The following is a 72,089-nucleotide window of genomic DNA, read 5'->3' as shown; positions in this document are numbered from 1 at the left end:
AAAAAAGTTTCAAGGTTTTGTGTCATAACATTTCGTGCGGCCGGCCGCGGTGGTCTATGGATTCTAGGCGCTCAGTCCGGAACCGCGCGACTGCTACGGTCGCATGTTCGAATCCTGCCTCGGGCATGGATGTGTGTGATGTCCTTACGTTAGTTAGGTTTAAGTAGTTCTAAGTTCTGGCGGACTGATGACCACAGATGTTAAGTCCCTCAGTGCTCAGTTCCATTTGAACCATTTCGTGCGTCATAAAGTAGCCAATTAACGCTTGACGACACGTAAATCGTATTTTTAAATTTACAAAAATAACATTTCAATCATCTGTTTTCCAAAATTTTTAATTTTAACATCCAATCATAATGGCACAAAAATAAGTTTCCATTATTGTTGACATTGACAAAAACGAAATGGGCCAAGATGGCGTACAATTGCAATACAGAACATCTGAAATACCAGCGCCATGTCCTCCACACTTAGACGTATTAAGTAGTTCAGAGATGAACATAACCGAAGTGACAAACGCTAGTGAGCTTTCACAGAGCTCTAACTTTGATGATACGTTGATGACAATAGATGAATCTACATCACGTATCTCAGCGAGCAACATTCTTGCTCGCACAAGAATACATAGAAAACGCACATAACATGAGTTTTGACGACACTTTACCGTCACCCATCACACGAAATCCAAATGTTAATTTACAAAGTACAGCTATTAGCAACCAAATTACATTAGGTAGCAACCAAAATAGCCCACTTGCCGCGATATTTCAAAAACTTGATAGCTTGAGCACCGAAATAAGAAATACAAACACAAAGTTGCGTGCAGCCATAAAAAATATAGACATCAGTTTGCGAACAGACATAAATACAAAATTTGACCGTCTGTCACAAAACCTAAATATAGTCACACGAGACATAAACAACATAAAACAAGGGCAAAAAGAAGTTTTAAAAGATTTTCAAGATACAGTCACACAACAGATCAGTGATTTGACAAAGAATTTCCGCGAGGAAATGACTAAAATTAAGAGGCATGGAAAAACAGTTAAAGCAAGAAGTACTTTCCGAAGTTAACAATGACATGACGGAAGTAAATCAGAAACAAGACACTCTTAACGAGCAGAATGATACAGTAGAGCAACAAATAAAAGCGTTTAAAGACACGCGCACACACACAAACTTGGAAGCTACACAAACACAGTTCTCCTTCCGCCATAATTAATTCTCATTCTTGACCGTATGTACAATATTGATTCTTAATCGAACTTCCTCTTCTTATGCAGGCAGCTACAGTGACATGACATTGGGATAATGCACGGAAGAAAACCAGCGACATCTAAAACAGATTGCGTCATGTTAGAGGAAAAATTGTTTTGTGTACGAAAATTTTAACCTGAACGAATCGTTCACCTTAAGAGGCAACGACAGTCGCCAGCCTTAGACTACGTCATCACGAACGACATTCTAGCATTTTTGTACGGAATTCCCGAGGGAGAATATTCTCCCTCTGCAAACTTAAAGCAATATAAAGTCGCCTACAGACTTACGATAATTTCGATAGCGGTGAAATGACGCTATCAGCGATACATAGAAATCGCTTAAAAATTGTTTCTCTAAAACGGAGTCGATCAACAAGCAGCTTACATACAACAATAAGCAAGTGTTCGTGATTATTGACGAGGAGAATAATCGATGGTTTAAAGCCAAGGATATCACGGAATACAAAGATACACCAAAAGCGGTTAAAGAACATGTCAGGGGAAAACATAGGCGCTTTTATAGAGATTTTAGACTGGGTGATTCATCCAGTAAAGAAACTATAAAACATAATACAAATTTCATTAATTATCGGGCCTTTATTGGTTTGGGTTGTTTGGGGGAAGAGACCAAACAACGACGTCATCAGTCTCATCGGATTGGGAAGGACGGGGAAGGAGGTCGGCCGTGCTCTTTCAGAGGAACCATCCCGGTAGTTGCCTGGAGCGATAAGAGAAATCACGGAAAACCTAAATCAGGATGGCCGTACGTGGGATTGAACCGTCGTCCTCCCTATGACGAGTCCTGTGTGCTAACCACTGCGCCACCTCGTTGGGCGGGCCTTTATTCGTTAGTTTTTAAGTAAAAAATGAAAGTAGCTAAAAAATTTAAAGATTGGGTTTGTGATTAAGTTCTTCCTTCGATTCGAAAATTCGGCGAATATAAAGTGCGACAAACAGTAGAAGAGAAGGAGCAGCTCGCCATCGACTTCCAAAAAAGACTCTCGGTAGAGTCAAAAGAGAAAGAAGAATTAAAAGAGGAAAACAAAAGACTCGAACAATTCAACATGAACGTGAAGGTCTTCATCGACAAAGTCAAACAGAAAACAAAAAAAATGGGTACAATTACATAGCTACTGCAAAAAGGTCCCCTTCAATCAACAACTTTAAAGTGGTAAAAACAGAGAATTTGTCTATTCAAAACTCGAATTTCATTTCTTCACACAACGAGCAAGATAAATTTTATATCTGCTTGTACAATAAAGTATACGATGTCCTTAAAGCAGAAAAGATGATTCACGAGTTATTGGACGAATTCAGAGATAAAAAGAACAAGGAAATCTTCGTTTTACATTATCCACCACTGCTCGAAATTGTTAAATTGAGTATTCGACTACATTAATGATCAAACTAAATAACGCCCGAAGAATTGGAATTATTTGATACAGTAGAATTGAAAGAGAAAATAAATCAAGCTCTTGATGATTATTTGGCGTCAGCTAAAGACGACCTACGTTTAACTGGATCAGAATTGTTGGATCGAGTAAAAACTGAACATCACATTAACAACACAAAGATCTAGAATTGCTTCAGAGAACAATGGAAAAGCGGTAAAGAGCCGATTACACACAAAGAATTTAAAATTACAGTTACTTATTAATCAACCCGTTTGCAGGAAAAAGCCTGCTGACTGCATCTGCTTCAGCAGTAGCTGAATTGATATACTGTCGGAAGTACTGAAATGATGCTACCTAACATTCGTTTTTTTCGTCCATTGACACAGTCTAAGACAACTTTAGCTGTCGCTGAATTGATAGTCCCATTTCAGGACTATCAAAGTATATACAAAATTCATCTTGCAATTTTTCGTCCGCCTATTCTAAGACTGGCCCAGCTAGAAATGTTGGCGACTGCCGTCAATCACGGACTCTTTATTTACCCAACTGTTGTGTGAATTATCGAAGCCCAACCACTTAATATAAACTTGATCGCCTTTCTTTTTCAGAACTTTTTTCAACATCTGGATATTTCGTCTTCTGCAGCTCATGCTCATGAAAATTTCCTTTCACTTCTTCGCCATCTAAAGAATTCAATTTATATGTGACTGGGCTGGAATGGACAACAGACGCTATTTCAAAGATTACTGTAGACCAGTTTGCAGTGTAACCATCCTCAAAAAGTCCTTTCACTTTACTGATCCTCACTTTGTTCCCAATTTTAATGTGGGCTCAGCATCCAGCAAATTTGTCGCGTAAATGGTCTTCAGCACGATTTTTTCAGCCTCTTCATTTACGTCTCTTGGAGTCATTTTTATAGTCGAATGTCACGTTTTTGAATTCGCCAAATAGTTTCGAGACTAGATCGATCCATTGGTAATTTCCTTGAAGAGCAAATTTCTTCCATATCTTTCCCTTAAGTCAGAATGAGATTTTCCCTCTGCAGCGGAATTTGTGCTGATATGAAACTTCCTGCCAGATTAAAACTGTGTGCCGGACCGAGACTCGAACTCGTGACCTTTGCCTTTCGTGGGCAAGTGCTCTATCATCAATGCTACCCAAGCACGACTCACGCCCGGTCCTCACAGCTTGACTTCTGCCAGTACCTCGTTCCTACCTCTTCCCTTAAGTGTTCTGTTGAATCGTCAACAACAGATGCTTTTATCTCTGTAAAAGTCGAATAATGATTAATGCTGTATTTCTTCATCAGCTCATGAAACTCTTTATTGTACAATTCTTTACCATTATCAGTCTGTAAATTTTTTTGGGCGTCGGGCGCTGAATATTTTTTCGAGAGCATCAGCCACATTCTTTCCCGTTTTAACTGGAACAGCGCAGGCAAGTTTAGAAAAGACGTCGACGACGGGCAATAAATACTTGTATCCTCTGTTTATCTTCGAAATTCCTTTCAATTTGCGAGAGTCTATTTCGACTAAGTCGGCCTGCCATAGATCATCTAGACCTAACGAAATTACGTTTCTTCGTGTAAAAGTTTTTCTCATTGGTTTATGCAGCTCATTGATGATTTCTTGACGAATGGAGGTGGGTGAATTACCAACCTTTTCACCGACTGCTGAAGCAGTCTTACAAGGGAACCTCCCCAACGCACCCCCCTCAGATTTAGTTATAAGTTGGCACAGTGGATAGGCCTTGGAAAACTGAACACAGATCAATCGAGAAAACAGGAAGAAGATGTGTGGAACTATGAAAAAAATAAAATATACAAACTGAGTAGTCCATGGCATGATATGCAACATCAAGGAAAGTATGGGCTTCGTAGCGCTGTGGTCCCGTGGTACCGTGAGCAGCTGCGGAACGAGAGGTCCTTGGTTCAAGTCTTCCTCGAGTGAAAATTTTACTTTCTTTATTTTCGCAAAGTTATGATCTGTCCGTTCGTTCATTGACGTCTCTGTTCACTGTAATAAGTTTACGGTCTGTGTTTTGCGACCGCACCGCAGAACCGTGCGATTATTAGACGAAAGGACGTGCCTCTCCAATGGGAACCGAGAACATTTGATCGCAAGGTCATAGGTCAACCGATTCCTCCACAGGAAAAACATTTCTGATATATTCTATACGACACTGGTGTCGGCATGTGCGTCACATGACAGGAATATGTTGTCGACCCACCTAACTTGTACACTTGGCGAATGGGTAAAAAGATTTTTCTACCTTGCCCGATTTAGGTTTTCTTATGGATGTGATAATCACTCCCAAAAAAGTGATGAAAATATGAGTTTGTCACATAAACTGAAAATAAAAGAATTAAACTTTTCACTCAAGGGAAGACCTGAAGCAAAGTACCTCTCATTCCGCAGCTGCTCACGCTAACCACGGGACCAGGCGCTCATAAGCCCATACTCTCCTTCAAGTTGCCTATCTTCCGCATGGACTACTCAGTTTGTATATTTTGCTTATTTTTTCATAGTTCCACACAACTTCTTCCTGTTTTCTCGATTGATCTGTGTTCAGTTTTTCAAGGCCTATCCACTGTGCCAACTTACAACTAAATCTGAGGGGGGTGCGATGGGGAGGTTCCCTTGTAAGAGCGTTTTAAATTGTGGTGTTAATTTTTGATACAGCAAATTAATAGTTTCTAATAAGTAAATTTCAATTGTGTTCGTACCTCAGTGTCACTGCAAGCATTTCAGTAGGAGATATGCAGTTTCGCATGTTGTTGTCTTCATGTTGCAAATGAGTTTGTACAATTGACAGTAATTTGTCAAACGTTGTTTTCGACATCCTGTAAAAATTAAAGTGCTTTGTGTCGTCCTGTCGTAGTTTTTCATGTAGCGTACTGAAGGCACCAAATTTAAATCGATCTTGCAGCACAGGATGCACCGAATACTTCCTACGACGACGCTGTTCCTTTTTGTAAAAATAATATAGTGCAAGTAGAGTGCAGAGGTCGCTGTTATCCGTCCTACTGCTCCGTTGCGCACAACTCGACTGCAGTATTTCCGGCGCCATCTCCGTGGACAAGGGAGTCCGGTTTTCTACCGGCCGGCAGAAACGCCGGTCCGGCGAATATTCTTGTCGTGGACAAGGGGCCATATTCTGCAGTTCTGCGTATTGAAACGTCCTCGGAGATGTCCAGGAAATGTTCCAAGACCATCCATTGTCCACTTCTATGCGAACAAGAAAGTCTAGAGCGAAAGTTTTTCTTGCTGTCAATTCAGCAGGAAGCAACTGTACCGTCCCCTTAGAAAAATTATTGAATTGCTGTGCTGATAAATCTCTTGCATTACTTGATTTTCAAACAGCTGAGCAAAACTGAACGTACTCTGACATTTCACTCTTTAACTATTCTGATCAACACTAAACTGACACACAGTATTTTTTAGCGCAACGCAATCTGACTTTCAATAATCCCTACAAAAGAATGGCCCTCACTAACATTAACCTATACCTTTCACAAATGACTTACCTCACAAAAATCTTCGTTACTCGAACTACTGCAATACAGCGAGCGCCACTACTGCCAGCTAAATAAAATATTCAAACTACTGAAGGCACTAACTACTGATAGTCATAGTTAGCAAATGAAAGATTGTGATAGAGAACAAACAATGTATTTACCTTAATAGTGTTCGAAAGTCATAATATATATAGCAGTTCATGACATCCATTCTTACAAATGTACTGTTTCCGATGGACACACGTCCAGATCATCCGCTCTCAAAAATCCGCCATCTCACTTCCCCACATCCACCACTGCTGACGGCTCACCTCCAACTGCGCAACGCTACGTGCTGTTAAGAACCAACCGCCCATCACTACAATAGCGAATATTACAACAATGCCAACCAGCCACAGACTGCACACAGCACAGCCAGTGATTTTCATACAGAGCGCTACGTGGCGTTACCAACATAAAAACCTAAACAGCCTACTTACACAACTGATGACCATTGATGACCTTGTATGGATGGCAGTGCAGGATGTTTCGTAGGATGTTATACACCATGATCGCAGGCATGCCCAACGGTCGGAAAATTCCCAGTGCCCTGCACATTTGCACACCGCCGCTCGACCCTTTTCTGCAATGCTGTGGCCACATCTTCAAGAGACATCGAATCAAGTGCTTTCCTCCGTTGCACTTCCAAAAAACCTGTCTTTTCGAGTTTTGTCATCATTTTCTCCACATCTTCAGCAGATGCCGCACCAAAGCTTTTTTTTCTCACCCTTGAGTGTCCGGAACTTCTACAGGGCTACTGCCGCACAGTCAGCATTCTTGCGAAAGAACTTTACCAGCAGTGCGCTGTCCTTCACAGATAAAGTCATGTTGGGCGTTTGGAAAGCAAATTGAGGAACAGCTGTGCTTCCATGCTTATGCTGACGCTTAAAGCGCCATCTGTTTATCAAATTTTCATTGAATTATTGTTTAGCCTCCCCCCCCCCCCCCTCCCGCGTGCCCTGAGTCAATAATTTGCTGTTCAAATCTGCGTTATTGTGAGCAGTGATTCTGTTTTTACACCGTTCTGAACCTGAAAGTTTAATGATGGATACACTCTATTCTTCATCTGAAGAACACAGAAAAAAAAGCAGAAGAAAGAGGAACTGTCGGAACAAAAAAGTAAAATTGTAAAAATTGTATGTCCCTAACCACGGTTACTTTTATCTTCCCTCACTTTTTTTCTGTTGTCTCTCCGACTCTTGTTGTCCATACATCTGTTCAAAATAGGAAACTTAGTTAACGGCTGTTTCTTGCCTTAGAAAATTATTATCTAGTGAAAAGTAACGCATATTTCTACTTGCACATACAATTTTTTCTGTTTCAGATTCTTATATCCTATACAACTGAATAAATAGCAGGCTTCTCTGGATCCAGCCTCCCGCGTCCAGGTGGTGTGTGTGTGTGTGTGTGTGGGAGGGGGGGGGGGGGCGGGGCACACTGCAGGTATAAGGGGACCGACATCCACCACATCCTGGCCGAGGTGCCGCTCCTTCAATTCCGCATCCTCTCCGCTGCCACTTCCTTTTAGCAGCAAACCCGTCACTCTCCTACCCACCGCCTGGCCTCCACTCGATGACCTCACCTTCTCTTCCGCCCCCCACGACTCCACATTCACTAGTCACCTCATTTCATGCCAATTACTGTTTCTCATATCATCGATCCATCTCCTCACCACGTCATGCCATTCAGCCACCCCCCCCCCCCCAACACGCCAACCCCATCACCCTCACACTCCCTCACACTCCCTAACACTGGCCTAATCCTGACAGGCCCTTCCTCTTTTCTCCATCTGTCACTGTCTGACTTCTTTCTCTCCCCCCCCCCCCCCCTCCCCTGGCCACACTCCACCGCCTCAAGATTGTCTGCCACCGCCTCACCGACGCCACCACGAAGAAGAGGCCAGGATAATGGCCTTTCGCTTTCATTTAACTCTTACTGTCCCTCCTCCTCTCCTTTAATCTGTCATTTACTTGTAAGTCACCGGCTAGCCAATGGGCCGTTCGTTTTCCTCACACTCCTACTATCCCTTCTACTGTCCTGTCAGGTTTCATTTAAATACCACGCCGGGGCCAGTCAATTGGACCGTTCTTTCAACATTATATATATATATACAGGGTGTTACAAAAAGGTACGGCCAAACTTTCAGGAAACATTCCTCACACACAAAGAAAGAAAATATGTTACGTGGACATCTGTCCGGAAACGCTTACTTTCCATGTTAGAGCCCATTTTATTACTTCTCTTCAAATGCTGATGCAGCCCTGGAGAATGGCGTATTGTATCACAGCCGTCCACAATACGAGCACAAAGAGTCTCTACATTTGGTACCGGCGTTGCGTAGACAAAAGCTTTCAAATGCTCCCATAAATGAAAGTCAAGAGGGTTGAGGTCAGGAGAGCATGGAGGCCATGGAATTGGTCCGCCTCTACCAATCCATCGGTCACTGAATCTGTTGTTGAGAAGCGTATGAACACTTAGAATGAAATGTGCAGGAACTCCATCGTGCATGAACCACATGTTGTCGTACTTGTAAAGGCACATGTTCTAACAGCACAGATGGAGTATCCCGTATGAAATCATGATAACGTGCTCCATTGAGCGTAGGTGGAACAACATCACCAACAATGCCTGCCCAAACGGTCACAGAAAATCTGTGTTGATGACGTGATTGCACAATTGCGTGCGGATTCTCGTCAGCCCACACATGTTGAGTGTGAAAATTTACAATTTGATCACGTTGGAATGAAGCCTCATCCGTAAAGAGAACATTTGCACTGAAATGAGGATTGACACATTGTTGGATGAACCATTCTCAGAAGTGTACTTGTGGAGGCCAATCAGCTGCTGATAGTGCCTGCACACGCTGTACATGGTATGGGAACAACTGGTTCTCCCATAGCACTCTCCATACAGTGACGTGGTCAACGTTACCTTCTACATCAGCAACTTCTCTGACGCTGACATGAGGGTTATCATCAACTGCCACGAAGAATTGCCTCGTCCATTGCAGGTGTCCGTTCTAGGTCTTCCCCAGTCGCGAGTTCCGTGCTCCCTAAGACTCCGATCAATTGCTTCGAACGTCTTCCTGTCGGGACACCTTCGTTCTGGAAATCTGTCTCGATACAAACGTACCGCGCCACGGCTATTGCCCTGTGCTAATCTATACGTTAAATGGGCATCTGTCAACTCCGCATTTGCACTGACTGCAAAACCACGTTCGTGGTGAACACTAACCTGTTGATGCTACGTACTGATGTGCTTGATGCTAGTACTGTAGAGCAATGAGTCGCATGTCAACACAAGCACCGAAGTCAACATTACCTTACTTAGGCCAACTGGCGGTGAATCGAGGAAGTACAGTACATACTGACGAAACTAAAACTTGGAAATTAATCGTTTCCGGACACATGTCCACATAACATCTTTTCTTTATTTGTGTATGAGGAATGTTTCCTGAAAGTTTGGCCGCACCTTTTTGTAACACCCTGTATATTAAAAAAAAACACAGCAGAAAAGGCAAGTCAAAAATCATAACCACCATGTCATCTCCACACCACCACACCATGAAAGAAGGAGAAGTGCCCCAGAGGCGCTAAGACTTCGCTCCCAGCTGAGGGTCGAACCCTCCGTCATGTGCGTCTGCGTCTGCGAAGTCGCGGCGCTTCGCCAGAAGATGATGAGTATGTCACGCATGTAAATGTCGCAGTTTGAAGACACCGCCACCCAGCTGGAAGCCCGAGAACTCTTCACCAGCTGTATACACCAGGAAAGCATACAATCACATTTACCTTATAACAGACCAATCACATTAATGCAACAATCTGTCAGTAGCCTGAATGACGACATTTTGTAGCACGTACTGCTGGGAGAGGTGCAGGAAGAGAGTGTTGCTGTGGGAGGTACCGACAGGGGTGTGGAGCGGTACTGATTCCAGTGCCTTGGCCTGCTACGACAGGTGTCTCTACTGAGGATCCCTGGCGCGAACAGCACAATCGAGGTAGTCCCACACATTCTCGATTGGGTTTTGATCTGGGGCCAGAGCAGTGTGATAAACTCAAGCTGGTGCTCTTCGAACAACGCACGTACACTGTGAGCTGTGTGACACGTTGCATTGTCCTGCTGGTAGAAGCCATCGTGCCGAGGAAAAACACACTGCATGTAGAGCTCCCCGACCATAGATGCATATTTGTGCCAATCCATTGTGACTTGCAAAATGAAGAGATCGGCCGCGAAATGGTGGACCCTTCCGACGATTGTCGCATTGTGTTTACTTTCCAGCGTTTCGCGCCATACACGCTAACAGCCATGTGTCAGGATGATTCATCTGAAAAGGCCACATATCGCCACCAGTGGACGTCGAGTTATGGTATCGGCGTGTAAATTGCAGCCTTCGTCATCGATAAATAGCAGTCAGCATGGGAGCGTAAACAAGGTGCTTGCTGTGGAGGCACACATGCAGCGACTTTTGCTGAATGGTCGTAGAGGGTGCACTCTTAGCAGCCCCTTGGTGGTCACATGGTCAACAGTCGCACGTCCATTCCTCTGTACAGATCTCTGCAGCTGTCATTCACCCATGTCATCTTTGGCCGGTGTGTACCACAGTTGCCTCGGGGCCTGTTTTTTTTTTTGTCATGCACGGTATACTGTAACCACGCTGGCACGTGAACAGTTTACAAACTTAGCTGTTTGGGAAACACTTCCACTCTTCGCCTGAAAGCTGATGACCACGTCCTTTTGACATCAGATAAATCACTTCGTTTCTCCATCAAGGTAATGACTGCACTGTCTTCCCCATCCCCCTGACACGCTTCATATACCCTCCTCCACTGCTAGAGCTGCGACTGCTCACCATGAGTAACTACTGCTCTTTGACGTTAAACACAGACTTTATTTATATTAATGTGAATGGATTATATCAAACTTCCTGGCAGATTAAAACTGTGTGCCGGACTGAGACTCGAACTCGGGAGATCGAGTCTCGGTGCAGCACACAGTTTTAATCAGCCAGAAAGTTTCATATCAGCACACAATCCTCTGCAGAGTGAAAATTTCATTCTGGAAACATTCCCCAGGCTGTGGCTAAGCCATGTCTCCGCAATATCCTTTCTTTCAGCAGTGCTAATCCTGCAAGGTTCGCAGGAGAGCTTCTGTAAAGTTTGGAAGGTAGGGGACGAGGTACTGGCAGAAGTGAAGCTTCTGTAAAGTTTGGAAGGTAGGGGACGAGGTACTGGCAGAAGTGAAGCTTCTGTAAAGTTTGGAAGGTAGGACACGGGGTACTGGCAGAAGTGAAGCTGTGAGTCGTTCTTGGGTAGCTCAGATGGTTGAGCAGTTGCCCGCGAAATGCAAGGTCCCGAGTTCGAGTCTTGGTCCGGCACACAGTTTTAATTGGCCAGGAAGCTTCATATCAGCCCACACTCCGCTGAAGAGTGAAAATCTCATTCTGGAGTGGATTATATATTTACATTGCTTAAATCCGGTCTAAAAACATTACTTATCAACTGTATAAGAAGTTGCAGTTGACATAAAGATTGTTCGATTCATTTACGTAATAAAATGAAGACGTGCAAATTCGATGGGCCTCGTTGTAACGGTGCTTGATTAAAATAATTTGCCCTTACTCACATGTCACTAGTATGTAGTATACCCACACCTAACACAGCTAAAGCCATGATATTCCCTTTAGTGAATTTATTTAGAATTAAAATAATTCACTTAGTTTCTCGCCATGTAAATAAATTCAGTCTGATAATAATGCTGAGCTGTGCTGTGGCTTGCATTGGTGGTGTTTGTAGATTTCCGCCCTCTGTTGGAGGCCAGACCGTATCATTTAGTTGGCATGGTTGCAGTTGTCTTCTTTTTGTGTTGACTGGCACCACTCTGTTTCGCAAGTGTTACCTGTCCGCTAGTGGCAGCAGCGGCGGTTATCGATATGTAGCTGTTGCACTACTTTTGGGGCGACGTCGTTGTTTTTCTGGGTATAGTCGGTTGGGGACTGAGGAGGTGCCAGGTCCGCGCAGTGCGAGAACACGCCGGGACCACTGGAGAGGCGCGTGGACTGCCGGATCGAAGGGCTGTGGTCACGAGGGTGCACGACCGCGTCGTAAACCGGATCCTCGAATTATTAAGATGGGTGCACTTGAATTCAGGTAGAGAAACCTCCACCATTGTGATATCTCGCGATTTTCCAGTGACTTGGGTCATGTTGCTGCTCATAGTGTTGCCGAGGCGAAGAGCAGCGAGTGGAGTGCTTGGGGAAAGCGGAACTGATTAGCTTTCCTCTACTTCTTGTTACTATTTGCTGCGTTCAGTTTTTTACAATTAAGTTCAACCAGCGGTATATTTTTCCTGCCTGGTGGCCGCTAACGCTCCATTTACCTGCCCTGGGATTTGGTGTATGCAATGGCAGTGCGCGTTTCCTCACCTTGCCGCTGCTGTCCGGTAAGGAGTGTAGTTTTGACAGCTTTCTTGACTGCAGGCCGGTTGGTGATTTTTCTACTCTGGTGGTAGTGATTCCTCTCTCGTTTTGGAGCTCTAAACACAGTATTCTGGGGACTTAGTGCAGACCGACGATTCCGGTTTTGGCGTATTGTTCCATCGTTGCATTTGGTTTGTCGGACGTCAGGTAGCTTAACCGAGTTATCATTAGTCATTCGTTGGACTGCCACTAGTCTGAGTTACCTTCTTGTGAAATGAATGCAACTATCTCATCGCTCTCCAAAGTGTTGGTTCCCAGAGGTCGATTCCTGGAGCACCGTCTGTGACTGGTCCTTGTTTTTTAATATTGTATTATTTATTATAATACCTTATAACGCGTACATTAGAGGTTATGTAAGCCTAGTTAATAGTTCTGGTCGCCTTCTGAAATAAATCTAGCAGTGAAAGGGCTGTCTTACAAGGTTTACCATCATTTTATTTCACCCGTTTGGTGATCAGTTGCTTGTTATTTTTTTAAAATTAACCTTTGCTATTGTATTTGCTGTTTTACATCAGGTTTCTAATTTTTTTTATAATTGCCGTTCCTGGTGTGTAAGGCCTTCAGCCGTAATTGTGGTTCTTTGCCTTAAAGCTCTAATTTGGTATTGGTATTTTTAGCAGTACGCCTTAAAACCTTATATCCTGCCATGTCTGGCGTCTGATACCCTCTGTTTGGTTTATGGCTACTTACCTGTAATCTTTTAATATTTGTCAGTTGTAAATAGCAGCGAGTTCTCAAACATTCTTAATTTATTTTATTGCCATTCTTGGCCGTGATGACAGTGGCTTGTTTTTAAAACATTATCTATTGTATCTGTATTCTCTGGTGATTGCTGAATTGTAACGCACTGAAAACACTATTATTTTACACCGTTGTTCATTCCTTCATTAATAACGTGTAGTTTTTTATTTATTGTTGAGTCTGGAATTACTGGTTTAAAATAAATGTGTATAACTGTAAAAGGGCAACCAATAGTAACTGACTATGGCCCCGTCCACAATCGTAACCGAATCCTGATTTCCCATGACTACCAGGTTTCAAATACCTAATTTCATTTTTATTGGAAATGATTGTTGAATAGACAGACGTCAAATATCGTGTGACCTCCATTCTGGTGCTAAAATCTAAAATTGCATTGATCCAAAGATAAATAAATTAACTGTTTCAAGTTCAGTGATCGTAACTATTTTCATAATTTCTACCTCCGGGAGTGCATATCGTGTTTAGAACGCAGAATTATTTTCAGAAGGAAAACTACTCAAGACGAGTTTGCACTGTTTCCTAGTTCATTGGTAAATACTGTGTTTTAGTGGGAAAATTTAGTTGTCAAAACGATAGTAATATGTGAGAAGAGAAGTCAAATGTTTGAAGAGAGAACGACCCCCCTAAATTTGCACTAAATGCTGTGGAATAATTACGATAGCCTTAACAAAATCCAAACAGGTATAAACTGAGTTAGTCTATATGGGTGATCAGTTCAAGTAAGACCAGTTCTAAGTGTAAATTTTATTAGTTTTTGACTCTATAGACTGGCGCTACGAAAGCCACACCAGGTTGTAGCTAGCTCATGAAGTTTAGCAGGTGCGACTAACTGCTCATAATAAGAGGCATTAAAAGTACATGACTTTAATAAAAGAGTAAAAGTGCACAGGGTGGTTATAAATTACATATATTTTATTATATTTTTGTTGTTGTTTTTAATTAGCTCCACATAATGCTCTACATTTTTAATTATGTACATCTTGCAGGCTAGTTACATAATAATATCACACAAAAAGATAGTTTTATTGTTGGACACCAGACATTGTCTATGAAAGCAAACCAATAACTTACTTAGGGATTTTCTTTATTGAGGGGATTGTGGTTGAGATTGACCAGTTTGTCTCCCAAGGAATTTTCTTAAACGTTTTGAAGATAGAAAGAGAACTAGTAAGCCAATCCTATAAGATTGTAATCAACAATGCCAAGACAGCCAACAGGGTGGTTTCACGGTATGAGTGGTAAGCTGGTAACTCGTGAAGGAAATGGAAAAAGTATTTGGAGATGAAGAGACAGAAAGTGACACTTGCTGAGTGTGTTCAGTGGGAGTGTAGAGAAGCGTGGGAAGAAGTAGTAAGCTAGTGGAAATATGGACACTGAGCAACTTTCTGACCAACAAAAACATAAGACACTGAAAGATTCAGTCTGTAGTATACAAGAGGAGATGTGTGAAAAGCAAGGCGTTTTGGCTTAGTGGTTGATGTAGTAATAAGGAATTGAATAGCAGAGGTTTTGATAGAGGAGGGGGGGGGGGGAGCTTGTGAACACTTAAATACATTTCCAGCACAGTACTAGCATTTGTAAGTGTGGCAGTAAAGGTAGCGTTCTTTCATAATTGTACAAGGAGAGCATTTAAGTGAAAGAATATTTGTGATTTTGTAGTTGCATTGCTTTTATGTAGTTCCTTACAAATATTTACTCTGTGTTCTGGTTACTTACAATTTTTTAAATGCATGGTGGCCGATTTTATCCAGCCGGTAAGCTCTGAACACTTCAGCGATTGAATGCAAAACAACAGATTATTGGGTCTGGAGTTGTCAGATGGCTTATGAAAATCTAGCATGTTGGTAGCTATTGCCCCATGAAGTTTCTTAATGAAATGATCGTGGTGTGTAGGATTATTTGCATACCTAGTGAAGTCTTTGACTGATGTTCACGTGAAGGTGTCCCTCAAGGAAGGATAAGGGATGGGGAATAGCAGGCACATTACAACCAGCTGTACTAGTTTTTGCATAGCATTAAACTAGTCATAAGCAGAAAGTTATTTATTTATTTCTTAGTTGATCCATCACCGGCTGTGAGGTCAACTTGAAAAATAAAATGTAGGCGAAGATATACATGAGGCAGAAGCTCTAAATTATTGCATTTCAAAGGAACATGTGTTCATCACCAGAATTATACTCACATAAGCACTTTGATTGCATGGAATATAATTAAAGTCTCCCACCCACGTGAAGTCATCGTAGTTATGCCAATGGTTGCAATAAAACAGATAAAGAAACACAAACCAAAAAAAGAAATTGTGGTCACTTGCTTGGAACCATATCTAAAATGTAACCCATCAACACAGGAAATTCGCCATTTTTATTGACTTTTATGTACATAACTGCAATAATTTTTCTGGATGAATTACGTTCAACTGTTCAAAAGTGTGTGAAATCTTATGGGACGTAACTGCTAAGGTCATCAGTTCCTAAACTTGCACACTACTTAACCTAAATTATCCTAAGGACGAACACACACACACCCATGCCCGAGGGAGGACTCGAATCTCCGCCGGGACCAACTGCACAGTCCATGACTGCAGCGCATTAGGCCGCTCGACTAATCCCGCGTGGCATGAATTCCGTGCAATGAAGTTTCCTGTGTGTGGATGAGCATACATTTCATTTTTCAAACGGAGTTTGTTTTGATCATCAGAATGCTGTAATATGCAAAGTGCTGTTGGGATTAGTACGATTTTGCTTCTTTCTCACCAGAGGATCAATTCATCCAGGCACTTACAGGGGGGACTCCTGCATCTGATAATCATTTAGTATGGCTAACTGAAACAAGGGTCAGTGTGGTCTTCCCCATCAAAATCATGTTGGCTATCGTCCATAAATTCCATATCATCATTTTCCTCTACGAGAACCATCATAAGAGCAAAGGTTTCATCTCCGTTGGCCAAGTCCTCAGGTGAACTCTGCCACCTGTCGTGCAATCTACGATCAGCTCCTCTGCGCAGGAGGTACACGGCAGCTGCCTCTCTCCTGTTTATGACTGCCAGATGAAGCGGCGTCCGCTCCCAATCGTCCCTCGCGTCGACAACGGCACCGTACCGGATCAGCCACTGGACGCTCCGGTCGGCGCCTTCCCTCGCAGCCAGGTGCAGAGGGGTCCTCCCCCAGTTGTCACTGACTCTGAGGCTAGCCCCTGCAGCCAGCAGGCGACCGCCGCACTCCACGTGCCCGTTCTTGGCCGCCAGGTGGAGGGGAGTCCGCTGCCAGCCGTCGCGGGCGCTGGGGTCGGCGTCCATCTCGAGGAGGCACTTAACCGTCGTCTCGTGGCCCTCCTTGGCCGCCAGGTGCAGGGCTGTCCTGCCCCAGTTGTCTGCAGCACCAGAGTTCGCCCCCAGGACGAGGAGCCACATGACAGCGAGCTCACGCCCTTCCTTCGCAGCCAGGTGCAGAGGAGTCCTCCCCCAGCTGTCGGTGGCCTGGACGTCTGCCCCTGCCCTGAGCAGGAACCCGAGAGCGCGCTCGTGACCCTCCCTGGCTGCCAGGTGCAGTGGCGTCCTCCCCCAGTCGTCGCGGGGAGTGGGGTCAGCACCAGCCCTCAGTAGCTGCGCGACGGCCTGCTCGTGGCCTCTCCCTGCAGCTTTGTGGAGAGCAGTCTGCTTGTACTCATCTCGGTGGTTCACGTTCACCATCGCATCCAGCAATCCCTGTAGTTCTATCACGTCCCCGCTCTCTGCTGCTTTGTGCAACCACGAACCCATGCTGTTGCTCTGAGCTCTGACACTCGACCCTGAAGAACACAGAAAAATATTGGCATTGTAGTTATCTGTAATGGTGCCCCTGAGCTATAGAGGAATCGTCTTTGATTGGTAATAAAAACGTTCTTAGTCTCGTGTTCTAACCTCACCAACGCCGGCCGGGGTGGCCGATCGGTTCTAGGCGCTACTGTCTGGACCACTCGACCACTACGGTTGCAGGTTCGAATCCTGCCTCGGGCATGGATGTGTGTGATGTCCTAAGGTTCGTTAGGTTTAAGTAGTTCTAAGTTCTAGGGGACTGATGACCTCAGAAGTCCCATAGTGCTCAGAGCCATTTGAGCCATTTTTTTGGGGACAGAGGTTCGGGGTTCTATCTTGCCTTTGGAGAGGGAAAACTGCTCTTATAGGCGAAAGAATCTGCTCTGTTCAACAAAATGAAGATACAATAGAAACAACTGCAGTTAAGACACACATGGGTATCCGCAGGACATTGGGCAGTAATTGAAAAAGTGTCATGATGATCTCGCCATTGACAAATAGATTCCAAAATAGTCCCCCATTCGGGTCTCCAAAATCGGACTGCCAAGTCAGTGGGAGGGTGACCATGAAAAGAAGACTGAATAACCAACGAAAGGATAACGTTCAGAAATTTAAAAGTGATAGGGAAGATAGAAACTCTGAAAAGGGAAATGCATAGACTCAGCCTATATATAGTGGGGTTCAGTGAAGTGAAATAGAAAGAAGACAAGGATATCTATCCAAATGAATGTAGCGTAAAATCAATGGCAGCAGAAAATGATATAACAGGAGTAGGATTCGTTATGAATAGGAAGGCAGGGCAGAGAGTGTGTTACCGCGAACACTTCTGGAATAGGGATGGTTCAAATGGCTCTGAGCACTATGGGACTTACCATCTGAGGTCATCAGACCCCTAGAACTTAGTTCTACTTAAACCTAACTAACCTGAAGTTACCACACACATCCATACCCGAAGCAGGATTCGAACCTGCGACAGTAGCGGTCGCGCGGACCAGACTGAAGCGCCTAGAACCGCTCGGCCACAACGGCCGGCCATAGGATTGTTCTCATCAGAATCGACAGCGACAGACTGACAACGATACTTCAGCTATACATGCTGACGACACAAGTCAAAAATGAAGAGATACAGAAAGTATTTGAGGATACTGAACAGGTAATTCAGTTCGTAAAGGTAGATGAGAATCTAACATTCATGGCGGACTGGAATGCAGTTGTAGGGGAAAGAGTAGAAGAAAGGATTATATGAGAATACGAGCTCTGTAGTAAGAATGAGAGATGAGAAACACTAATTGAATTCTGTAATAAATTTCAGCTAATAATAGCGAGTACTCTGTTCAAGAGTTACAGCAGCAGGAGGTGTGCTTGGGAAAGGCCAAGAGATACGGGAACATTTCAGTTAGAGTAGATAATGATCAGACACTGATTCCTGATATCAGACACTGGATTGTAAGGCACACTCAGGAGCAGATAAAGACTCAGGTCACAATTTAGTAGTGTTGAAGATTGGGCTGAAGTTTAAGACATTAGTCAGGAAGAATCAATACGCAAAGAGGTGGGATACAGAAGTACCAAGGAATGAAGAGAGGTGCTTCAAGTTCCCTGAGGCCACAGATACTGTGGTAATGAATAGCTCAGGAGGCGGTTCATTTGAAAGCAAGGGTCAACCTTTATAAAGGACAATCATAGACGTTATAAAGAAAAGGTACAAAGAAGGTAACTGTGAAGAAACCATGGGTAACAGACGAAATACATCAGTTGATCAGTGAAAGAAGGAAGTACAAAAATGTTTAGGAAATTTCAGGAATACAGAAATACAAGTCACTCAGGACTGAAATAAACAGGAAGTGCAGAGAAGGAAAGGCGAAATGACTGCAGGAAAAATGTGAGGAAATCGAAAAAGATGTGATAGTCAGAAGGGCTGACTCAACATACGGAAATGTCAAGACAACCTTTGGGTGAAATTGAAAGCAAGGGTAGTAAGAGCGTAATGGGAATTCCAATGTTAAATGAGAGAAGAAAGTACATAGGTGGAAAGAGTACATTGGCAGCTTCTCTGAGGAGGAAGCCTTGTCTGATGATAGAAGAAGAAACAGGAATCGATACAGAAGAGAGGGGGTGATAGTGTATTAGAATCAAAATTTAAAAGAGTTTTGGAAGACTTAAGATCGAACAAGGCAGTAGGGATAGATAACATTCCATCAGAATTCCTAAAATCCTTTAGTGAAAGTGGCAACAAGACGACTATTCACATTGGTGCGTAGAAGGTATGAGACTGGCGATATACCATAAGACTCTCAGAAAAACTTGATCTACACAATTCCTAAGATTGCAAGAGCCGACAAATGTGAGAGCTACAGAACAATCAGCTTTACAGCTCATGCATTGAAGCTGCTGACAAGAATAATATACAGAAGAATTGAAGAGAATATAAAGGATGTGTTAAATGACTATCAGTTTGGTTTTAGGAAATGTGAAGGCACCAGAGAGGCAGTTATGACGTCGAGATTGGTAATGGAAGCAGGACTGAAGAAAATTCAAGATACGCTCATAGGATTTACCAAACTGGAAAAGCCTTCGACAGAATCACATGGTGCAAGATGTTCGAAATTCTTAGAAAAATATGGGTAGGATACAGGGAAAGGCGGGTTACTATATAATATGTACAAGAGCCAAGTGGTATATTTTCTTTCGTCCCTACTGTTCAGTCTGTACATCGAAGAAGCAATGATGGAAATAAAAGAAAGATGTAAGAGTGGACTGAAAAACCAAGATGAAAGGATATGAATGATGAGATTGCTGTCCTCAGTGGAACGGAAGAAGAATTACAATATCTGCTTAAGGGAATGAACAGCCTAATGAGTGCAGAATATGGATGGACAGTAAATCGAAGAAAGGCGAAAGTAATGAGAAGTAGTAGAATGAGAACAGCGAGAAATGTAACATCGGGATTGGTGAACACGAAGTAGATGAAGTAAATGAATTCTGATACCTAGGAAGCAAATTAACACATGATGGATGGAGCAAGTCTATTAGTATCAAACATAGGCCTTAATTTGAGGAAGAAATTTCTGAGAGTGTAGTTTGAAGCACAAGAATGTGTGGTAGTGAAACATGGACTTTGGGAAAACTGGAAAAGAAGAGAATCAAAGCGTTTGAGATGTAGTGCTACACAAGAATGTTGAGAATTAGCTGACCTGATAAAGTAAGGAATGAGGAGGTTCTTCAGGAAATTGGCAGGGAAAGGAATGTATGGAAAACACTGAGAAGAAGACAGGACAGGATGCAGGGACACCTGTTAAGACACCAGGGAATAACTTCCAGATTACTGGGGGGAGCTGTAGTGAGTAAAAACTGTAGAGGAAGACAGGGTCTGGAATACATCCAGCAAATAACTAAGGACATATGTCGCAAGCGCTACTCTAGGTGAAGAGGCTGTCGCAGGAGAGAAATTCGTGGCGGGCCACATCAGACCAGTCAGAAGACGGATGAGAAAAAAAAGATATGTGTAGAGAGAGTTTTACAAAGAGAACTGCAGAAAGTAAAGGATGGAGGATTGGTGTTTAGTGTCCAATCGACAATGAGCACATCTGAGACAGGGAACAAGCTCCGATCAAGGAAGGATGGAGAAGGAAATGGGATGTGTCCCTATAAAGAAACCATCCCAGCATTTGTCTTAAGTGATCTAGGGAAATCACGCAAAAGCAGGATGCAGATTCTCTGCCTAGTGATGACTGGGTGTTGTGTGCTGTCCTTAGGTTAGTTAGGTTTAAGTAGTTCTAAGTTCTAGGGGACTGATGACCTCAGATGTCCCATAGTGCTCAGAGCCATTTGAACCAGGATGCAGATCTGAACAGTCATCCTCCCGAGTGCGAGGCCAATGTTGTAGAGAATAATAGCTGTAGGGGAAGATGGAGATTGGAATACACCAAACAAATAATTGAGGATATAGAGTGGAAGTGCTGCTCTAAGACGAACAGGGTGGCACAAAGAAGAATTCGTGATATGTGGCACTGAAACAGTCAAAATACTGGTGATTACGAAGAGAAGGTATCTTCTGTTATAACGTCAAAGTACATCAAAGTGAGTCGACAACCGAGTACATAGTGAGACAGGGTTGAAGCGTATCCATTACACTTAATCAAATTTATCGTTGAGCAAGAGGATGATATTGTTGGGAATAACACAACTGGCATTCTGGAGGTCAGGGCATGTAATGTTGTTAGTTTCCTAGATGGGTTGCAGAATATAAAAAGAGGAATATGCTGACGGAATTGGTAAAGTTCAGTGGCAAGAAGAACAGGACTTCTGGTCAGATCTGTACATCAACGAAAAATCAAATAGGGATAATCCAGGAGTAGGTCTCATAACGAATAAGAAATCTGCAGTGTGGATGAACCAGGATGAACAGCACAATGTCGTGTAATCAAGCCTAAAACATAATGTGAAATCTTCAGCACCAGTAAATGAAGCAGAAACTATTTAAAATTTGATCTCTATAGCTGTCATTGTCATTTGGCGGACACACTGGAAATTGTAGCTCACGTGAGCAGTTAAAAATAACATGAACGTGGAAGTTGTATTATTATTGCGATCAGTAATCTGGAAAATTAAGTATGCAGAATATATGACGAAGAAACTGTTTTTATTTGATTGATAGAGAAATTTCACACTTTATTGTCCTGGAAATAGAACGCCTTCTTCACGCAAGTAAAACCTATGAATATTATTATACCTCTGAGAAGAGACAACGACGCCAAAACAAAAGAATCAGCTAAGTACGAATTTAATAGTAAGTACTGGGTGCATGTCTTTTCAACATCATTCGAAAGTGATAAATATCCGTGATGCGGGTAAGTGATTGTATAAATGCTCCTATTATTAGAAAAGGTGAGTTATGATACTGTACACATTACCGTAGCTAAGAGAGATACAAAAATAACGCCCACCACAGTAATACAAGTTTATATGCTTGATGAAGAAACTGAAAGAGTATGTGGCTAGTTAAAAGTAATTATTCAGATACTTAAGGAAGATGAAAATTTAGTTTGGATTAGGGAATGGAGTTCATAGTAGGGAAAGGAAAAGTACTAAAAATTGTAGGGGGACATATGTTGCTGGAGAGGAATGAAAGGGGAAGCAATCTATCAGAACTGAACGTAATTGTTAACATTAGGTTGAAGTATCGTCAAATAAGTGAATGGAATACACCAGAATACAATGCATAGCTTTGGTGTTGAAATGATGAAGGCAGAAGAACATCAAATAGAAAAAAAGACGAGGTCTAGTAGAAATTATTGGATAACACAAAGGTATTGAACTTATTTGACAAAAGAAGGAAGTATAAATACCCTGCAAATGAAGCAAGAAAATGGAAATACAGATGTCTACAAACTGAAATTGACTGAAAGTGCTCAATGGCGAACCAGGAATGGCTAGAGAAGAAACGCAAATTTATAGAAACAACCACAACTGTGGGACAAAGATGTTACTCATAGGAAAATCAAACAGGCTTTTGAAGAAAAGAGAAATATCGTTATGAATATCAGGAGTTCTGATGGCAAGCCAGTTCTAAGCAAAGGGAAGGCTGAAAGTGGAATGAATGTAGAGAAGGGCTATGCAAAGGAATCGAACATAAAGCTGATATTACAGAAAGAAAAATGGGAATAGATGAGCATGAGATTGTAGAAATGATACTGCGAGGAGAAACTGACGGAGCAGTTAAAGACGTAAGGCACCTAAAGTTGACTAAGCGGAACTTACGAAACTAATGCACTTGGTGTTCAAAATATGTGTGTTGGCGTACGCTGTCGCCAGCACACCATGCAGCATAGAGGTTACGAGAGTATCGATAGAGGCCAATGGCAAGACTCGCTGGAAACGCACCGCCAACGCCCTCTCAGCCACCGTTATTTAGGATCGCCGTAGCGCACCGGGGGGCCAGTTCAGCCTGTCTGTTTAGCCAGTTAGTTCGAGCCTATACGCCATGAAGTTCCAGCGTGTTACCGAGGCGGAGCTCCAGACTTCGCCTCCAGCACAGAGACAGGCAGCACACGGCAACCTAATAGTGAACATAGCGGACTTTTACTTCAACAGCATTGAGGCTACGTGAACTATACAGAAGAGTGCTTGCACCACAACACATGTTTGTGAATAATGAACCCACTTATTAATTGTCTGCAATTTGTGTTATAGAACGAGGATACCGGCCACCAACTAACATTCTCCCCTTGCTTCCCGTGGTACAGCTCTACTGAGACAACAAGACGAGATAAAAGTGGGAAAAGAGAATACAGCAATATGCGACAGGGGAATTTCCCCCAGACTTCTACATGAATGTAATAATTCCAATTCCAAAGAAGGCAGGGGCTAAATGGTATGAATGCTACCAAAGTACACTTGCGCTAAATACTGACATGAATAATTTACAGAAGAACAGAGAAACTGTTATAGCCGACATCGGGGAACATCAGTTTTGTTTGAGAGAAATGCAGAAGCCTGCAATGACCCTATGACTCATAAGACAGTCTGAAGAAAGGCAAACCTAGGTTTATTGCATTGTTAGATATAATGAAAGTTGTTGACGGTACTGACTGGAATACACACTGTTTGAAATTCTGAAGATGGCAGGGATAAAATATAGGGAGTGGAAGGATATCTACAACTTGTACACAAAACAGACTGCAAGTGTAGGAGTCGAAGGATACGAAAGGGAATCTGTGGTCGAGAAGGGAGTGAGACAGGATTATAGCCTGGCTTGCGTAATATTCAGTCTGTGTGTGAGCAAGTAATAAAGGAATCCAAGGAGAACTTTAGAAAACGACTTAAACATCAGGGAAAGAAGCAAGAACATTTAAGTTTACTAATGGTGTTGTTATTCTATTATCAGAGGTGGCAAAAGACTTGCAAGAGCAATTGAACAGAAAGAAAAGAACTAGCTATCTCGCAAGAAGTGGTTACCATTACTAATTTTAGACCAGAAATGGTCACAGAACTGCACCTCAGAAACCACCTGGACGAATTACTAAATGATCAGACACATTTAAGAAATAGGAGATTTTTAGATAATTTCCATCCAGTATTATATGCTAGCTGGTAAAGGCATCCCTGCCCCTCCCCCCTTGCCCTCTCACTAACCTGTTAGCAGAGTCACTTTCATACCATGTATCTGTCTTATGTTAAACAACATACTGTTGTTGCTGTTCAAGGGTCTTGAAAATTTGTGTAAGTCATAGTGCACAACTTGTCTTAACCTGATACATAGTGAAATATACTGAAATACAGTCTTGTAAGATGTAAGAATATGTATACACACAATCTTATATAGACTTACTTTATGTCCAGGATGATGTTACATGTAATATTACATAAATGTGTTGATACATATGTGCATAAAATAAATTGCACAGTTGAGCTATTTCAGAAAATCTTTCATTTATTGAAGATGCGGAGTGCGTGACACGTCATATTACAATAGGGTGCATATAATGCATAGGTTATTCAACTGCCTTAAACTTACTAACACACGAAAAACAAAAGTCTAGTGAAGCGTGGTATCCTGGTTGTATAATGTAAATGGTGCTTATCCCATTATCATTGTGTTACATTGTTTCATATGAAAACGAGGGAGCATAACGTGAAGTCTTACACAGTTTTTACACTTACAATACCTGTATTTTAACATGAACGAAGTATTTTAGTAAATTTCCATGAATACTGCGTAACCAGTTTCATCAAAGCTAACCAATTAGCCTTTCTAGCCAAATATTCTAAGAGTCATGGAGCTGCATGGATACATCAACATCAGTGACTTACATTTTCGTAACATATTTCACAGTATTAGATGTTTATAGAAGTAATGATGGGTAATAAGTGGCAAGTACACCAGAACATACATTTTTCTTGATTCATTGCAATTTCTTCTTTAAGTTGTTCTGTTGGTTCGGACTGTATATGAGCAATGTTGTGGGTGTGATTTGTGCATATGTGATGTTAATATGTTACAGTGTATTCAAGTATAAAGTGATATTTCAGATCAGATACATCAAATTATTGATACCATGTTTTTATGACTATCCAAGACACTCTGTCTTTTGGGTAGATCTTACATACTACGGTGGCACACCACAATAAACAAGTTTCCCATTCCATTCTTAATCAGAAAATTGTATTCCTGGATTTTTCAACGATCTCAGAAATTCTGTAAATGTGTTTTCTCCCCAAATATCTTAGTTCTCATGTTTAGAGTGTACACAAAAAGCGATTTGGTGTGGCCCATGGTAAATTTGTTAACAATGATAACAGTATGTGTAATTTATGCCCTTTCACGATGTACATAGCCTTGAGCTCATTTGATGTAGACATGTTATTACATTTGAAAGACCTAAAGAACCGATAGGTCGTCATACCACAAATAGAATTACGAGGGCAGTAATGCAACACATTTTTTTTTCTCGGCCTATTTTGGTTGAAAAAACCGGAAAATTCTTGTGGAATATTTTCAAACATTCCCGCTTCGTCTCGTATAGTTTCATTGACTTCCGACAGGTGGCAGCGCTGTACGGAGCTGTTAAAATGGCGTCTGTAACGGATGTGCGTTGCAAACAACGGGCAGTGATCGAGTTTCTTTTGGCGGAAAACCAGGGCATCTCAGATACTCATAGGCGCTTGCAGAATGTCTACGGTGATCTGGCAGTGGGCAAAAGCACGGTGAGTCGTTGGGCAAAGCGTGTGTCATCATCGCCGCAAGGTCAAGAGAGACTGTCTGATCTCCCGCGTGCGGGCCGGCCGTGCACAGCTGTGACTCCTGCAATGGCGGAGCGTGCGAACACACTCGTTGGAGATGATCGACGGATCACCATCAAACAACTCAGTGCTCAACTTGACATCTCTGTTGGTAGTGCTGTCACAATTGTTCACCAGTTGGGATATTCAAAGGTTTGTTCCCGCTGGGTCCCTCGTTGTCTAACCGAACACCATAAAGAGCAAAGGAGAACCATCTGTGCGGAATTGCTTGCTCGTCATGTGGCTGAGGGTGACAATTTCTTGTCAAAGATTGTTACAGGCGATGAAACATGGGTTCATCACTTCGAACCTGAAACAAAACGGCAATCAATGGAGTGGCGCCACACCCATTCCCCTACCAAGAAAGAGATTAAAGCCATACCCTCAGCCAGTAAAGTCATGGTTAGTCTTCTGGGACGCTGAAGGGGTTATTCTGTTAGATGTCCTTCCCCATGGTCAAACGATCAACTCTGAAGTGTATTGTGCTACTCTTCAGAAATTGAAGAAACGACTTCAGTGTGTTCGTAGGCACAAAAATCTGAACGAACTTCTCCTTCTTCATGACAACGCAAGACCTCACACAAGTCTTCGCACCCGAGAGGAGCTCACAAAACTTCAGTGGACTGTTCTTCCTCATGCACCCTACAGCCCCGATCTCGCACCGTCGGATTTCCATATGTTTGGCCCAATGAAGGACGCAATCCGTGGGAGGCACTACGCGGATGATGAAGAAGTTATTGATGCAGTACGACGTTGGCTCCGACATCGACCAGTGGAATGGTACCGTGCAGGCATACAGGCCCTCATTTCAAGGTGGCGTCAGGCCGTAGCATTGAATGGAGATTACGTTGAAAAATAGTGTTGTGTAGCTAAAAGATTGGGGAATAACCTGGTGTATTTCAATGCTGAATAAAACAACCCCTGTTTCAGAAAAAAATGTGTTGCATTACTTATCGAACTGCCCTCGTAAATACACCAATCACAGCACACGACACTAAATACTTGACAAAATTCGCATCACTTCCCCTGGTCACGACCACCCACCTAAAAGAACACCGCCTCTCGTTTTTACTCACCATTTCAACACTGTTGTCACCACATCTTAGTATCCTGAAGCGTGGAAGACCTTCGGGATTGTAGTTTTCCTTTTCCTCAAGACGCACTAACTCCATACTGACATTTCCTCTTACAGTTCCATCAGCCTCACTGAGTTTTTGCCGGCCGCGGTGGCCGAGTGGTTCTAGGCGCTACAGTCTGGGACCGCACGACCGCTACGGTCGCAGGTTCGCATCCTGCCTCGGGCATGGATGTGTGTGATGTCCTTAGGTTAGCTAGGTTTAAGTAGTTCTAAGTGCTAGGGGACTGATGACCTCAGAATTAACTTCCCATGACAGCCATTTGAACTAAGTTTTTAGCAATGTGTTTTAATTCATCCTCTCCTGACACATCCATTAACACCTGCAGCAACAACACTTTCCACCTGTTCACCAGTGTGGCTACCTACGATGACCAACTCCTGTACTTCACTCATCTCCTATCCTACCAGATTAGAAAAGAAAGAACTAAAAAAAAAAAGAAAACCCACTGTATTTTTGGGTCCCTCGACTTGGAGAAATCCTGACCATGTATGGTACTCCAGATTCCAGTCTTTTTCAGACTCTACAATTATGCACCTCACATTAACTAAACCCACCTTACTGCATACGTCCCATTTTCGCGTCCTAGCACAGTTTCCCTACCCCATCTTTTATTTTTTCTTTTGGCTCTGATGTTACCTGCACGATGCAGTCAGGACGTTAACGACAATCTGGGTTTAGTTAGCTTGTTTGTCAGCCTTTATAGCACAGATGAGTTATAGCAGGTTAGTAATTTTCATGTATTTGGTAGGACTGATATACTGAAATAGAATTACCTTTAGTCAGTTCCTTTATTCTTCTAACAAACTGATCTGAGACGTCAGGCGCATTCAGCTGCCATTAGACGTGTACTTCCCCTGTCATTCGGTCTGCTAACTTCTGGCCACTTGGCCTAAATCATCAGCACATTGAAATAATTCACCATCAGTCAAGGTCACTCTCCCTGTAATACAAGAGAGAAGTACCAACCAGTAAGCTGTTCTTCATACTGAAATTCCTGTGACTGTTGAGGAGCGACTCTGCACTCTGGCTGCTTGGATTACTTACAGAATTTCTACTCTCTTTTAATCTCTACCTCTCTCAGCTTTTATTCCGTTCTGCATTGATTCAGGGTGCACACAGCCCTTCGCAATATCTGTCTGCAGTATGATCATGGAAGCTTTCCTCTACATTTGAGCGTCTTGATGTTCTAACTTCCATCCTAACTTCCACTAGAAACTCCTCCATTACGTGTTTCTGAAGGTTACCACTGGTGCCTGTGACCTTGATCCTAGTCGCCTTGGCAACCCGTCAGGAACAGTACTCACAAGCGTGTTTGATCAGCTGATGAGATGCAAACAGCTTTCAGTTGCCTCAGGACTCATTATCACGTCCTCAATAAAATTCTTTTGGGTTTGAGGCCACATTGTGATCTGTAAAATTCCGACGTTTCTTGAGGAAGGCGCCTTGCAACAGTCGCCGAAACGTCGGTATTTTACAGATGACAATGTGGCCTCAAACCCAGAAGAATTTTATTGACTGTGACAACGGCCGCGGAAGCCTACGTTTACATGAGCACATCCTGTTTGCCGAATGTCTGCTCCGTGCGCCTGAATATGTATTGTGATTTTTAAACAACGCATTAAAGTAACACTAACTATAATTGCTTGATAGGTTCCCGGGAATTACGCCGGACAATATTGTAAAAACTGAGATGTCGGGACCAGCAAACTACACCTACTTTCTCCAAGTTTACCCATTATGTGGACTCTGCGGCGGCCTGGAGAATTAAACAACGAGCAATCAGGGCACTGGTGAGAGAAAGAATCCGTTATACTAGACAAGTATTGGTCCAAGTCTCCTGAAACCTGCTCTAACTTCATTTGAAGATCTCGTCGTGTCTGTCAGCGGATTCCTGGGAATGGGTGGACGGCTCTACTTGGGCGCTTTCGGACTGGGCGCGGCACCAAATCACGGCGCGTCAAACTTCTAAGTCCCAACGCCTTACACTCCGGTCGTTCCAAGAAGAGAAAATTAGCAGACGGACTGTGGTTAATCTCACAGATAAAGCACTGAGTGACGCTGCAAGGTCAGTGTTAGAAAAGGGACTTAAATTTGCGCCTACTCCCAAGACCTTGCCCATCAAGGAGTTCATTTGTGCCGCTGAACAAGGTGTTTTAAAACTTCCGAGTGATGCTGCTGAAGAAATAAGCCGAGAGGCTTGCAGATCAATAACCAGGATGCCTGCACCCAAGCAGAACGTCACCATAGAAGAAAGAGGAGCGCTCCGTTCTTTAAAAGAAGAAAATGATATAGTAATTTTACCAGCTGACAAGGGTAACACCACTGTTCTTCTGCCTGCTACATCTTATTTTGGCAAGATGATGGGCTTACTACAGGATACAGCATATCGTTGTCTCCAGAAAGATCCGACGGAAGACATCCGCTCGCCTCAAATCCAGCCAACTTCCTGACCATCTGAAGAAGAGTTTAAGAGAACGAGCACCAGTTACGCCACGACTTTATGGCCTGCCAAAGATACATAAGGAGAATCTTCCGCTTCGTCCTGTCGTCAGTAATATAGGTGCCTCAACATACCACCTAGCTAAACATCTGGCTTCTCTTCCGAGTCCCATGAAACTCAGAAGATTTTATACGGTGACTGAAGAACCTGCGCCTTGAATCTACCGACTTACTAGTGAGTTTCGATGTGATCTCTTTGTTCACACGGGTGCCTCTGATGGACTCATTACAACTCATAGGAGCTAAGCTGGAAGAGGACATCTTACACCTTTTCAAACACGTACTTACCTCGATTTAGTTTTTATTCAACGACCAGTATTTTTAGCAGACTGACGGTGTTGTTATGGGTAGCCCTGTCTCCCATAGTAGCTAATCTTTTTATGGAAGATTTCGAAGACAAAGCACTTCAGACGGCGGTTTTGAAACCCAATTGTTTTTGGAGATATGTAGAGGATACGTTTGTGGTATGGCCGCATGGGACATCAACGCTTCCTTCTTTTCTGGAACATCTGAACTCCCTACCTCCAAGCATCTGTTTCACCATGGAGGTAGAGAAAGATGGTGAGCTCCCGTTTATGGATGTTTTGGTTCGTAGAAAAGGAGACGGCTCCTTGGGTCAAAGTGTGTTCCGGAATCCTACGCACGCAGACTTGTATTTATAAGCTACGAGCTGTCATCATCCCTCACAGTGCAGCGGTGTATTACGGACGCTAATGCATAGGGCTAGAGCCATCTCAGATCAGGACAGCTTATCGGCAGAGCTCAGCCATCTCCGCTCTGTATTTGCCCATAACGGGTACTCCGAGAAGCAGATCCGGAATGCATTTCGACCAGCACGGCCCAAACCTCAAGAACAGCCTGAAGAAGCAGACAACACCATGGGGTTGGTTTTTCTACCGCATGTCGGTGGCGTGTCTTTTAAGATGGGCAGAATTTTAAGAAATACCGTAATAAATGTGTTTTCCGGTCTCTAGCACGAGTGGAATCAATGCTGGGATCTGTTAAAGACAACCTCGGCCTGAGGAGACCAGGAATATATAAAATCCCGTGCCACTGTCGGAAGTCTTACATGGGCCAGACGTGTCGTACGGTTAGTCAGATGCGACGAACGTAAACGTCACACGAGGTTGGGTCAGATAGAGAAATCAGCGGTTGCTGAACGCTGCCTTGACACGGGACACGGCATGAATTATGAAGAAACCAAGATCCTCTCGTATGCTTCCACATACTGGGACTCCATCATCAAAGAGGTGGTCGAAATACGTATAAGCAGTGATCCAATAAACAGAGACACGGTGTTTCACCTGAGCAAAGCTTGGGAGCCAGCCTTGGTGGCACTAAGGAATCGTCAGTCGCAGATTAGCAACTGCACCGAGTCAACGGAGATGGGAAGCCTTAGCGCAGATGCTTAAATCAAGCGCCAACACCTCCCGCGCGCGAACGGGGTCCGTCGCTCCCGGCCGCATTTTCCCACGGCGCGGCGCGCTTCCGCAGATCGCGACCCGTTTCTCCAGCAGAGGGCTCTGGTATTCGACGCCGTCTACGATTGGTCTTCGATGACGTTATGCCCCCGCTGGCGCCTGCGCTGTTCTAGAAAGCCAACATATAAATTGGCGAGCTTCTCAGCGACGCGATTTGCCTCACCTCCGTGTTCAGTAAGGTCTTCGAGGCCATCCTCTCTCACCGTATTCACCGCTACCTTAACCAGCACCGCCTCCTTCCCCTTACCCAATGTGGCTTCCGGCCTTCCTTCTCCGCTGACGACCAGCTCCTTAACCTTAGCAATCTTCTTTCCCTCCAACTTAAATCCCGTCGCTCTGCTGTCTTTGTTTCCCTTGATCTCCAGAACGCCTATGACCGTGTCTGGCATCCCCGGCTCCTCTTCAAACTCCAGACCTATGCTCTCCCCATCAACTTCGTCCGTCTCGTTGCTTCCTTCCTCTCCCATCGTCCCTCCTATGTGACTATCCACAATTCCAACTCACGTACTTTCTATCCATCTGCCAGCATGCCCCAAGGTTCTGTCCTTCTCCAGTTTGCTGACGACACCGCCTTCCTAGCCCTTTATCCTACCCTTCAACGATCCCAACGTACCCTCCAAACCCACCTTGACCAATTCACCGCTTGGTGCAACCAGTGGTTCCTCCGTGTTAATCCCTCCAAGACCCAGGCGATCATCATAGGCTGCACCACCCGCTCCTTCCGCCTCCGTGATTTCTACCTCACCATTTATGGCCGTCCTATCCACCTGACTCCTACCCTCAAATACCTTGGCCTCACACTCAACCGGCTCCTCACCTGGACTCCACATATCCTTACCATCCAAAACAAAGCTCACATCCGCCTCCGCCTTCTGAAACTCCTGTCCGGGCGGACATGGGGTCTGCATCCTTCCACCATCCTTCACACCTACAAATCCTTGATCCACCCCATCCTTTGTTTCCGCCCCTCCCCGGTTCTATAAAGCTTTCCAAATCCTCGAACGCCATGCGCTCCACCTCGACTTCTGCATCAGCCTTCCATCCCCCACGCGCATCCTCTACGACCTCATCCCCTTTCCCCACCTTCTCCTTTTCCTTGAACACATCCGTACACTATATATTGTCCACTGCCTTGATCCCCCTCACCCCATGGTGTTTCCCTTCCTCTCCACCCCCAACCAGTTGTCGCGCCTTTACCGTTGTGTCCCACCCTCTCTCCATCTCCACACCCTCCATCTCCTTTCCCAACACAACTTCCACCATCTACCTCTCCCAGATGATGAGCTTCGCCCTGACATCTACCCTTCCTACCAACCCCATCTTCCTGCCTCCTCCTCAGGGCTCCCTCTCCTCTGCCTCTCCTCCTGAGCGGCTTCCCCCTCCTACTCCCCCTCCCTCTCTTGTGTCCCCTTTCAGTGTCTCTGCACTCCCTCCTGCCCTGTCTTTCCTCTTCATCTCATACCCCACGTGTCTTCTGCCTCTCCGTGCACCCGCTGACGCCCCTACTCTCTTCATCCCGCCACTTCTCCTTCTGCCCTTGCACTCCCCTCCTTTTCCATCCTCTCTGACCTTTCCCTCAGCAGGTCCCTCCTGGCAGTTTTATTCTTCATCGTGTGTGCTGCAAGTTGGTTTTACGTGTGTTGTTCTGGAGTGTTTTTAATACTGTGGTGGACTTTTAACCTGTGCATGTCCATTCAGTGTCTTCTCTGTATTTTAAGAATCGCCAACTGTGTTCTTTAACTTTCTGGTGACTTTTTTAACTGTCCCCCATTAACGTCTCCATGTCAGTCTATTTTTACCTCAATTTTCTCCCTTTACTCTGTTTTATGTTCCCCCTTTTTATTGTCGTATGTATTTAACATTTTATTCTTATTTTATTTGCCATGTCACTCGGCTGAAGAGCGGCGGATTGTGTCGCTGACAGCCCTCCGTTGCCCATATGGGGCAGGGGAATGAAATCACAATAAAGAAAAAAAAAGCGACGTGACAATAGCACCTGAAGATGGCGGGCAGTTGTTTCGCTGAAATATTGTGCGGTTTCTACAATATTATCCGGCGTAATTCCCAGGAACCTATCAAGCAGATGCAGCGCCGGGAAAGCCTCAAACAGCACACTAACTATAATTGTTCATATACTTTTACTTCCATGATTCTTCCAAAACGATTTGTTTCATTAAATCATTAATTTGTATATTAGCTATAAACATTAATGCTTGAATGGAGTCAGTTTATTTTTGATTTGCAACGACTATTTTATGTTTTCTGTGCCCAAACGTATATGCAAGTAAATTGAACCTACCTCGTGGCATATGAGGATGACGTGTGACTCTTCAGTCTCTGGTTCTGCTGTGTCCAATCTGGCAACTTCTCCTTCTTAAATATTACGAAATCCACTATTATGATGGCGACTGGTAAATGAACGATGATCACTGTAATTAGGCAGTTTCTGAAAATGAAATGTATGTGGTATAGTTTATGACAAATGTTAAGTTAGGCTGGTTATGAAATTCGCAGAAACACAATAAATTCGATTGTATACAACTATAGGACAAAATTCTTAAATTTTGTTTACCTAGGAAACTATAAATGAAGATACAACAAGATTTTCCCAAGTGTTCGGAAGCTACATCTTGTAATCATTTACGGATTTACACCTAACATCGACGATAATCGAATTTAACAAGCATGTGTTTGTGTGCGCGAGGAAAGAAAACTTGTGCTAACTGTCGTGACTTATTCATTGCTTGATATGCTGTGCATGTATTGTTGTTATTTTGAAAGTGTAGCTTTAATGATCCAGACACGTGCAGTAATGACATTTCGGATAGAGCAAAAAAACATCAACATAAAGGATGAACGATGGCGAAACAATACGAAGTGTTGAACATACATCAGCGTACATGTTAGGTAATTGCGCAACCAATCGGGGATTTAGATTTCGAAGAGAACCTTCTGAGAATCGCAGTCATTTTGCGCGCTTTCTACAGACAAACGTCTTGATAAGCCGGTTGAGTGCTAGTAGCTACGACAACACACGATAAGCTATCAAGTTTTACGAAACATTTTCGAGTGTGTGAGATTTATATGCTTCCGCTTGCAATACCTACGTGAGTAAACATGCAGAAAGGATGGTAATATAATAACTGAGATAAGATAATACAGAGTTTGTCCACATATATGCGATCTGCACGAAGAACTTTGGACTAACAAACGTCAGGGTGTCGAGGAGCGGTACAAAGGATCTTGTGGAACTAGTAAATTCAGAATGTAAAACAAATGAAAAACTTGGGATAAAATAAAATACAAAATATGCTTCTCTTCGTTCGATGTAACCATAGATAAAGTCCTAAACTAATGATTGGTACGTTAACTTTCACTATTTTGCGGATATTACTTCCAATTGTGGCAGTAGACGTGTCTTGTTCTGCTGTACACTGACGCTCTATATCGTCCCATGTCTTAACAAGCTGTTCGACTGGCGATTGTAAGAGGTCCATGATTAAGGAATTTGATGCAAGCGCACTCGAGCAGATGTAATTTCGATGGATTGCTCACGCGCTGCCTGCGATATGTAAGCTGTAAGAGAATCTCAGACCAAAGAGCAGTGTTGTATGCAGTAGCAACTGTGTGGCAGTAGGAGTAAGTAGTTGCTAGCTAGCAGTCTCGTGTATCGAGTTGGCTGGGCCTGTCCTGGTGGAGCGATGGCGAAGCCTGAGCGTTGTAGTATAAGGTAAAAGCTGCCTCGCGCATATGTAGTATTGTTATATCAAGTCCCATGTCAATGTTTTTTTAAAAAAATCTCTTAATAATAATCTCTCTCATAAAAAGTAACTTCTGACAATCATTCATTTTAATTTAAAGAATTTCCTAATTTCTCCAATCCTTGGTCATCCCGCTTATTGGAAAAGAAAAATCAGTTGTTTCCTTTATACATGACAAATATATCTGCCAGCATTGTACTGAGCTGCGCCAGAAAAATTTATTGTAAGAGCAGATATATACGCGTTATCCGGCGACCTAATTGAGGTAAGATTTTTCAATTTATTCGAAATGAATTTTCAGGGCCATGTCGCAGCACTGTTGACGTCCAAAGTTTACCAGTTTAAATTCATAGTCAATTATTGAAAGGTTATTTAAGTGAGTCGCAATTTAATTGAGAGGTTAGTCACATTGTATTATTGGTAGGTTACGGAATTTATCTGTGGGAGGCTACGCTGAATGCTATAAATAATTATATTTTTTACTGTTGGGAGGTTACACTAAATGGGAATATTATTTATATTATTTTACTATGGGGAGGTTACACGATAGTGGGAGTTCGCACAACGTTCGTTCAGTCTGTTTGTTTCTTTCGCGACATGTGTCGTTATTTTAATTCTTTCGAAATGATATAGTTTACAAGTCATCTGAACTGGATAAATGTATTGTCAGAAAGAGACGTTTGGCAGACCCAGAGCAACAGTTAAGTAATTTGCCTGAAATGTAAGTAGATACAGATGAACAATCACATGCACTGAGGCTACAAAAGTCGTGGGACACCTCCCAATGTCGTGTCGGACAACCTTTTGCCCGGCGTAGTGCACCAACTGAACGTGGCATGGACTCAAAAACTCGTTGGAGGTCCCCTGCAGAAACATGGAGCTGTGATGCCTCTATAGCCGTCCGTAATTGCGACAGTGTTGCCGGGGCAGTCTGTTGTGTGCGAACTGACCTCTCCATTACGTCTCATAAATGTTCGATGGGATTCATGACGGGTGATCTGGGTGACCAAATCATTCTTTGCAATTGTCCAGAATGTTCTTCAAACCAATCGCGAACTACTGTGGCCAGGTCACATGGCACATCGTCAACCGTATCAATTCCGTCGTTGTTTGGGAACATGACATCTATGAATGGCCGAAAATGGTGTCCAGCTAGGCGAACGTAACTGATTCCAGTCAACGAATGGTTCAATTGGACCAGAGGACGCAGTCCATTCCATGTAAACATAGCCCACATTATTATGGTGCCAAACCTATCCCTTTCAACTTAGATCCATGGCTTCGTGGGGTCTGCGTCACACTCGATGCCTGCCATCAGTTCTTACCAACTGAAATCGGGGCTCACCTAACCAGGGCACGATTTCCAGTCGTCTATGGTCCAATCGACACGGTCACGAGTCAAAAATATTTCAAATGGCTCTGAGCACTATGGGACTTAGCATCTGAGGTCATCAGTCCACTAGACGTAGAACTACTGAAACCTAAATAACCTAAGGATAAGACACACATCCATGCCTGAGGCAGGATTCGAATCTGCGACCGTCGCAGAACCGCGGTTCCGGACTGATGCGCCTCGAACCGCTCGGCCACAGCGGTCGGCCGTCACGAGTCCAGTGTAACCTCCCCACAAAATAAAATAAATAATATGAATATGATTCTAATTTGAACTTCCCACAAAATTTTCATTCACATTTTAGTGTAACCTCTAAACAGAAAAATTCCTAAACCTCTCAACAGTAAAAAATTATAATTATGTCATTCACATGCATGTGTAACGTCCCAACAAAAAAATAAATTCACTAACCTGGTAATGATACAATGTAACTAACCTCTCAATTAAATTGTCGCTCACTTATAACTTTTCAATAATTGACTGTGAATTTAACATGGTAAATTTTGGACGACAGGAGTGCTGCGTCATGGCCCTGAAAGACCATTCTGAATAAAAAAAAGAAAAATTCTTACCTCAATGAAGTCGCTGGATAACGCATAAATATCTGCTCTTACAATAATTTTTTCTGGCACAGGCCTGTGCAATGCTGGCCGATAGATCTGTCATTTATGAAAGGAAGCAACTGATTTTTTTTTTTTTTTTTTGCTTTTGCAACAATCGGGATGATCATGGATGGGAGAAATTAGTAAATTCTTTAAATTGAAATGAATGGTTGTTAAAAGTTACTTTTTATGAGGAAGATTATTATTACGAGAGTTTTAAAACATTTACATGGGACTTGAGATAACATTACTACATATGCGCGAGGCTGCTTTTTACCTTATACAATAATACTCAGGCTCCGGCATCGCTGCACCACGACCGGCCCAGCCAACACGATACACCATACCAGACCAGAGCAGAGCAGGCTGCAGACTAGCAACAACTTTCTGCTACAGCTACACAGTTCCTACTGCAGTCAACACTGCTCTCTGGTCAGAGATTCTCTTATACCTTGCATATCGCAGGCAGCGCATGAGCAATACATCGAAATTACATCTGCTCGGACCTCTTACACCAGGAGACGCGTTGTCTGCGATGCCGTGCTGTTAGCAAAGGAACTCGTGTCGGTCATCTGGTACCATAGCTCATTAACGCCAAATTTCGCCGCACTGTCGTACGTACCATATTGATTTCTACGGTTTTTCTCGCAGTGCTGCTTGTCTGTTAGCACTGACAACTCTACGCAAACGCCGCTGCTCTCTGCCGTCGACCACTGCTTTGTCCGTGGTTAGAGGTAATGTCTGAAATTTTGAATTCTTGGATATCCGAATATTGAAGTCAATAACGATTTCCGAAAAGGAATGTCCTATGCGTCTATCTCCAACTACCCTTCTCCGTTCAAAGTCTGTTGATTCTCGTCATGCGGCCACACCCACGTCGAAAAACTTTTCATACGAATCACCCGAGTCCAAATGGCAGCTCTGCCAACGTACTGCCGCTTTATACCTTTTGTACCCGATTCTACCACCATGTCTTCATAGCCACATCGCTATTCTATGGTTTTTGTCACCGCAGTGTAGTCAGTAACAAACCTCTGTTTCTCGCCATCATGCAATAGGAAGAACACAAAAGTGCGGCTGAGTAATGACAAATACTTAAAAATGGGGTCCACTTGGTAATGAGATGAAGAATGTCCAGCATCAGAGTGTGATATATCGAGGAAAACTATGATTGGAAAAGGAATCTTTCCGCATTTTCCGGTGCTACTGGACTTCAACCTGTTGAAGAGAAGAAATTGGCAGGCGTGAAGGAAAACCACGCATTAAAACATAAGTGCCAAGAATCAGATTTATGCAACTTCTGGATTTCAAGAATGAAATTTTCACTCTGCAGTGGAGTGCGCGCTGATATGGGATACTTGATGATTGTAAGGCGCACCCAGGAGCGGATATAGACTGAGATCACAATTTAGTGGTGATGAAGAGTAATCTGAGTTTAAGCGACTAGTCACAAAGAATCAAAGAGCAAAGAAGTGGGACACAGAAGCGCTTAGGAATGACTAAATTCTCTTGAAGTTCCCTAAGGCTATAAATACTGCGATAAGAAATAGCTCAGTAGGCAATACAACTGAAGAAGAATGAACACCTCTAAAAAGGACAATCACAGAAGTTGGAAAGATACATAGGTACAAAGAAGGTAACTGCGAAGAAACCATGGGTAACAGGAGAAATACTTCAGTTGATAGATGAAAGAAGTACAGAAGTGTTCAGGGTAATTCAGGAATACAGAAATACAAGTCGCTTACGAGTCAAGTAAATAGGAGGTGCAGGGAAGCTAAGGCGAAATGGAAGCATGAAAAATGCGAAGAAATCGAAAAAGAAATGATCGTCCGAAGGACAGCCTTCAGTATTGTTAAAAGCAAGGACGGTAAGACTAAGAGTGCAACGGTAATTCCATTGTTACATGAGAGGAGGGAGTGGATAGGTGGAAAGAATACATTGGAGACGTCTATGAGGGGGAAGCCTTATCTGGCGACGTGATAAAAGAAGAAACAAGAGTCGATATAGAAGAGACAGGGAATCCAGTATTAAAACCAGAATTTAAAAGAACTTCGGAAGACTTAAGATCGAATAAGTCTGTACGGATAGATAACATTCCATCAAATTTCTAAAATCATTTGGTGTAAGTGGTAACGAAACACCTATTCATGTTGGCGTGTAGATTTCATGACTTTTGGAAAAATATTATTCACACAATGCTGAAGATTGCAACAGCTGAAAAATGGGAGAATTACAGCACGATCAGCTTAATAGCTGATGCATACATGTTGGTGACAAGAATAATATGTAGAAGAATGGAAAAGAAAACTGAGAATGTGTTAGATGACGATCATTTTGGCTTTAGAAAATGTAAAGGCAATTGTGACGTTGCTACAGAAAAATCAAGAGACGTTCATAGGATCCGTCGACCCGGGAAAAGTGTTAGACAGTGTCAAATGGTGCAAGATGTTCGAAATTCTGAGGCCAACTGGGTTAAGCTATAGGGAGAGACGGGTAATATACAATATGTACAAGGGTCAAGAGGGAATAATAAGAGAGGAAGATCAATAAGGAATTTCTTGGATAAAAAGGCTGTAAAAAGGTGTGGTCTTTCGCCGCTACTGTTGAATCTATACATCGAAGAAGCAATGATGGAAATCGAAGAAAGTTTCAAGAATGGGATTAAAATTCAAGGGGAAACGATCTGAATGAGAAGACTCGCTGATGACATTGTTATCCTCAGTGAAAGTGAAGAAGAATTACAAGATCTGCTGAATAGAATGGGCACTCTAGTTACAGAATATGGATTGAGAGTAAATCGAAGAAGGACGAAAGTAATGAGAACTAACAGAAATTAGAACAGCGAGAAACATAACAATGGGATTGATGGTCACCAAGCAGATGAAGTTCAGGAATTCTGCTAACTATCAGTAAAATAACACATGACGGATGGAGCAAGGAGAACATCGAAAGCAGACTAGCACTGGCAAAAAGGGGATTCCTGGGCAGGGAAAGAAGGAATTTTTGAGAATGCACGTTTGGAGCACAGCGCTGTATGGTAGTAAAACATGAACTGTGGGAAAACCTGGACAGAAAAGAATCCAAACATTGTAGATGTGGTGCTACAGACGAATGTTGAAAATTAGGTGGACAGATAAGGTAAGGAATGAAGAGGTTCTGCGCAGAATTGGAGAGGAAAGGAATATGTGGACAGCACTGTCAGTGAGAAGGGACAGCATGGTAGGACAGCTGTTACGACATCAGGGAATGACTTCCAAGGTCCCAGAGGGAGCTGCAGGGGGTAAAAATCTCTAGAGGAAGACAGAGTTGGAATAATTCCAGCAAATAATTGAGGTCGTAGGCTGCAAGTGCTACTCTGAGATGAAGAGGTTAGCACAGGAAAGGAATTCGTGGCGGGCTGCATGAAACGATTTAGAAAACAGATGACTCAAAAAAAATCGACAATTTAGGGACGCTGGTTGTCTCTCTATAAACAGTAAAGTAGCAGTCGACCAAAGGTGGCCGGCCGCGGTGGCCGTGCGGTTCTGGCGCTGCAGTCCGGAACCGCGGGACCGCTACGGTCGCAGGTTCGAATCCTGCCTCGGGCATGGTTGTGTGTGATGTCCTTAGGTTAGTTAGGTTTAAGTAGTTCTAAGTTCTAGGGGACTTACGACGTAAGATGTTGAGTCCCATTGTGCTCAGATCCACTTGAACCATTTTTTGAACCAAAGGTGCCAGATGCAATTGTGTACGCAGTCCAAACAAATCAACGGTCCACGATGGATACGAACTTGCAATACTGCAGCAGACAGCCTGGAAGATTTTATGACGCCTATTACAATTCAAAGCGTACCGTCTGCAAATCGTGCATCAATTAAAACGGCGAGGCTATGGCTGACGCCGTTAGCCTCGTATCACGAGGTGGGAAGCTTTTGAGGAGGAACACTCCGCCTCCAAAGTGACATTCAGCGACGAAACGCGAGCGAGGTTCGCAGAAGGTTGATGTAGAGGGTGATTATACGAGGGCCGTTCAGAAAGTAACCTCCGGTTAATTTAAAAAAATACACCAAGTTAAATAAAAATATTTTAATATATACATCTTACAACTACATCTTTGCACTATTTTTCTACATAGTCTCCATAGCGATTGAGGCACTTATCGTATCTCTTCACAAGCTTTGAAATTCCTTCTGCATAAAAATCCCCCGCTTGTGCCTGGAGCCAGCCTGTGACCGCATCTTTGAGCTCTTCGTCGTCATCAAACTGCTGTGACCTGAGCCATTTCTTCAAATGCATGAAGAGGTGATAATCACTTGGCGCCAGGTCGGGGCTGTAAGGTGGATGGTTGATAACGTCCCACTTGAAGGACTCAAGAAGGGCCGTTGTTCTGCGAGCAGAGTAAGGACGGGCGTTATCGTGCAAAAAAACGATACCGGAAGTCAGCATACCACGGCGTTTGTTCTGTATAGCCCGTCGTAACTCTTTTTTAGTGTTTCACAGTACACGTCTTGATTAATGGTCGTACCACGTTCCATGAATTCAACCAACAACACCCCTTTGGCATCCCAAAACACCGTTGCCATCAGTTTTCTGGCAGAAAAATCTTGCGAGGCTTTTCTTGGTTTGGTAGGCGAATTTGAATGTGCCCACATCTTTGATTGTTCTTTTGTCTCAGGGTTCACGTACTTAATCCAGGTTTCGTCACCGGTCACGATTCTGTTTAACAATGGTTCTCCTTCGTCCTCATAACGTGACAGAAAGTCTAATGCAGAGGCCATTCTTTGAGTTTTGTGGTGGTCGGTAAGAATTTTGGGCACCCATCGTGCACAGAACTTACGGTAACCCAATCTTGCTGTCACTATCTCGTACAAGAGAGTCTTAGAAATCTGTGGAAAACCAGTAGACAACTCCGACATTGAGAAACGTCGATTTTCACGAACTTTTGCATCAACTGTCTGAACGAGTTCGTCAGTCACCAATGATGGTCTACCACTCCTCTCTTCATCATGAACGTTTTTTCGTCCACTTTTAAATAAACGTACCCATTCACGGACAACTCCTTCACTCATAACTCTTGGTCCGTACACGGCACAAAGCTCACGATGAATAGCTGCTGCAGAATATCCTTTGGCTGTAAAAAACCTTATGACAGCACGCACTTCACATTTGGCGGGGTTTTCTATTGCAGCACACATTTCAAACTGCCACAAAAACTAAACTAGCGCAGGTACGACGTTCACTCGACCACGGCTTGATGCCGACTGACCTGTTGAGTGCGTGAACGCACAGATAGCGTCGCTACTCCCCCCACAACCCGCACTGTGACCAATCGGAGGTTACTTTCTGAACCGCCCTCGTAATTAAAGTTAAACTTTCAAAACGCTGTAGAAATAACACCACTGGTCAGAATGACGTCAGATTGCAACGGAATATTATCGGAGAAGGGGGAAACGTATGGCAGAAGAAAAAAAAGTGTAAAAATAGAGCCGGCCAGGGTGGCGAGCGGTTCTAGGCGCTTCAGTCTGGAACCGCGCTGCTGCAACGGTCGCAGGTTCGAATCCTGCCTCGGTCATGGTTGTGTGTGGTGTCCTTAGGTTAGTTAGGTTTAAGTGGTTCTAAGTCTAGGGGACTTACGACCTAAGATGTTGAGCCCCATGGTACTCAGAGCCATTTGAACCATTTTTTGTAAAAATTGATCAGTAGATGGCGCTGTATGTGTCAGAATACGTAAATGGCTTTGCAGAAGTTCCAGACACTGAAGGGTTTGAAAAAAGGCGTTGGTCCCATGACTACCGTGGGTCTGATTCGGAAATTCGAAAAGACGCGTTCTTTTGGTGTGCAAGCTGGTAGAGGGAGGAAACGAAATGAGTCTACATCTACATGGATACTCTGCAAATCACATTTAAGTGCCTGGCAGAGGGTTTATCGAACCACCTTCACAATTCTCTATTATTCCAATCTCGTATAGCGCGCGGAAAGAACGAACACCTACATATTTCCATACGAGCTCTGATTTCCCTTATTTTATCTTTGTGATCGTTCCTCCCTATGTAAGTCGGTGTCAATAAAATATTTTCGCATTGGAAGGAGAAAGTTGGTGATTGGAATTTCGGGAGGAGATTCTGTCACAACGAAAAACGCCTTTCTTTTAATGATGTCCATCCCAAATCCTGTATCATTCCTGTGACACACTCTCCCACATTTCGCGATAATACAAAGCGTGCTGCCTTTCTTTGAACTTTTTCTATGGACTCAGTCAGTCCTTTCTGGTAAGCATCCTACACCGCGAACAGTATTCTAAAAAAGGACGGACAAGCGCAGTGTAGGCAGTCCTCTTAGTAGGTGTTACATTTTCTAAGTGTCCTGCCAATGAAACGTAGTCTTTGGTTAGCCTCCTCACAACATTTTCTGTGTGTTCCTTCCAGTTTAAATTGTTCGTAATTATAATTCCTAGGTATTTAGTTGAATTTACGGCTTTTAGATTAGAGTGATTTATCGTGTAACCGAAGTTTAACGCGTTCTTTTTAGCACTCACGTGGATTACGTCACACTTTTCGTAATTTAAGGTCAACTGCCTCTTTTCGCACCATTTCGATAATTCTTCTAAATCGTTTTGCAGTTTGTTTTGATCTTCTGATGACTTTATTAGTCGATAAACGACAGCATCATCTGCAACCAACCGAAGACGGCTGCTCAGATTGTCTCCCAAATCGTTTATACAGATAAGGAACAGCAAAGGCCCTTAACAGTACCTTGGCGAACTCCAGAAATCAGTTCTGTTTTACTCGATGAGTTTCCGCCAATAACAACGAACTGTGACCTCTCTGACAGCAAATCACAGATCGAGTCACATAACTGACAAGGGAATGGTCAGACTTGTCATGCCGAAACATGTATTGCTTTTTTTAGCACTGTTATTTAACTTTGCAAAAGGTCCGTATGCAAAATTGTAGCTGCTGACATGAACTGGAAGTCACCTAAAAAAAATCACGAACATGGCTGGCTGTGTTTCCTGCTTGGCGCTTGTAGTGACGGCTGGCCACCCCTGGAAATGGCGAGTCGGGGGCGTTGTGCGCATGGTCGGGAAGTGTGGCCGTCTTATCGCGGCGTTCACTAAAGAGGAATATCGCTGCACGGTTTTGGTGGAGAGAGGAAAAGAATATTCGTTTCTGTGGGATGCACGTCCTTTTAATTTCTGGTACGTATTCCGAAACATACCGTCCAGAAACTGGTTAGAGATGTGAAAGATGTTCTGTACATGTTCATCTATATTCCGTAAGCCACTTTACGGTGAACATTCAATCTCCCCTCACAGGTGATGGCGAACCCTGTAAATGTTTTGCTGCTTGCCATGGAGATATACCACAGACGTCAAATGAAGCAATCAACAGAAAACACGCGTGAAGACTATGTGTTGTGCGACATGGTTGTTAAACTTCTAGACGAGCATGTAAATGGCGCAGACGTCTGACTAAAAACAACTGAAACACTCGATATTGCAGACTTTGAATCTACAGACGGCGAAGACACCGACGAAAGTTGCACTCATGAAGACTCTTCGAGTGATAGTGCCACGTACCATCATCAGTTATCTCCGAAAGTAACACTAGCAACTACAATTGCCTTATCAGAAAAAAAAGGGGGTGACGTATTGGTTGAACGAAAGTGTCAGTACTGTTCAAAATAAGTATCGCTTTGTCCGTTCTGTACGTGACTTGTATAGACGGAAAAAGGAAGTCGCTGGACGACGTAAGAGTCGACTGGAAATTGCGACGGAGATAAATGCGCGACTTTTTGAGCTATTTACCGATGCCAGACAACAGTCACTTAGTGTCAGCGATACAACTTTGCGTGATTGGGCGTTAGAGATTGCCAACGCGATAGGCAATGAAGAATTTACAGCTTCTCATAGTTGGATTAGTCGCTTCAAAAAATCACATAAAATTGTGGCATGAAAAATAACAAAATTTGTATCGAGAAACAGGTCGTAAAATGAAGCTTTACTTTCGAATGCAAAAAATAAGATCGCTAGTTTTAGTGAATCGTACGTGTACAATGCAGATCAGTCAGGTTTTCAAAAAGAAATGCGTGCGAAAAGAACACTGTTATTCAAAGGGGAAAAACATATTGAGACGATTGCGCAGTCCACGACTGCACTCACCCATTCATACACTATAATGGTCATAATTAGTCTGGATGGCTCATTGCTGCCTAAACTACACTCCTGGAAATGGAAAAAAGAACACATTGACACCGGTGTGTCAGACCCACCATACTTGCTCCGGACACTGCGAGAGGACTGTACAAGCAATGATCACACGCACGGCACAGCGGACACACCAGGAACCGCGGTGTTGGCCGTCGAATGGCGCTAGCTGCGCAGCATTTGTGCACCGCCGCCGTCAGTGTCAGCCAGTTTGCCGTGGCATACGGAGCTCCATCGCAGTCTTTAACACTGGTAGCATGCCACGACACCGTGGACGTGAACCGTATGTGCAGTTGACGGACTTTGAGCGAGGGCGTATAGTGGGCATGCGGGAGGCCGGGTGGACGTACCGCCGAATTGCTCAACACGTGGAGCGTGAGGTCTCCACAGTACATCGATGTTGTCGCCAGTGGTCGGCGGAAGGTGCACGTGCCCGTCGACCTGGGACCGGACCGCAGCGACGCACGGATGCACGCCAAGACCGTAGGATCCTACGCAGTGCCGTAGGGGACCGCACCGCCACTTCCCAGCAAATTAGGGACACTGTTGCTCCTGGGGTATCGGCAAGGACCATTCGCAACCGTCTCCATGAAGCTGGGCTACGGTCCCGCACACCGTTAGGCCGTCTTCCGCTCACGCCCCAACATCGTGCAGCCCGCCTCCAGTGGTGTCGCGACAGGCGTGAATGGAGGGACGAATGGAGACGTGTCGTCTTCAGCGATGAGAGTCGCTTCTGCCTTGGTGCCAATCATGGTCGTATGCGTGTTTGGCGCCGTGCAGGTGAGCGCCACAATCAGGACTGCATACGACCGAGGCACACAGGGCAAACACCCGGCATCATGGTGTGGGGAGCGATCTCCTACACTGGCCGTACACCACTGGTGATCGTCGAGGGGACACTGAATAGTGCACGGTACATCCAAACCGTCATCGAACCCATCGTTCTACCATTCCTAGACCGGCAAGGGAACTTGCTGTTCCAACAGGACAATGCACGTCCGCATGTATCCCGTGCCACCCAACGTGCTCTAGAAGGTGTAAGTCAACTACCCTGGCCAGCAAGATCTCCGGATCTGTCCCCCATTGAGCATGTTTGGGACTGGATGAAGCGTCGTCTCACGCGGTCTGCACGTCCAGCACGAACGCTGGTCCAACTGAGGCGCCAGGTGGAAATGGCATGGCAAGCCGTTCCACAGGACTACATCTAGCATCTCTACGATCGTCTCCATGGGAGAATAGCAGCCTGCATTGCTGCGAAAGGTGGATATACACTGTACTAGTGCCGACATTGTGCATGCTCTGTTGCCTGTGTCTATGTGCCTGTGGTTCTGTCAGTGTGATCATGTGATGTATCTGACCCCAGGAATGTGCCAATAAAGTTTCCCCTTCCTGGGACAATGAATTCACGGTGTTCTTATTTCAATTTCCAGGAGTGTAGTGTGTGTCTTCAAGAACCAACTGGACGTTTTGGACCACGAGTCAAAAGAACAATGTTCTACGCAAACAATCTTGTGGCAGACGCATCGAAGTCTAGAAAAATGGGAAATGAAAACGTTAAACTTTTCATGCGTCATGCTTTTCTTCCGTTCTGCGGGAACAAATATCTTCTCTTTCTAGATTCGTGGTCAGGTCATAAAAGGTCTGATTCATTAAAAGCTGTACTTCGAGCCCACCCTGACAAAGAAGTAGAGATACTTCAGATTCCACCCGGCACGACGAACGTAATTCAACCTTTAGACAGAGAATTTATCCGTCAGTGGAAGGCATTTTACAGAAAACTAAGAGAGAAAATTATTGTGTGCAGATCACTGCAATTTCCTGTCTATCACCGTGACAATATTCTCAAGCTGCAATCAGTAGCACATTATCGATTTTCCTCCCCACGGTTTCGGAATTTGATTAAATATGCGTGGCACTCCTCGAAATATACTGATACTAGGCCTGATTCATTCCTAACACCAGCCCAGATTTGTCTACGGACATCTAACAACGCCTGTGATTCGCAGGGCTGTCATATGTCGTCTTTGCTTGTATGTTCTTGGTGCACAAAAAAGCTATGTTTTGAATATTGTATCAATATTTCGCATTTTTGCGGTAATTACAAGAAAAATTTGGACGTATATTTATTTGTGTCTATTTCATAGTTATTTGGAAAGAATGTTGTAGATAACATATCAGCCATATTTGTCAACGAATGTTTAATTATCATACGATCGCTTTCACTGGGGGAATCAGCTCTCTCATTGCTGTGGCAAGAGAGCTGCGCGTAGCTGACGCCACCTTGTCCCTAGATGGCGTTGGTATAACGTAGCGAGAGAGGTCAGGGTTGTACAAGAGGCAGTTATAAGCGCGGAAACCATGCGACAATAATGTCTTGCATCATAAAATTGTGTACAGACTTCCAGGTCATGTCAGCAGCTAAAATTCTGCATACAGACTTCTTGCAACGTTAACTCGCAGTGGTAAAAAAAGCAACACAGGTTTCGACATGACAAGTCTGACCATTCCCTTGTGAGACGATGTTCCGTAAGCGCGCAATTTCATTACGAGCCGCTTGTGTGGTACAGTGTCAAAAGCTTTCCGGAAATCCAGAAATACGGAATCGATCTGAAATCCCTTGTCAATAGCACTCAGTACCTCATGCGAATAAAGAGCTAGTTGTGTTTCACAAGAACGATGTTTTCTAAACCCATGTTGACTGTGTGCGTCAGTAGACCGTTTTCTTCGAGGTAATTCATTACGTTCGAACATACGTTGTAGTGGCCACAGCAATGCACAAGGAGACGATGGTCGTGTGCAAACGTGTAGTGCGCGGAGAATTGCCCGAACACTAGACGTACCCATGAGTACGGTGCGTAAAATCGTACGAAACATCCTTCTTTGCTGTTCATTCAAAATTACCCATGTGCACGAGTTGCGTTCTGTTGACCTGCCAGCAAGAAAGACCTTTGCTTTAGAATTTCTTGCTCGCAGGGAAGCGGACAATGAGTGGCCATGGAAGATTTTGTGGACAGACGAAGTCCACTTTCATGTGACAGGACATGTCAATACACAGAATTGTCGAATGTGGGCAATGGAAAATCCACACGCAAATCAAGCCGTACCACTTCATCCAGAAGAGTTCACTGTGTGGTGCGGGTTTACGGCATTATTTATCACAGGGCCATATTTTTTCGAAGATGACATGTGATGACTCTGACGTCACTGGCTACCTCGCTGCTCTACTGACATAAAGCTAATTCACAGTGATGCCTTGTTTCGAAAATTACGTTCCGGAAAATTGATTAAAAATGGTATGTTGTACGTCACTCTAAGATTACATTCATAGCAACTCTTGAAAAATTATTTTTGAGTGTTTCAAAGAATGAGAATGTTCGTAAAAATTGGTTGCAGTAGCAAAATGCCACCACGTTGCTGGCCAAATTCCCTTACTTAATTAAAAAAGTCTAGCACCCTGAAGTTAACAATAATTTATCTCTAAGATATTGTTTCGCACTGTTACAAAGAAGGATAGCGTGAGTCAATGAAATTAAACTGTTAGTAAAAATTATCGTTTCATCACTTCTTTGCACATCACTGATAGCTCGATTGGTAGAGGTGGACTGTCTAATATTGCAAATAACATATTGTCTGAGTCGGAGTTTGGGTTTCTTAGGGATTCTGATATAGAGACAGCTATTTAGACTTACAATGAGAATGTAAGTTGCCTTTGCCGTGACTGGTAAGCGCTACGAGTGTCTTTCGCTCAACGTCGTCATTCCAGCTCTCCAACAGCGTGGATGTGTGAATGGGATCATCTTTATGCAACATGGCGCACCTCCGCACATTGCAAATCCAGTTAAGCAGCTGCTGAAGCGCCATATCGGAAATGCTAGAATTATCAGCCGCCATTTCCCTACAGCCTGGCCCTCCCGATCACCTGATCATAATCTGTGTGACATCTGGCTGCGGGGCTATCTGGAAGATGTTGTCTTCAGTGTTCCGATTGCAAACTTAGCTGCACTGAAGGCACACATTGCGCGCCACATTCTGAACGTGATCCCGGAAACAGTTCGATCGGTTGTGGAACATGCTGTTACTCAGTTTCAACTTGTTGCAGAAAACGGTGGATAGCATATTGTACAGGTTTTGCGCCAGTCACATGGAAATTAACAATCCGATTTGTTTTTCATTGATGCTTTTTATGAGGTTTTTAGCCTCAGGACAATTAAAAAGCGCTGTGATTGACGCTTTTTATGCGGTTTTTGGCCCCAGGACAATTTAAAACCGATTTTTCCCATCCGATGTGATATGACCTTGCCGTGGTGGATGGGCTTACGTAACTAAGAGTATCACACCTGTACACTCACTGAGTGGTACAGTTTGTTTAAGTGGAGCCGGAGGTGCCTATGCTGCCCATGTTAAAATCACTGTTTGAGGAACATTTATGAATAACTACCAAATAGAAAAATTTGAATTTTTTTTTACATATAGAGTGGTTTAGTATTGCAGTTATGACAGAGGGATTTTGGAGTATCTTTTCTGGTTTCCTTCCAATTATTTTTTTTTATTAATGACCCAAATTTTTTTAAAAATAATTGCTTTATAATTAAACTGAAATGAAACTACTGAATATATTGCCAAATGGCTGTGTTACAATGTAAGTTTGACCACTAGGAGTGCTGTATAAAAATTTCATCTCTCTAGCTTGAGTGGATTTTGAGAAAATGTTCCTTATATTCGAAAAATTCTAATTTACGGGAAATGGCTATCAAAGTTTCTCAATACATTCCTGCACTATAGGATGGATTATCGGGGTCTTCATCCTCCAAAAGCTTCCTCTTCTGTCTTCTTTTTTGGCCTGTTGTTCCATCATAGTTCATATGCCTTTCTCTTCTTTCTGCTCCTCTTATCCTTTCTCTGTCAATATTTCTTAGTGCTCGTACAGTGTTCACCCCAGCTGTAAATCCTAATGCCTTCAGAACTTCACACTGTTCCCTTGGTTGTAGGTTGCTATTGCATCATAAATGCCAAAGTGCAGTGTTTTTATGCTTACAAACATCTTTTAGGAATCACTTTGCAAATCAAATTGTTTACGCTCTCATTAGGATTCTGCGTCTTTCCGTGTAGACATTTGTGTAACAATTCTGGATGTGCTAAGTCATGAAAAATTGGTTTTATTGTTCCCTCCTGATTCTTGCAAATACTGCATATTACCCGCTTTGCACAAGAAGTATAATACTACCAACAACAGGCGCAACACTGAACTAATTCGAAACGGTAAACAGCAAAGAGACGATGTTCCGCGCTCTTATTCATTGTAGTATCGCAACTTGGTATTAGTGTTGATTTTCTTCTCCCTACGTTCTTCCTCTTCTTATATACACGGTTACTAAAACGTGGCATCGTAACCAGAACAAAAGTGTACGACAGTATTAAATGGAGCAAGATGTTCGAAATTCTGAGGAAAATAGGAGTAAGCTGTAAGGAAATACGGGTAATATTTGTCACAGAAAACAATGTAGCCAACCCTTGCACACTCGCTGTATGCGTAACATGAGGCGCTGTATGCGTAACAGGCCGAGAAAATCCCAAGCAGTTCGCCAGGAAGTCACGAGAGGATGTTAGATGCATTCAGCGGCCGCCCATTTCCTCTGCAGGCGTGGGGGAAAATGGTAATAACTCCACTTCGTAATTTTTTGAATTTGACCACCTCCGGCTCCCCTTAACGTCAAGCGTACACCTTCCTTAGGCATTGTTGTATGATTCATTTGTCAATTGTCGTCGACCACTATTAAATTGTGATACTTACAGCGCCATTTTTTGCTACATTTTGTAACTATTTCTTTTTCTTCTGCCATGCGTTTTCCCCCTTCTCCGATAATATTTCGTTGCAATTTAACGTCATTCTGACCAGTGATGTTATTTCGACAGCAGTTTGAAGGTTTAATTATAAGCATCCTGTATTTTGCGCATTGTTACAGGCGAAGCTGTACTGGCTATTTCTCTTTCCTGGGAAAACTGTGACGGATAAGTCTGACCTCTCTACGTTGCAATTGTCGTTGTTACCACAATTGACTACAGATTCCGAGAATTACATCTACATCTACGTGATTACTCTGCAATTCAAATTTATGTGCTTGGCAGAGGGTTCATGGAAACACCTTCAAGCTTTTTTTTTCTACAGTCCCAATGTGGAACGGTGTGCAGAAAAAAACGAGCTCTTAAATGTTTTCGTCCGAGCTCTGATTTCTCTGATTTCATCGCGATGATCGTTTTTCCTGCGCCGGAGGGCGCCAACAAAGCAATTACGCAGTTTGAGAAGAAAGCTGGCGACTGAAATTGCACGAGAACATCCTGCCGCAACGAAAAGTGCCTTTGTTTTAACAGTTGTCGCCCCAAATCACATAAAATGTCCGTGGTACTCTGTCCACTGTCTCGCAACACTAGAAATCGAGTTGCCGTTCTTTGAATATTTCGATGTCCGCCGCCAGTCCCATCTGATGCGGATCCCACCCAGACCGCATAGCAACAGTCCGCTCTTTAGTAGATTGGCTGCATTCTTCAAGTGTTTTACCAATAAATCTGAGCCTTTTGTTTGTTTTCCGTAGAACACTATTTATTTATTAGAAAGATGCATCAGAATAGCTGCTGATAATAATTAATCTTTGTTAACGACAAACTGTTTCAGCATTTATTGTCATTCGAAAGTCTAGAATGATATGAGGAATATATTTCGTCGCTAGTGAACTGTCTTACAACTGTTGCGCGATGTGGCCGCGCGGTTTGAGGCGCAATGTCACGGGTGGCGCGACCCCTCCCGTCGGAGGTTCGAGTCCTCCCTCGCGCATAGGTGTGTGTGTTGTTCTTAGCATAAGTTAGTTTAAGTAGTGTGTAAGTCTAGGGACCGATGACCTCAGCAGTTTGGTCCCTTAGGAATGCACACACAGTTGAACAGTCGTCTTATAACTGACAGCATTTTGATTAGACGGCAACTGACGTAAATATAGTGAAAATAATACGGTAATTAAGGTCTGACAGTAGCTTGACAGTTTTACGACGTCACATCAGTCTATATGGTACCTGACAATGGCAATACACAACGAAACAGTCTGTTGTGAATGGCGGTCTAAGGCGCTGCAGTCATGGGCTGTGGCCGGCCGAAGTGGCCGAGCGGTTGTAGGCGCTGCAGTCTGGAACCGCGCACCGCTACGGTCGCAGGTTCGAATCCTGCCTCGGGCATGAATGTGTGTGATGTCCTTAGGTTAGTTAGGTTTAAGTAGTTCTAAGTTCTAGGGGACCTCAGCAGTTGAGTCCCATAGTGCTCAGAGACATTTGAACCGTTTTGAACCATGGCCTTTGAGGCTGGTCCCGGCGGAGGTTCGAAGCCTCCCTCGGGAATGGGTGTGTGTGTTTGTCCTTAGGATAATTTGAGTTAAGTAGTGTGTAAGCTTAGGGACTGATGAGCTTAGCAGTTAAGTCCTATAAAATTTCACACACATTTGAACTTTTTTTGTTGTGAATGAAGATTAGTCATTACAAGCAGCTTTTCTTGTGCATATTTCCGATAATCATGTAAAGCGTTTCTGAAGAAGAGAAATTTGTTAACATCGAGTATAGATTTAAGTGTCAGGAAGTCGTTTCTGAAAGTATTTGTATGGAGTGTAGCCATGTATGGAACTGAAACATGGACGATAAGTAGTTTGGACAAGAAGAGAGTAGAAGCTTTTGAAATGTGGTGCTACAGAAGAATGCTGAAGATTAGATGGGTAGATCACGTAACTAATGAGGAGGTATTGAATAGAATTGGGGAGAAGAAGAGTTTATGGTACAACTTGACTACAAGAAGGGATCGGTTGGTAGGACATGTTCTGAGGCATCAAGGGATCACAAATTTAGCATTGGAGGGCAGCGTGGAGGGTAAAAATCGTAGAGGGAGACCAAGAGATGAATACACTAAGCAGATTCAGAAGGATGTAGGTTGCAGTAGGTACTGGGAGATGAAGCAGCTTGCACAGGATAGAGTAGCATGGAGAGCTGCATCACACCAGTCTCAGGACTGAAGACCACAACAACAATGTCATAGTAGTGAAGATGTTGCGGCTCTATTCCTCTGGACCACCAGACTGCCGTGACATTACACCTTGTGAGATGTAAATGCAAGATGGGTAAACATGCGTCGCAAAAATTGGAAAACACTAACGAGTGACTCGGCCAAACAGAGTGGAACAACTTGGATTGATTAAGCGCGCTGGGGTCTGAAGCATGTGCGGGATTAATAACAAGGCCATATTGCGCTAATGAACCTATATCATTGTATAGTACAAGCTGAACAATCCGCCATTTTGAATCCCACGTTGAAGGCGCTCCTTAAAACTCTACGGAATATTTACGCTTTTTAATACGCTATTAAGGCCATCAAATGCACATTCCTTGCGCAGATAATATTACAACGTAGTAAATATATTGGCTTACCTTTAACTTTAAGCGACAAGCAAATTAAAGTAGGTGATTAGACGAGTATTTCGAGATGTGATACATTCACTTACGTTCCATGCTACTCGTACGTTGCTGTTCTACATGCTTACCAAACACAGTTGAAATGCTTTACCAGTATCGTATTTTCTGGTTTATACATGATACATCCAGTTAAGTTTATGGCAGGTAAGAGTCGCATTCGTAAACAACTACGAAATAAAGTTACAATGGAACACAACAGGCATAAAAATTTCATATGAGCAAGGGAAGGAATTGCTTGAGTACTCAACGTGTATTACTAATTTTATTGACTATTTCAAAAGCTTTAAAGGAAATCTGTCAGAAGTTATTTAAAAAGTAAAGAAAACGCAGACATTTTTTTGTTACTAACAAGCCGCGATGAGGTATTATTAATCTAATCTTTCTACAAAATTAACAGATCCTTGGGATGACTTGTGGTTTTGTACAGATGTTGTAAATAAAATCAAGAAAAGTAGAATATTTTAAACTTACAATGTTACGTCGTATTATGCAAACATAATCTGCAGCAAGATTAAAATAAAAAAACTTCTTACATACGTAGTTTCATTACCATGTGAGCGCATCTGTTTCTAAAACAAAGAAAAAAGCCTTTTTACTTATATTACAGATAGTTGTTCGATTTTGGTGTCCATATGCGCCTTGAATTTACAAGCCACCTTGTACGACTATCTGTATCTGAAGGAAACCGATAAAACTTACAGCGACCATGTCTGCTATTATTTGAGCTGCTTGAAGCTGCACACCCAACATTTTGAAGCTGTGGAACAATAAATTAAGCAAAATTCACTTTCCTACACCACGCGAAGCGTAGAACACTCTCGTGAGCTTGGGATTCAAAATGGCGGATTGTTCAGCTCGGTATATCCAATGCTTTACATGAACCGATGACGTCATTAACATGGGCCTCAGCGGCGGTATGAACGTCAAGAAACGGCCACTGGATGACGTCACCAACAACACGGGAACATTAGAAACATAAAAACCGACAAAATCAATGGGACATACACGCCAATACGGGGAGGGGGGCAGGTTATGTTCTTGTTATTAAAGGCTACAAACATACTAAAAATTGAAAATATGAAGACATCAGAGAAAAGAATGGAGATTTTATCACGTACGTGAATGTACGAGGTATCGAACTTAAATAGTGACAACTATTTATTCACAATCGATACAAAAGAGTTACATGTTTTCACCTGTTACTGTCCTCCAAAGTAGTCACCAGCGTTGTGTAGAACCCGTTGCCAGCGATGTGTAAGGCGTAGTATACCGTCAGCAGAGCCTCTTTTCTTTATGGTGCGAATGGAGCGGTCTAAAGTTATGACGATTCTCGTGTACGACTGTGATGGTGTTATCCTAACGCATTACGATCCTCCACTGCAGACCGTCAATGCACAGTATTACTGTTCGTTTTTGGTGCATCACCTGCGACCAGCTTTGCGAAAGAACCGGCGACACTTTCTGCGCAACCCACCCATCATTTTGCACGACAATGCGCGGGCGCATACAGCGCAAGCTGTGGCTGGTCTGTTCGGTCGATGGGACTGGGAAGTACTGTACCATCCACCATACCCCCCCCCCCCCCGCCCCCCGATTTAAGTCCTTGTGACTTTGAGTTGAGCCCGACGATGAAGGGACAACTTCGTGGCATTCGACAGGCAGTAGACCGTTCCATTCGCACCATCAGCAGAACAGGCTCTGCTAACGGTATACTACGCCTTCCACATTGCTAGCAATGGGTTCTACACAACGCTGGTGACTACTTTGAAGGACAATAACAGGTGCAAACGTGTAACACTTTTGTATCAGTTGTAAATAAATGTCCTCTAGTACTCTTTAAAATTGAAAGATCCTAAGATAAACATTGAACTTTAAATTCTCAGCTGTCACCTCACTTTCTGTATCTGATTCAGACCATTATCAAAGGTATATCAAATGTTTCCTGGTGTATTTTGTTTCTTACTTTTAGACAAATCATTTCATAAAGTAGTTGACTGTTTATCTGTTTTCTTCTTTTCTTTTTTTTTTCTTCAAAATTTTGTTTTAGGTGTTACTGCATGAGTTCGTAGCCTTTTCCCATTAATTTCAATAAAAATACACATAAAAAGAGACTTTAGTCGTCAATAATACACACATCAAGAAAAGTTTTACATCACCTCGGTTCCGAGAGTTCCGGAACCTGTACAAAAAATTGGAATAGACATAAACATAAACATAAACATCATTTCCACCCTTTTTATTGCTCATGAAAACCACACATTGCATGTTGTACCACCATACAGCGAGACCTTCAGAGGTGGTGGTCCAGACTGCTGTACACACCAAGTAGCACGTCCTGTTGCATTCATGCATGTCTGTATTCGTCATGGCATGCTGTCCACAAGCTTATCAAGGCACTTTTGGTCCGAATTGTCCCACTCCTCAACGGCGATTCAGCGTAGATCCCTCAGAGTGGTTGGTGGGTCACGTCGCCCGTAAACAGCCCTTCTCAATCTATCCCAGGCATGTTCGATAGGGTTCATGCTGGCCACTCTAGTCGAGCGATGTCGTTATCCTGAAGGAAGTCATCCACAAGATGTTCACGATGGGGGCGCGAATAGTCGTCCACGAAGAAGAATGCCTCGCCAATACGCTGGCGATATGGTTGCACTATCGATCGGAGGATGGCATTCACGTATCGTGCAGCCGTTACGGCGCCTTCCATGACCATCAGCGGCGTACGTCGTCCCCACATAATGCCACCCTAAAACAGCTCGGAACCTCCACTTTGCTGCACCCGCTGGACAGTGTGTCTAAGCCTCACCGGGTTGCCTCCAAACACGTCTCCAACGATCGTCTGGTTGAAGGCATATGCGACACTCATCGGTAAAGAGAACGTCATGCTAGTCGTGAGCTGTTCATTGGGCATGTTGTTGGGCCCATCTGTACCGCGCTGCATGGTGTCGTGGTTGCAAAGATGGACCTCGCCATGAACGTCGAGAGTGAAGCTGCGCATCATGCTGCCTATTGCGCACAGTTTGAGTCGTAACATGACGTCATGTGTCTGCACGGAAAGCATTATTCAACATGGTGGCGTTGCTGTCAGGTTTCCTCCGAGCCATAACCCGTAGGTAGCGGTCATCCACTGCAGTAGCAGCCCTTGCCCGGCCTGAGCGAGACATGTCATCGACAGTTCCTGTCTCTCTGTATCTCTTCCATGTCCGAACAACATCGATTTGGTTCACTTCGAGACGCCTGGACACTTCCCTTGTTGAGAGCCCTTCCTGGCACAAAATAACAATGCAGACGCAATAGACCCGCGGTATTGACCGTCTAGACATGGTTGAACTACAGCAGACAACACGAGCCGTGTACCTCCTTCCCGGTGGACTGAATGAACTGTTCGGCCGTCGGACCCCTTCCGTCTAATAGGCGCTGCTCATGGTGGTTATTTACATCTTTGGGCGGGTTTAGTGACATCTCTGAAAAGTCAAAGGGACTGTGTCTGTGATACGATATCCACAGTCAACGTATATCTTCAGGAGTTCTGGGAACCGGGGTGATGCAAAACTTTTTTTGATGTGTATATATTCTCCTTCACTATTTACAACAGTCCGCCAACGCTGAAGTAACTTTACGATTCCGCGACTATAGAAATTACCTGGTAATCAGGTGAATAACTCCTCGAGCCCTGTTCAGAGGGCATCTTCATCCTAAACGGAAGATAGTTGAATAGAAAGCGGAAAAGGTGAAAAACTGAGGGCGCAAAATCAGATGAATGAAGTGAGAGTAACCCATCTGCTCTTCAGTGTTTTTTGGTAATCTAGCAGCCGGTCGGGGTGGCCGCGCGGTTCTAAGCGCTGTAGTCTGCTACCGCTACGGTCGCAGGTTCGAATCCTGCCTCGGGCATGGATGTGTGTGATGTCCTTAGGTTAGTTAGGTTTGGTTTTCCTTCGCCCCTCGTCCCGCTCCGCGTAGGCTAGTGCGGATTGCGATTCACAGCATCGTGTGTCCCCATGTGTCGACTTAAGTAATTCTAAGCTCTAGGGGACTGATGACCTAAGATGTTAAGTCCCATAGTACTCAGTACCATTTGACAATGGACTACAAATATAGAAGTAACGATCGGTAAATAAACTGATAATATATCGGGATACCAATATGCAAAACAAAAAAGCTATGAACTTATGCACCAACCTAGTATTTACAATTTTTATTCAGAAAGCATGATGTACTATATGTTTTATTCAGAAAGCATGATATACTAGATCATGGTTTCTGAATAAAACATGTAAATACTAGGTTGATGCATAAGTTCATAGCTTTTTTGTTTTGCATGTTGGTATCCCGTTAATTAAGGGTTCATTTATCGATCGTTACTTCTATATTTGTAGTTCATTGTTGCTATTTGAGTGTACGTATTACCATTTTGTCATTTGGAGATAGTGAGTGGAACTTTGGACGCTAGAAGATGGAGTGCCCAGTGGACAAATCGTAACATTTCCGACATTATAATTGTCGGTATTTCGATTGGTATTCTGTTGTTATTAAGCGTGTGTAGACGAAGAGAAAGCAGAGTATTTTCAATTTGTGCTGTGATCTGGTGTTTTTTTTTTTTTTACACTTCATTTACAAAGCTAGCAGTTATTAGTGAAATGTAGCAGTTTTCCTTCATATCAATAATTTTCTTAATTATTCTGATTACGTTCAATTAATGAAATATTACACCTGAAGCTGGTCAGTTTGATACTCGATTTCTGCATTTCCCAGTCTTTGCTTACCTACGAAAATTCGGACCAAAACATGCCCTCAGATCACTAATTAACTTTTTCTTAATTACTTAAGATGGACCCTAATCATTTTCAGGCAATTAAATCCTTTTCACGCCGGTCAGTTTCATACCCCATTTGACTATTTCTCACACTTCGTTAGGATACGAAAATTCGGACAAAAAATCGTTGTGTAACTTCAATTGAGTATTTCTCGCTCTAGTCAAACATTTGACTGAAAGGGTTGTCATGGCACATTCATTGCGTTCACCAAGTCACAACCAGACTCCACATTCCCACCTTATCTAGATCTCGGACTTCGCTACACACCAGGCACCACAACACCATTTTAAATGACATTGCTCGTGACCTTACTTACCTGTGAGAGGAAAATTAGCATATCAGTTCCCTTGTAAATAAGTGTTATGAATTGTTTTCTGAAATGTTCCACATCTTCTACTGCATATGATCTAGTTTAAAGCGATATGGTACTAACTTTCATTTTAAATCAAGTAGCTCCTAGTTCCCGTCATTACAGACACGCCAGTCTGCAATGGCAAAGCAGCAGTCGGATGCTTCTTTTGCTTCGGTAACTTCAACTGAAGGTAACTTATTATTTGCGCATGTGTTCTCTGTAATCATTTTAGGAGCTACTTTTAGCATTTACGATCTTCAAGTTTATACCAGGTGTAGAAGTACGTGTGGTGTCACCGCCAGACACCACACTTGCTAGGTGGTAGCTTTAAATCGGCCGCGGTCCATTAGTACATGTCGGACCCGCGTGTCGCCACTGTCAGTGATAGCAGACCGAGCGCCACCACAAGGCAGGTCTCGAGATACGGACTAGGACTCGCCCCAGTTGTACGGACGACATTGCTAGCGACTACACTGACGAAGCCTCGCTCATTAGCCGAGCAGATCGTTAGAATAGCCTTCAGCTAAGTCAAAGTCTACGACCTAGCAAGGCGCCATAGCAATTGATAGTTTGATAGTTATCGTATGAAATGTCTCATCAAGAACGCTGTATACAAATGGTGGATTAAAGTTAAGTATTCCAGCAGCTACGTACTTTTCTTTATAGCAGTTATGAAGTATCCTGTTTCAGACCATCAAGTCCGCCTGCTTGCTTAATGGCCGCCTCCCTTAAATAATGTGCGTAGTGTTGGCAATCTGTCAACACTACAGTATGAAACCGGAATTTCCCTACAGACGGCATTAGCCGTCAGTGTAGGGCCCGTGAAACCGCGTCTGCTGTGCCATGCGCTTCCTGTAGCGGATGACGACGAATGTCAGCACACAGGAATCCAAGTTCCATACGTCGGTATCTGTTTCAAACACGTAAACATATCCAGTTTTGTGCCTACGAACTACGGTTTGCGGACAGCATGGGTTTCTATTGTCATTTGAAGAAAACTGCTGCACAATCACATCGAATGCTTGTCGAAGCCTTTGGCCAACATGCTCTTGGAAAAACACAATGTTTCGAGTGGCTCAAAACATCCAAAAGTAGTGATTTTAACGTGAGAAACGACGAGCGCAGGAAACCACCGAAAAAGTTCGAAGACCACGAATTGCAGGCCTTATTGGATGAAGATGATACTCAAACTCTACAGGAACTCGCGGAACAATTGAATGTAACGCAGAAAGCCGTTTCTCTTCGGTTGAAAGCTGTGGCAAAGGTGCAGAAAGTGGGAAAATGAGTTCCGCGATAACTGAATGAATGGCAGCAAGCAAAGCGAATGACAACTTGTCAAATTCTGTTCGCCGAATACAAATGAAAGTCGTTTCTCCATCGAAGAATGACGATGAAAAATGGATATATTTTGGGAATCCTAAGCGTGGTAAATCGTGGGTGAATCCAGGAATACCATCAACATCCACTGCAAGACCAAATCGCTTTGGAAAGAAGTCAGTGCTCTGTGTTTGGTGGGATCAGAAGGATGTCATCTATCTCGAGCTCCTAAAAGTTGGTGAAACTGTTAACACTGATCACTAAAAACAGCATCACGTGAGAAACGACCGGAATATGGGAAAAGGCAACACAAAGTTGGATTGCTCCGTGATAACGCCCCATGACACACAGCAAAACGGGTCAGCGAAACGGTCGACGCGTTCTGTTTGAAAATACTAAGGCATGTAGCTTATTCTCCAGACTTGGTTCCGTCCGATTATCTTCTATTTGCATCACTGGGACTCATATGACAATGTACGAAAATGACTCTGACTGGTTCGGTTCAAAAGAAGAACTGTTTTTTTGCTTGGAATTCATAGCGTGCCGGAGACGTGGGAGAAATGTATGAATAGAAATGGAGATTATTTTGAATAAAATATTGTTTATGAGTTTCAAACAGACGTGTAATTATGCAACCAATTTCCGATTTCATACTTCTACACCTCTCACACTCATACACGTACACCTGAAATTTTCTCCCTACCAAAACATTCTTCTGCAAACAGTTCTGAGCACAATTTGAAATATTTCTATGGACAAACATTCACTCGTTTTTATTTTTTTTACAATATTATTTATCTATGTTAATCCTCAGCGAAACTAAACCAGTGATTGTACATAATCGTTTTTCGACATCAGAGCTACTAGCTGCCTAATTTACTATTGTAACTACTTCAGAGGATTTGGTTCAACTTTGAAATACTGAAAGGTCTTGATCGCAAAGTTCTTTACTAAGCATTACGTTTTTCAGAATTTCATCATGGGACTGAAACTGTGGAATGCAGTGTACAAAGAAATTAACGATAACAAATACGAGGTTCGTTCCGGAAGTAATGCCTCCTATTTTTTGTACAGTACGAACTGTCCAAAGTTCGGCACTACAGCACTGTGGTGGATAATCTTCTGACAGAAGTGAATGCGGGGCTAAACACCCATTGTTCCCAGGGCTTGCACACGTCCTGTATGCTATGGGTGTAACACTCACACCACCAGTACTCTCTACTCATACTTCTTCTAAGTGTGTGCTTCAGGATCAAGTTGAAGGGTGCTTGTTGCTAGGTGGTCGGCCACACTATCCAACACCATCTCCTCAAAGTTGGTATTCGGACATCTCTTTGGAGGGAACCTTGGGCGGCTCTCTGCGGCGTGAAAGTCCCTCGTATGTTGGTATCCACTTCTACCGGTTGGGATGACGCTTGATGGGAAAGCTTTTCCTGTACATTCGTTCTACTTTACAGGCACTACATCCTGTGGCACCATATATCAAATGCAGGTCTAACAACTCTCATGAAGGGTAACGTTCTACCTCTGACTACACATCATGCACAGTACACAGTAACACTCCTCGCCAAGGCATATTACAAGCTGACTGATGCAATGGACGATGATACCAGGGACAGTGGTACAGGTCAATGCGTCGGTGCGTTGCATGCGGTAGTCACACGACACACGTGCTTGAGGTAAGGTGTACACAGTATGTATGTTTGAAGGTCACGAGTACGTGCTCTTTATAATCAACTGCCTGTTACAGTGTGCAACAGACACCCGGGATAATGATGTGAGGATTAAAAATTACAATGAGATTTATTATATATCAGAACATAAGAGCACATGATTGTCGACACACACAGTAGGTTAAAGGATAGGGTAAACTGTAATATTGCCGGCCAGAGAGGCCGAGCGGTTCTGGGTGTTTCAGTCCAGATCCGCGTTGCTGCTACGGTCGCAGGTTCGAATCTTGCCTCGGGCATCGATGTGTGTGATGTCCTTAGGTTAGTTAGGTTTAAGAAGGTCTAAGTCTAGGGGACTGATGACCTCAGATGTTGCATAGAGCCATTTGAACCATTTTGGACATCCGGGATCTATGCGAGTGTGGAGCAGAACTGCATGCGCCGTTGCAATACATGCGCTGACAAGGAACCTCTCCAGTGCGAGGCATTCGACGCCCCACATACAGTCAACCATGCGACCACAATATTGGCTGCTAATGGCAACATGGGGCGGGACTGGAGGTGTCCAATGGTGAGCACAGCATGAGGCTACGGAGCGTAGTTGAACTGCTTAGCCGACGAGTAACTCACAACAGTGCTACAGTACTAGGGGAGTTGATACAAAACAGAGCAACGGTAGTGGTAAAGCAAACATTGCATTATATCCCGAACAGCAGTTGCCGAAGCTGACATTTCGTCAGAAGGATGTAAGGGTACAGTACTGCCCGACATAGAAAAGATGTACAACAACATACTTCGTTGTTCTTGTCAGAACAGCGTTTTTTTTTTTTTTAGAATAACACCATTTTATTTAATACACTGAAGCCGGATATCAATGTAGGAAAGAAGGGCTATTTGTATGTTTAATTATTGATGTGTGCACTTCCTTAAATTAGATCCCTGAATCCAGTTTGGTAATGCTTGCAAATTAAATGAATGGTCTGCTGACCACAGATAGTGAACGTAGATTATATAATCATCTTTGAGACAGTTATCTGGTTATCTTTGGCTGAACCAAAGAGAGGAAGTATACCAGAGCACCACAGGGCCTGGAATGTGGCTGACCAATACGGTGGCAAGGTCCTCCCCCACTTCTGCGGAAGCGCGGGATGACCAGATGAACGGCCGTATTTCAGCACTCTGTCGCTGGTTCCTGAGGTGTGAAGACGTGCTCAATGTGTGCTCCAGAAAAACAAATTTAAATGAAAATGGTATGCATGTGGAATATTTAAGAGTAGATAAACTAATAACTTCTCTTTTCAGAAACATTTTGGTGGGAGGCTCATATAAATTGTTCGGAAAAAACTTATGCAGGTAAAAATTCATATGGAACATGCGATTCTTCGGAAGTGACAAAGAAACATGTCTTGTAATTATAAGACGAAATACTAGCGTGTGGTAGTATTAAGATGAAATACTTGCGTGTGTAAATCTAAGTTGAAAATAATTGAGATTTCCGTGTGCAGAACTTGAATTAGAGACAGGCACTTCCACGTGTGAGTCTCAACCTATGAGAAAATAAAAAGAATTACAAGTGCTTGTCCTAGCATTCAGTTGAGGATCCGTCTGTGAGATAAATAAGATACCAAAACTTCGATTATGAGATACATTGGTGTGACGCCAGCTTGATATTCAGATACTCTGAGAGCTAATTAAGGTAAGTCAGCCATCTACCTGGCAACTCCATGTGGGTTGCATTGCACAGGGAGATGTGCATAAATCCTCCAGAGTTTGTGGTAGGAAAATTATTACGTGGGTCAGTGACGTGTGAATCTGGGATGACTATTGTTTGATGTGGGAAAGCAGAACGAGTAGAAAACCAAACATTTTGTTATTTCAAGTGTGTTTTATACTGTCAGTGTGATTTATTATTGTATTTAATCTGTGTGATTTGCATGAGACAGTAGCGAATATAGTGTGTCAAGCATGGTTCTTCAATAAATTCGTTATGTTGCTAATGAATGAGATTACGAGAGTGTGGGAGAGTGTGGGAGAGGATGAAGTAGCGAAAGATTCCTTACAAAGCGAGAAAGTGCACTATAGCAATAGACAGAAATGTTACGAGACTATAGAATAGTAAAATGCTAATGTTATTTCGTGCCTATTGGGTGGAGAATCCAGTGTAATGCAAGAAATTTCGCGACATTAGCGTGAATGAATTTATTGTAATAAAAGAGGAGGTGTGTGAGACACATAATGGTCTTGATTATTGAGTTGTGGGTAGCCATTTTGTTGAGGTATTTTAGCATAACCTCTTGCTGGGATGTCCAAGCTTTGGTTGAAATATATACTACAGGAAGGAAATGTGGCCATGCCAGGGTGGAGTGAGTCCATCAGAAATGTGCACTAGCTATTGGTCAGATGCGTTATCCATTCCGTTGCATTAAGAAGTAAGGACGAGAATTAATAATAGCTTAACTGATAGGCATAGTTGCAGTGGGTATGATAATCAAGAAAATATTTCTGATGTGCGAATAATAATAGCACTCGCTTGGCAAGCCACTCACCTAGTATGCCTGACTACTAGATGCCACAGGAACCTAGGGAATTTCGCAGAGTGAGAAAGAAGTGGCAAATGAAGTACTAGCGTTTCTGCAAGTTGAGTCAGTGGAATGTGTGGTGTCGCATACGCTTGATTGTGCAGACATTGCACATGAGGAATACAACGATGAAGATACGTGCTTAACAAGTGAAAGTGATACTGAAACAGGTGTTCAGTCACTTAGTTCATCACGCCTGTTGGACAGGGAGCCACAAATCCCATCTCCAGTGAAATGCAGTGAAGCACAATCGTTATCCAAGGAGCGGGTACTAAACATAATTACATACATCGAAGATCATCCGCAGCGTGGTAAACAATATAATTATGAACATATTTCGGATGAGTCCGCAACAATTGTCCGTGTAGTACATAAGAAAAACTACGTATATTCGTGGGATAACAAGGCACACTTGTTACAAAAATGGTGTTTGCGCGTTTCAGGACTGCTGGGTACAATTTACAGAATGTGCATAACTATGAACTACTAAATTGCGCGGGACGTAGATTACAGTGATTTCAAGGGAAGTAGTGGCTGGTTGCTTAACTTCAAACAGTGCTACAGAATTGGAAGACGTTAAAACAATGAAATTTCAAACAAAGAATCAACTTGACGATGCACAGCCAACTGCGGAATCCGCCCGATAATTTGTAGATGAGATAAACAAACTTATCTGGATCTGAAGACGAAATGCATATGAAAGGAACTTTGGAAGTGAGAGATAACGAGAGAGCCGTATCAAGATCAATGAAGACCAATGCCTTAAGAGGCTCCGGAAAGGCTCAAAATCATGAAAAGTTCAATTTTTACTTTTTTGCGTTTTCTGAATCTGCAGACTATTACCTTTTAATAGATATATAATTTATTCAATTCCAAAGACTACAACTATTTTTAAATTTTTTTTGAAATGTGTTCTACATGGGCGTGACCCACTGTGGCGCTGTTAAACTGCTGTCAAATGGTGTTATTATTAACGTCCGTGTTCATCAGGTACATTTTAGTGATGTGAGATAAAGTATGTGTTGTGGCTAACCTGTGATGGTTCAATATATATCGCTGGTGTGATTGTCGATTGTTTCATGTTTATTTACTCTGTCGTTATCTCGAAAATATTCGTAATTAATTCTGTTTCTTGAGTCTCTGTTTTGTTGAAGTATAATAATGAGTAAAAGTAAAGTTATTAGAAATCCTCTGAAGGCTTTTAAGAAAAGGAAAAATGTTGGAAAGCCAAAGGTATGTGTTATTACTGTAAACAATAAAGACGATAACCAAGTGAGTGAACCTAACCTCTCAAGTACACCTGCCCATAGCAGTCAAAGTGGGAAAGAAAATGCTTCACAGAAGAAGCTTGGTTCAATGAGTGAAAACTATGAATGTTTTATGGGCGAATCGGGTGTGAATGAAATATTTGATATGTCGGTTCTCAAAGGAATTCATTCAAACTGTGTAAGATGTATTCATTGTAGTGAAGTTGGTCTGGAACTCTCCATAATAAAGCACGTAGGACTTGCTAATGAAATACAACTGAAATGTGATAAGTGCTCATACATGACCACCTTTTGGAACAGTGTTGCAGTAACTGCAACTGAAGCAAATGGTAGCAAAATCTACGAACACAACAACGAGCGATGCTTGCTTTAGACAAGAAACGCCTTCCGGCTGCAGACAGGGCTGTAAAGAGTCTAGAAATACAAGCAAGAGTAAACAGGAGGAGGAACAAGAGGAAGCAGTAGGAGGAGTTTGCAGAGGATGAAGATAATCCATCCTATGGACCTGGAATGCACTAAAAATGTAATCCAATCTTTGTCGCTCGATTCCCAAAACTTTTATTTTCTCATACTAATTACATGTTTTCTAAGGATCTTCCAAACATATTTGTTTCAAACTTTCAGTAAATGTTACACAGTACCTTCTGCATAATTTAACACAGCCTTTTTCCAAAAAGCTGTATATTTTTGAATATATAAATAAAAAATTGCAAAAAATGTTGTGAATTTTCATTACAATTGAATAAAAATCATCTTTAATAACTGAACTAAAATTTTGTAAAATCCCTGTGTTGAGTTGTAGCCCATATTCCAATAAATAATCTGTAAAAAAGTTCAACTTCCTACCGCAAATACTTTGTGAGGAAAGATGTAATTTATAAGTTATTTTAACATTGCAAGTATAGGGCGTCCCGGAGCCCCTTAACGCATTCGTATACAGTTACGCCGACTGTTAATTTAGATGGTAAATTGGCTGGAAAGTTATTTATTGTGAATTTGGAAGTGCTCTATCCCTACGATTCATTCTCTTGTGCGTGATCTTGCTAGGACAGTATGGAATATTCACGTCTCAGGAAGCAAGAACGGGAAAAAAGAGCTCTAACTATGGTATGAGCAATGGTTTTGGCCAATAGCTGGGAAAAATAACTTGCTTTTGCCTGGTTCCTGATCTACATATAAAATCATACACCTTTATAAACTACTGGCCATTAAAATTGCTACACCACGAAGACGACGTGCTACAGACGCGAAATTTATACGACAGGAAGAAGATGCTGTGATATGCAAATGATTAGCTTTTCAGAGCATTCACACAAGGTTGGCGCCGGTGGCGACACGTACAACGTGCTAAGAAGAGGAAAGTTTCCAACCGATTTCTCATACGCAAACAGCAGTTGACTGGCGTTGCCCGGTGAAACGTTGTTGTGATGCCTCGTGTAAGGAGGAGAAATGCGTACCATCACGTTTCCGACTTTGATAAAGGTCGGGTAGTAGCCTATCGCGATTGCAGTTACCGTATCGCGATATTGCTGCTCGCGTTGGTCGAGATGCAATGACTGTTAGCAGAATATGGAATCGGTGGCTTCAGGAGGGTAATACAGAACGCCGTGCTGGATCCCAACGGCCTCGTATCACTAGCAGTCGAGATGACAGGCATCTTATTCGCATGGCTGTAACGGATCGTGCAGCCACGTCTCGATCCCTGAGTCAACAGATGGGGACGTTTGCAAGACAACAACCACCTGCACGAACAGTTCGACGACGTTTGCAGCAGCATGGGACTATCAGCTCGGAGACCATGGCTGCAGTTATCCTTGACGCTGCGTCACAGACAGGAGCATCTGTGATGGTGTACTCAACGACGAATCTGCGTGCACGAATGGCAAAACATCATTATTTCGGATGAATCCAGGTTCTGTTTACAGCATCGTGATGGTCGCATCCGTGTTTGGCGACATCGTGGTGAACGCACATTGGAAGCGTGTATTCGTCATCGCCATACTGGCGTATGAACCGGCGTGATGGTATGGGGTGCCATTGGTTACACGTCTCGGTCACCTCTTGTTCGCATTGACGGCACTTTGAACAGTGGACGTTACATTTAAGATGTGTTACGACCCGTGGCTCTACCCTTCATTCTATACCTGCGAAACCCTATATTTCAGCAGGATAATGTACGACCTCATGTTGCAGGTCCTGTACGGGCATTCCTGGATACAGAAAATGTTCGCCTGCTGCCCTGGCCAGCACATTCTCCCGATCTCTCACCAACTGAAAACGTCTGGTCAATGGTGGCCGAGTACTGGCTCGTCACAATACGCCAGTCACTACTCTTGATGAACTGTGGTATCGTGTTGAAGCTGCATGTGCAGCTGTATCTGTACACGCCATCCAAGCTCTGTTTGACTCAATTCCCAGGCGTATCAAGGCCGTTATTTCGGCCAGAGGTGGTCGTTCTGGGTACTGATTTCTCAGGATCTATGCACCCAAACTGCATGAAAATGTAATCACATGTCAGTTCTAGTATAATATATTTGTCCAATGAATACCCGTTGCCGATCGGGGTTAGCCGAGCGGTCTAAGGCGCTTCAGTCATGGACTGTGCGGCTGGTCCCGGCGGAGGTTCGAGTCCTCCTCGGGCATGGGTGTGTGTGTTTGTCCTTAGGATAATTTAGGTTAAGTAGTGTGTAAACGTAGCGACGGATGAACTTAGCAGTTAAGTCCCATAAGATTTCACACACATTTGAACATTTTTGAATACCCGTTTATCATCTGCATTTCTTGTTGGTGTAGCAATTTTAATGGCCAGTAGTGTAGCGAAGTATTCCTCCTGAAAAATGTGTGACATTGCAGTTCACACCACCCGGAACCACGGGAAAAATCCAGTCTCTGGATGTCTGTTTTTCCCGTGCCTACAAAACATATCAGCGCACTATTTGTAGCTGTCCCAGTTTCGCGTTAAGCTCCAAAACTGACTGTTTTGCATTAGGTTGCAATCACGTTCCATCAGCTCTCATCATCCCGCCGCACCAGTGTGATTCTATATGTATTGTTCAAGAATGAATGTCTAGCTCAACGTCCTCCATTGTTTGTAACTGCCAAGGATATCCTCTCCGATATTGATTGTGCGAACCTTTCTTATCAGTGTGGCGCGCCGTTTCCCATTCGGTGTTCACGGTGCAAGTTAATGGTTTGTTTTCAACATTTCTTGAATGTCAATGCTGTCCATTTTGTATAGAAGGTTGGTCCCTGCACGTCTCGGACACACATTTTATGTCGCCCTCCTGATGCACGTGGTGAGTCATTTAGCAGCTAATATTTTTCTTGCCATAACTCTTAACAATATATTATATTGAGCAAGCAGTAAAGGAAACAAAAGGAAAATTCGGGGTAGGTATTAAAATTCATGGAGAAGAAATAAAAACTTTGAGGTTCGCCGATGACATTGTGATTCTGTCAGAGACAGCAAAGGACTTGGAAGAGCAGTTGAATGGAATGGACTGTCTTGAAAGGAGGATATAAGATGAACATCAACAAAAGCAAAACAAGGATAATGGAATGTAGTCTAATTAAGTCGGGTGATGCTGAGGGAATTAGATTAGGAAATGAGGCACTTAAAGTAGTAAAGAAGTTTTGCTATTTGGGGATCAAAATAACTGATGATGGTCGCAGTAGAGAGGATATAAAATGTAGACTGGCAATGGCAAGGAAAGCGTTTCTGAAGAAGAGAAATTTGTTAACATCCAGTATTGATTTAAGTGTCAGGAAGTCATTTCTGAAAGTATTCGTATGGAGTGTAGCCATGTATGGAAGTGAAACATGGACGATAAATAGTTTGGACAAGAAGAGAATAGAAGCTTTCGAAATGTGGTGCTACAGAAGAATGCTGAAGATTAGATGGGTAGATCACATAACTAATGAGGAAGTATTGAATAGGATTGGGGAGAAAAGTTTGTGGCACAACTTGACCAGAAGAAGGGATCGGTTGGTAGGACATGTTCTGAGGCATCAAGGGATCACCAATTTAGTATTGGAGGGCAGCGTGGATGGTAAAAATCGTAGAGGGAGACCAAGAGATGAATACACTAAGCAGATTCAGAAGGATGTAAGTTGCAGTAGGTACTGGGAGATGAAAAAGCTTGCACAGGATAGAGTGGCATGGAGAGCTGCATCAAACCAGTCTCAGGACTGAAGACCACAACAACAACAACTCTTAACACAACAGTTTCAGATGAGCCTTACTACACATTGAACTTGCAACTTCGCACTCAAGGGGTTCTTGGTGAGACTCGCGGTCAACGCTTTGAACAGTTACTATGAGCTACGCTGTTGTTATGCTGTTATGTGTACACTGTGTATGTCCATGATACAAAAAATATTCATTTCCAACCATTGCATACGGGTGTGGACCAACTATCACCTGTTTCAATTTGACCCAAAAGGTTTGGGACTCACTGTATAGACAAAACATGAACTCTGATTGGGTATATGTGAGGCACGAAATTGGCTGACACCTCTTTGAAGGTAATATCCCAGCATTCATCTTAAGGGAGGGTAGGACGTCAAACGGGCCGACCTGGAGCAGGAGAGGGGCCACAGGACATTTTAATTTGCGCTGTCTATATATTAACAAATAAATTCATAGAACTTTGTCAGCATGACCAGGAAGGATTCAGGATTCACACTCATAGCAGTGGAAGTTCGAAAATATAACAAAATAAATTTATTTTACATGTGAAATTTCGTCATTTTTTCACTTACTATTGGCTGCATTTGTTGCTATAGGTACTCTTTTCTTCATAAGTAAAAGAGATTCTTCGATGAATTTTGCACAGAATACAAACCATACTTAGAGGCGTACGGAACTCTAGAATTTTCCAAATCTATTAAAAACTGTGGTAAAAATTGAGACAAGTTTCCTTTAATTTACGTCTATGGTCACACCTTTTCTGTTTAACAGATTACCGGTTTCGGTCTTTAATGACCATCATCAGATCTGTCTCATAAAAACAAAGTCCTAACGTACTGCAGCCATAGTGACATCGTCAAATGTTAAATGCGGAATCAGCACCAGCATCGTCAAATACATATAAATCACATCACATGCACGAGCCATGTTGAATTTTACTGACAACATGACTCGTGCATAGACGTAAATTAAAGGAAACTTATTACATATACGGGTCACTGTGTTATTTCGCGACGATGTCGCAGCTTGTGAAAATTGGAACAGTTAACTATAAAATTTGAGTTTTTCCTAAACATGAAGTTTAAAATGTAACAGTTCTTTCATTTTTTCATAAATTAAATGAATTCTTGAGTTTAACGCACCTGTAAGTATGTTTTGTATGCTGTGCAAAATTCATCGAAGAATCTCTCTTATTTATGAAGAAAAGTGTATCTATAGCAACAAATGCAGCCAATAGTAAGTGAAAACATGATGAAATTTCACATGTAAAAAAATATTTTGTTATGTTTTCGAACTTCCATTGCTATGAGTGTGAATCCTGAATCCTTCCTGGTCATGCTGACAAAGTTTTATGAATTTATTTGTAAAAGTATGGACAGTGCAAATTAAAATGTCCTGTGGCGTCCCTCCTGCTCCATTCGGCCAGTTTGACGTCCAACACTCCTTAAGTGACTAAGGAAATGCACAGCAAAGCTAACTTAGTATCGTAAAGTGAGAATTAGAATAGAGCACAACATGTTAAAAGTAACCACAGAACATCAGCAGCCAGTTGATGCTTGCAAACATAAAAAGTAAAACCTACCTTCCTTCCGACTGAATTAACAGCACGACCCGCAGAGGCACACAGTTTGGCCGCAGCACTTGGCAACTGCTGGTCGGCAGAGTAATATTTCCCGCCAATTCCTATCTCGACGCTGATATGGGCTTTACGTAATGTGCCAATGCTACCAATTGAGTAAACACGTTCAGAAGGCGCGTTGTTACGAGTAAAGCGGGCGGATATCATTTGACGCAAGTTGCAGTCCCCTGTCTGTTGGCACATTCCACCGTATTGCTTCCTTCCTGTTGTTGTTGTTGTTGTTGTTGTTGTTGTGGTCTTCAGTCCTGAGGCTGGTTTGATGCAGCTCTCCATGTTACTCTATCCTGTGCAAGCTTCTTCATCTCCCAGTACCTACTGAGCCCTACATCCGTCTGAATCTGCTTAGTGTATTCATCTGTTGATCTACCTCTACGATTTTTACCTTCCACGCTGCCCTCCAGCACTAAATTGGTGATCCCTTGAGGCCTTAGAACATGTCCTACCAACCGGTCCCTTCTTCTAGTCAAGTTGTGCCACAAACTCCTCTTCTCCCCTATTCTATTCAATACCTCCTCATTAGTTATGTCATCTACCCATTTAATCTTCAGCATTCTTCTGTAGCACCACATTTCGAAAGCTTCTCTTCTCTTTTTGTCTAAACTATTTACCGTCCATGTTTCACTTCCATACATGGCTACACTCCCTACAAATACTTTCAGAAACGACTTCCTGACACTTAAATCAA

General features: G+C 43.1%; 1 protein-coding gene across 3 annotated transcripts; it reads right to left on the bottom strand.

The window, feature by feature from the left end:
* Positions 1 to 14,380: 14,380 nt before the first annotated feature.
* On the bottom strand, positions 14,381 to 71,419 carry LOC126425205 (serine/threonine-protein phosphatase 6 regulatory ankyrin repeat subunit C-like). 3 transcript variants are annotated; one of them, XM_050088161.1, is made up of 4 exons: positions 71,348 to 71,419; positions 33,439 to 33,585; positions 27,933 to 28,099; positions 14,381 to 17,232 (listed from the first exon to the last, which is right to left on the bottom strand). In XM_050088161.1, exon 4 carries the CDS (start codon positions 17,201 to 17,203, stop codon positions 16,265 to 16,267), a length of 939 nt encoding a protein of 312 aa, XP_049944118.1. In that variant the 5' UTR covers positions 17,204 to 17,232; positions 27,933 to 28,099; positions 33,439 to 33,585; positions 71,348 to 71,419; the 3' UTR covers positions 14,381 to 16,264. The 3 variants fall into 3 exon arrangements, with proteins under 3 accessions (XP_049944118.1, XP_049944117.1, XP_049944119.1); XM_050088160.1 differs by lacking the exon at positions 27,933 to 28,099; XM_050088162.1 differs by lacking the exons at positions 27,933 to 28,099; positions 33,439 to 33,585 and having other exon boundaries at positions 71,348 to 71,407.
* Between the last annotated feature and the right edge of the window lie 670 nt (positions 71,420 to 72,089).

Source organism: Schistocerca serialis, chromosome 10, assembly GCF_023864345.2.
Source record: "Schistocerca serialis cubense isolate TAMUIC-IGC-003099 chromosome 10, iqSchSeri2.2, whole genome shotgun sequence".
NCBI classification, from domain to species: Eukaryota; Metazoa; Arthropoda; class Insecta; order Orthoptera; family Acrididae; genus Schistocerca; species Schistocerca serialis.
The sequence above is the reverse complement of the archived record's forward strand: the minus strand, read 5'-3'. Positions and strand labels throughout refer to the sequence as shown.